At 41.4% G+C, this 72,089-nt stretch overlaps 1 long non-coding RNA gene across 1 annotated transcript; it reads left to right on the top strand.

The window, feature by feature from the left end:
* Positions 1 to 51,712: 51,712 nt before the first annotated feature.
* Positions 51,713 to 61,051, top strand: LOC149312346 (uncharacterized). Its single transcript, XR_016281403.1, has 3 exons — positions 51,713 to 51,758; positions 59,358 to 59,430; positions 60,836 to 61,051. It is a non-coding gene; the product is annotated as an uncharacterized LOC149312346 (long non-coding RNA).
* The last annotated feature ends 11,038 nt before the right edge of the window (positions 61,052 to 72,089 follow it).

The raw sequence follows: 72,089 nt of genomic DNA, 5'->3' as shown, positions 1-72,089 counted from the left end.
AGAGAAATCCCCAGGGTCCCATCCACAACTTTATTTAAGGTAAAAAGGCTCAAGGCTGACAGGCAGCTCCTGGTTATTTCTGCATCCCCCCAGGTGTGGTTTTTCTTCATCTGCTTATTTAATGGCCTAAATAAATAATAAATCTGTCATATTCTATTCAACTTTGTTTAAATGTTGTTAAGTATTGTTAAAACTGTCATAGTGCTTGGAGAGGGTGAATTAATTTTTCCTTTCCATTATCATTCAGTCAGCCTTGGCTCCGAATATGCTTGTAAGCACGATGTCACCAAAGAAATAAGTTCTTTCCCACTGTGTTCAATGGACTTATTCCTAAATAAAGGCTCAATTCCAGTCCTATTTTCCTGTAGAATTTATTTTTGCTATTATTCCTGGGAGGAATAAACTACAACTTCAGTTGATTTATCTTTTATGTGTGTGTGTGCCTGATCATTTTTAGTACACTTTTAATTTATCATGCCTGAGGAAGTTTAACTAAGGGTGCATCTACACTGTAGAAGTAATGCAGTTTGACATGACTTTAACTGTCATGGCACCATCCTTCAGAATCCCTAGGATTTATAGTTTTGAGAGGCACCTGTACTCTAGCTGAGAAGGCTAAAGACCTAGGAGTTTATCACATGGGAGGAATTTCTCTTAATTTGGAATGAAAAGAAAGTGGGGCCAGAACACATTTACGTGAATTTGCTAGTTCAGCGAATTTAAGTGAATTTGAATTGTGGTCGTACTGACTTCCCATTGCCCGAAAATAGCCTGCCATTGTCCGAAATTGCGTGTGATTACCTCTCACGCAATAATGTGAAACCCCATGATTGTGTTCGGACTGACTTCCCATTACCCGAAACTGCGTGTGGTAGTCTATCATGCAATAAGGTTAAACCCCATGATTGCGTTCGGGTTGCCATTGGATTATACTTCCGATTTCCCTTGTCTGATAAACTCTCTAGTAAAACCTTAAATTCCAGGAGCTACAGCACTTGAAGTGGTGTCAAAGTGCATTATTTTTAAAGTATAGACGCAACTTACAGGTCTAATTTTGCCTTATATTTGTGTGTGTGTGGTGTCAGCCCATTCTAATCTAATTTGGTGGGTGTTGATCCCTCTTTCTCCCCCCCCCCTTTTTTTTTTTTTTTTTGGTCGGATCTATGCTGGGGAATCCAATCCAGAGGGTGCTTGTGGGTTTCCAATAAGTATCTGGTTTCCACTGTAAGAACTGAATTCTCAGTAAGTTAACATGGATATTCTTATGTCCTTTTGGCTGAGCAGGTTAATGGCCAACATTTGATGAGTGGAATGAGGAAGGTGCACCTTCCTCTCATATAACCATTCGCCTTAGTGATGTTCCTGCTGCTGCAATTTAAGGATTAGCAAATAGCAGGTGGAGCTTTGCTTGTGAGGAAGGTGGGGTGACAGGTGGTGATGAAGGGCTTTTTGAAATGTCGGAAGGTGGTATAAAACCAGTGGATAATATTTCCAAGTCCCTGAACAGGTCCTGAAAAAAAATTGTCCAAGATAGTTTTATTTTTTGCTGTGGAAGATCCCAGATAATTTCCAAATTAATTGCAGGTAAGGTTTGGATAGCTCACCCATCCCTACCTCAAGGTATTTTCTGGATAGATGTCTAATGCAGAAGTGAAACTGGTGGTTTCCCTTTAGCTTGGAAATTAGCTTGAATGGGCAGCTAATACCCATCTTGGGTGAAACTGTGATGTTTATCACACTATACTCTTAAAGTGCTACTATTCCACTTTGACTCCTCTAGCTGCCTCCTGTTGCATTCTGGGATTTGCAGTTTTAAGGAGGGGTATTTAGAATTCTCAGGCAGAGAAGTTCTCTGCCTGAGAATTCTAAATACCCCTCCTTAAAACTGCCAATCCCAGAATGCAATAGGAGGCAGCTAGAGGAGTCAAAGTGGAATAGTAGCACTTTAAGAGTATAGTGTGATAAACATCTGTGTCTGACTCACTTTCAGGTGAAGAAACCTGAAAAATCGGTTCTCTGGAACGTCAAACTTCTATAGAGAAATGTATGTCCATACTGAGCATACATTCACACTGAGTCTGTGCAGGTAATTTGACATCTGTGTCTACAGTACATCCTTGGTCAGAAAGTGGAAGTGTTACATTTTCTGGCATCTAGTATTGGCAGCCACATTAATCCATGCAATATATTGCAAGAGTCCTAAAATCCTGAATATCAATGAATAGTGGGTAAAATGGTGGAAATTGTGGAGATGGAGAAACTGACACATCTGATTAGGAAAAAATCTAGAAATGGTGTTTTGAAAGAATGGAATTATTTATAGAATACGTACAACAGAGGGAAGAAGCAACAATGGTAATAGGTTTCAGTAGTTGAGATTAAAATAGATAAAGGAAAGAATTACATGTAAGTTGTAAACTAAGATCAAAGTTTGTGTACTAGAAGTTATGGCAGACTTTATATAATTACATAGGCGCGTTACAGACCGCCCCTTTGAGGCGGCCTGTACCCGCCCCTTTTCCCAGGGTATCGGAGCCTCAGTGGTCAGAACGGCAGCCGCTGAGGCCCCGATCCGCCGCTTTCCAGGCTGCGGGGAAGTGGCAAAAGGCCGCTTCCTTGCAGCCTGGAAAGGGGTGTCCTTGGGGCTTCAAGCCCCAAGGACACCCCGCAGCGGCGGGGAGGAGGAGAAAGGGGCCACTTAGCCCCTTTCTCCTTTGCGCCACTGGGCGCAGCCGTGTGAAGGCGCAAACCAGGAAGGAGCTCCGAAATGGAGCTCCTTCCTGCTCCACACAAAGGGCGCACTAAGCGCCCTGGTGCAGAGCGACGACGTCACATCCACGCCGCCCTGTATAGAGGCGGCGCAGTCGTGACGTCGTCATGGTGGCCCTCATGTAGATGGGGTGCCGCCATTTTGTACGGACTCAGTCCATACTAGGGTTAGGGGGGTGCGGAAGCACCGCACCTTCCTAACCCTAATACGGACTGACTCTGTACTAAAAGGCCCGTCTGTAATGGGCCTTAGCCTTATATGATAAGATGAAATGTGTGTGAGAGATTAACTTAACAACTGTGGCAGAAGAATGTTGGAAATCTTTTATTGTGTTTATTGTTAGAATGTTTATTGTGTGTATACTTGTTGTTGCTGTTGCTAATTACTTTTGAGTAAGTGTTAACTCATGGTGATCTTGTGAATGAGACATCTCCAAGACCCCTTTTCCTCAACTTCTCTGCTCAGGTCCTGCAGATTCAGTCCTGTGACTTCTCTGAGTCTAATCATCTGGTGTGTGGTCTTCTGCTGTCTTCTGTCTTTCCCAGCATCGTTGTCTTTTCAAATGATTCATGCCTTTTCATGATGTGGCCAAAGTAGGACAGTCTAAGTTTAGTCATGTTGGCTTCTAGAGAGATTTGGAGGCTTGATCTGTTTCAGGATCTGTTTGTTTGTTTGTTTAGCCATCCACGGTATCTTCAGAACTCTTCTTCAGGACCACATCTCAAATGAGTTGATTTTCCTTCTATTCACATTATTTGCTATCCTATTCTCACATCCATACATGGTGATGGGGAATAGAATGGCTTGGTCAATCCTACTTTTAGTGTTTTAGTGTTTGGTGTACATCTTTGCATTTTAGGATTTTGTCTAATTCTTTTGTGACTCTGCTTCCCATTCTGAACCCTCTTCTGATTTCTTGACTGCAGTCTCCATTCTGATCAATGATTGATCCAAGGTATGGGAAATCTTTAGCTATTTTGATTTCCTCATTATCTTAGTTGAATTTATGTACGTGACTTCTGTGGTTGCGATTTTTATTTTTATGTTCAGCACTAAGCCTGCCTTTGTGCTTTCTTCTTTAACTTTCCTTAGTAATTGTTCCTAGTCTATGTTGTCTCCTGCTAATAATATGGTGTCATCTGTATATCTTAGACTGCAGGGCTCACTAGCTCTGTCCCTATTACAATCTCAAGGTCATCACTATTTTGCAACTCTTCCTGAGGAATGATGCAGTACAAGGTACAGGGCATAATTATAAAAGATAGTAGCAAGCAAACTATCCATTCACCCAGAAAAATATTCCTGTTTCTGAACTTTTCAGTTGCAATATTTTTTAAAGAGTCTGCAAAACAGGTGTTTGGGAAGTTGCATTTTGGAAAAATTAAATGGGCTGAGGCAACATGAACCCAGCAGACATAAAGCAGCTTGTGTATGTAGCCATCTGCTGAGTTGCCTCTAGGCGACAAATAGGAAAAATTCTATTAACTGGATTTTTTAAAAGAAAAGAGTGCACCCACCCAAGCTGTAGACCCACCCAGTGTGTCTTAAATTGCTTTGCATGGGCATGTGGGCTGGTAAAAGATTTTTATGGATTGGTACATTTCTAGCCCTGTTAGTCAATCTGGATATAATCGTCACCAACAATTGAAACAAAAACCGTTTGGAGTGCATATATTGGCAAAGATAAACAAATATTGTGGCCTGGTTCAGAACTACTACACTAAGTATGACTTTTTGTCATTAGAAAGCATCTCCATGTAGTTAAAAAAGTTAATGGTATGTTTATAGAGGGGATTTTGCTCATGAATGTGGCTCATAGGGAGAAAACATTCAATACTGTTACCTTCCATCAGTGACATTACTAAAGTCGGTGTCACCCAGTGCGGTAACTCATGGTGTCACCCCCCACTGACCTCCCCCCATGCTATACTATACAGAATGTTTTTGGTATTAATGTTACTCATAAATCGTAATTCCCAGTGATAACTTAATGTCCTGGTAATAGTTGTGACATAAGCAATAGCACAATTAAAATTATACTTTTAAATTACAATATATGCACAGCCTAAATGTATTTATATATACATAATGTCATGTGCTTAAAGTAAAAATTCAGTCCTGTCCTGAACGGGGTCACGCTCCCTGTGAAGGACTCCGTGCGCAGTCTGGGGGTGCTTCTTGACTCGTCCCTTCACCTGACTGCTCAGGTGAATGCGACGGTCAGGAGCACCTGTTATCAGCTTCGGCTTCTTCGCCAGCTGCGCCCATACCTGGCCCAGAGGGACCTTGAAACTGTGGTACATGCCCTGGTAACCTCGAGATTGGATTTCTGCAATGGACTCTACATGGGACAGCCCTTGTACCAAACCCGGAAGCTTCAATTGGTGCAGAACATGGCTGCAAGGCTGGTCACTGGCACGTCCAGGGCCAGCCATATAACACCGGTTTTAAAAAACCTCCATTGGCTGCCCATTCGCTTCCGGGCGCAATACAAGGTGCTGGTAATGACCTATAAAGTCCTAAATGGCTTGGGCCCAGGATACCTGAAGGACTGCCTCTCCCCATACATTCCGCCTCGCACCCTCAGAACATCTGGGCAGCAACTCCTTAGGGTTCCCGGGGCGAGGTTATCCTCCACTTCCAGGAGGTCTTTCTCCATCGCCGCCCCGGCCCTTTGGAACACGCTGCCCATAGAGCTCCGCTCAGTCACCTCCCTGGCCCAATTCAAAAGGGAGCTGAAGACTCACCTGTTTAAAATCGCATTCCCCGACTGAGTCCTTATTGGCCCCCCCGCCGTAAAGGCCGCACAGGCAATGGTTTGCTAACCTGGGGGCATTTGTTGTTGTTTTATTTTTGCATTGCTTTGTAATTTTAAATCTGTTTTATTGGAATTTTATGTATGTATTTTAATGTTGTGAACCGCCCTGATCCTACGGAAGGGCGGTATATAAATAAAACATTTATTTATTTATTAGTAAAATTTGATATTTTAAAGAAAAATTAAAAATAAATTTTCTTAATTTTTTAAATTAAAAATTAAAAAAAAATTGGAATTTGAAATTTTAATTTTTTAAAAAACTGGGGCCTCTATTTTCTCCTGCCATTGAGCCTTACCCCACACTCACCATCTCTTCAGCATTTCTATGGGACACAGACAAATGCCACAGCCTGTTTCTGCCCCAAAGGCAGATGTTTGAGGAGCAGTGATGTTACCCCATCTTAAGGTGTCACCTGGTGCGGCCCTCACCCTAGTGACATCACTGTTTTCCATGCTGTAGTCTCAATTAAAATTGCCTGATGTTAGCACAAGCTGTTAATTTTTTAAAGAGAAAAACATAGACATGATGTATAGCCATATCTGGATTGGCCCTCCATCTTTAGTTGTACTGTAGAGCTTTTCTAGTAGGATTTTGGAGGAGACGTCCGCAGCCATATTCAGAACAAAAAGCCAGATGACTTCTGAATGCTGCTGTCCTGGCTCATCAGTTGTAAACAAACTAACACACATTCCCGTTCAGAAATACTGTCTTTTTGGACTATAGTTCCTAGAATTTCCCAGACCATGCCTGCACTGGCCAGGATATTCCAGGGCAGTCAGGAGTATTTTGGATCCACAGCTGTTCTGTTCCTCCACTTCCTCTTGTTACTCTGGCTTCTGTTCCTGCACTGTGGCAGCTGTCTGCAGGGGCATCACATCAGCACTGTGGGTTGCTTGCTTCCGTGGGCAGAATGAGGCACCCAGCGAAGGCCAAATGCTGGGTGCCTCATTCTGACCTAAAAATGGGTGACCCAGTGTGGATGAAGTTGGGCCTGCAGGTCCAGTGGAACACCCATGAAGACAGATGCCATGATGAGGGGAGGGAAGGCTCCAGATCTGTCCAGAAGATCTGGAACAACAGTGGTTTGAACACTGGACCATGACTCTGCAGACCAGGGTTTGCATCCTTGTTTGGCCATGTAAACGCTTTGAGTGACCTTAGACAAGCCACACTCTCTGCCTCAGAGGATGGTAATGGCAAACTCCCTCTGAAGAACCCCCCCCCCAAAAAAAAAAAAAAACCATGATAAGGTTGCCATAAGTCAGAAATGACTTGAAGGCACCCAACAACAACAAATCTTCTTATGGTTTGCTTTGGTCCATGGGGTTTGAGCCATGCTTTGTCCAAACAGGATGATGACAGAATAGGGAGAAATGAACCTCCTCTTGGGAAGATTCTGTAAATTGTTGTTGAAAAAAAAGCTTTTCCAAGTTCTAGGGCCTTTCCATAATATATAGTTATAGGACTATAATTCCAGTTTAACTGGACTCACAACATCCTGTTGAATCCTGAGATCTGCATTTTAAGAAGTCATATCTAGAGTCTTCAGCCAGACAATTGTAGTGCTTCTCCAAGCTACACATTGCAGGATTCCTTAGTCAGTTAAAGTGGAATATAGCATTATAATTGTGCAGTGTGCCAGGGCACCTGAAAAGTTACCATGGGTCCTTTAGACCACTGCGTCCAATGTCTACAGGAATCTATCCACACCACTAGTTCTGTGAAGATAGGAAAGACTTTTAACTTATGACAACTTAAAGAAGAACAAACAGAGCCAAGATTTAAGTTTTCAGATGAAGCATTGAGTCAAATAGAGTAAAGAGCAACAAAATCATCTTGAACTGTGACCTAGGATTGCTGTGATTGAAAGACAATGTACTTGTTCCCTGCTGGTAATGGAGCATAAATGATTAACCGACTGGCAATCATGCTAGAGTGGACTTTGCCAGTGGTGCAGAGGCCAATGCAGTCTCCAACTTTAATGACATAATGCTGATTTCACTATTGATACTCAGTCATATCAGCATTGTGTACATAATTCATTCTGATAATGTCTTACATAAAAAGTATTATCACATTCACTATAGAAAATAGCTACAAGGTTTATGAATCCGCTCTATACTAGAGACCTCCATGGTGTCTGCATTTTGTATACCTTTTCCTCTCATAGTGGTTATGCAACAACACTGATAAAAGCACTTGATCTAGTTTCCCAGGGATGTACTACTTCATTAGAGAAGTGGAAAAATCATCAGTTTCAATGCTTTTCAATATCAGAAACTCAATTCCTGGAACATGAGTTAACTGGGGAGCATAAAAAACTAGTATGTTTCACATTCTAGTTTTCTATATAAGGAAATGTTTAAAAAAGCAACAGCACAGTGGCCTTTCTATCAACACTATGGGTTCAGTTCAGCATGGTTTAGCATCATGTACATAGGATCAGCATGGTGTAGTGGTTTGAGTGTTGGACTATGACTTTGGAGACCACGGTTTAATTTTCTGCTTGACCATGAAACCCACTAGGTGACCTTGGGCAAGTCATATGCTCTCAGCCTCAGGGGAAGGCAATGGCAAACCTCCTCTGAAGAAATCCTTCCAAGAAAACTCCATGATAGGTTCACCTTATGGTCACCATAAGTCTAAAACAACTTGAAGGCATACAGTCACATTAACACTAGTTCTGTATGCAGATTTATGTTACCTGTTACTTACTATACAGCCTCTGAAGCTCCCCAACACAGCCATTCCATGCCTTGTGGTGAGTGGGTAGGATCAGAGAAGCATCTGGCTATGTCTTCTTAGCTAGATGGGAAAGTATTGAGATTCGCCAGGATCCTACAGATTTCTGAACACTGCTGTAATCATTTCATCTCTGGCTACAGGGACATAGCCAAACCCTTCTCCAATTCTTCTCACTCAACACAAAATACAATTGGGACTGGGGGCACAGATGCAAAATGGGACCTGTGGGGGGAGGAAACGAATACCAAACTCTGCAGCACCCCAAAAATAAAATACACAGGACTAAGGAAAACGTACACATGCATATGTGCCTCACATCATTGTTTCTCAAAGTGTCTGAGATGGGGTGTGTGTGTGTGAATTATTGTTTTCCAGTGTGCTAGGAACCTCCATTGAATCAATATCCATTGGGCACAATTGTTTCTTTCTTTCCTGGAAAGTTGCCAGGGACCAGCACCAGCCCAGGTTCTAGGCAATGTAATTGTCCCAAATGATGCAATCTTATACCATATATGTGTGTGTGTGTGATTATGTCAACATTTCTACACAGCTATAACATATATTGATGGATGATCTTTTTCAGAGTCATAGTCAGTATTATTTATTTAGAGTATTTATACCCCATTCTTCAGCTTCAAAGATTCTCAGAAGAGCGCACAGATTGTTAATTTGACAGTTCCTTGCTCCCAGGCTTACAATTTAAAGGACATGACACAAAAGAAGGGAATGGCAGTGGGGATGGGGATCACATCCAGCAGATATTGCTGGTTCCTCTCTTTTTCCAAGGCCTAGATGGTGGTAGTTAAAATGGAAGAAGGGCCTTTAATCTTTCGCTGGGGCTGGGCACGGTGGAACTGTGTCAGCCCCCACTTCTCTCCCTCAATGAGCATCCATTTTATGGCATAACATAGTATCATAGGAATGTTCCATTTTTCTAATCTATGGATTGCCCACTGCATTTAAATATACTGGTTAGAGAAAAAGGGAGAGAGCACAGGAGGACCACAGTCTGCTCTTCTGCAAATAGAAAGTTGGCAATGCTAGGGGGAAGATGATAAGGCACATTCAGGAAGGGTGCCAGAGTTCAGAAAGTTCGAGACACCCTGTTCTATGTACAGCAGAACCCAGAGGTCTGATTTGTTTTTGTGGTCTGTTTTTAAGGGAAAGTGTATGAACACAAATGGCATGCTTGGTAATCTCTGATTAAGAATCACCTGGGTGCATTTCCAACTTATGTCGTGTTGTCAGTTCCTATGATCATCCTGCTTAATGTTTTATCTACCGATAACTAAGGTATGTCACATTTATGCCGAGCCACCACATGACCTATGGTTAAAGGTAGCTTTTCAGGGTGATTTATTTGGTGTACCTGACATGCATACTTATTTTACAGTGATAACTTCTGCATTTGTTTCTCAGCCCATTGTTAACAACTTGTCTACTTTATAGCTAGTTCCTCAGTGTACTGGTTCAACAATTAAGAAGTTGAACAAATGACTCGCTGAGCATTTAAGCAAATAAATTTGTGAGTTGGCTTGGGTTCCTTTTTTGAAAGACAGCATACAAAATAAATAAATAAATAAATAAATACATACATACATACATACATACAGACGGTTTTCTGTTGTTTGTTCTAGATGTAACAAAAATAGTCTGTTTGGCATAGAATACAGGACAGGGGAAGCCTAAACTCAATTATTAGTCCCAACTTGAGTAGATTATTTGAATCAATGGAACTAACATATGTTCTGATTTATTAAATTCCCATTGATGCAATGAGTCTATCTAGTTGGGCTTTAGGCTAAGACTGTGGGCATGTCTACATTGGCTGCTTAAACTGGGGCAAATCCAGAGCATTATGCCCCAGACAGACCACAATGGTGAACATATGCCCTGGGCCAAATCCGGTGTGATGCTGCATCATTGTGCACACAGGCCAACTGGGCCAACTCTACATTGGCCCCACTGGCCCATCACTCTTGATGCCAGTGCTGCTTCCTCATGGACAGGAGCACCCTGCAAGACCCTGCTGGCACATTGTTGCTTCTGCTGAGGTCAGAATGAGGTTCCTGTGTGATCAATGAGGAGGCGGTAGTTTGACCTCTCCTAGATCATGTGGCTGGGTGTTTCCAGGAGGCATCCAGCCATATGATCTGTGGGGAGTCACTTTACCTCCTCCTTGTTGATCGCATGGACGTCCGATTCTGACCTTAGCAGAAGTAGTTGCACACTGGGCAGGCACTCACAGGAAGTGGCTCAGCTGGTGAGGAAGTGGCAGCGGTGACTTGTAGGGGATCCATCCCCTTCCCTGTGATGCTCAATGCAGGGTAAGGGGAGTGGTGTGGCTCTTGTAATATGGACAATTGGATTGACTGAATTGGACTTGATCAAGCCATTCACATGGCCAAAAGAACTGGAGGCACTCTGTGGTTTCCTGGAAACCCTGTCCCCCCCCCCAACTTTGTTTACTTCTGAGCAAAGTGAGGTTAAGGGCTCAAAATCATGGATCCTCCCCAGAAGTAGCCATTCATCATGGAGACTACCAGCAATGGCTTCAGGGTGAGTGTGCTATTTTTCAAGCCCTGTGATTCTTCCTGTACACATTTGGTCTGCGACTAAGGTTCATTGCAATCAAAGGGCTTGGTATCAAGGGCTTATCATAAATCCATTAAATAGCTGAATAATCATGTCCCTGAGAGGAAGTCTTGGGATTTCTAACAGAAAATGCTCTCTATATGTAACAAACTATAACTCTCAGGTTTCTTTGCAAGAATCAACATAAATCCAAAGGAATTCTCCTTTGGACAAGTTTTTTTCATTTCTATTTTTCCTAATCAAAGATTGCGTGTTTTAGCTGAAGGTATAAAGAAGACTAAATGTATGTGTATATGTGGTTGTTTGTGTGTGTGAAAGTATATAACAAATATAATAAATCTGTAAAATTATTCAAATTAAACCTACACAGTCCAGACTATAAATAACAAATTGGGAGTAGGTCCATAAGACAAAAAGCACTTGTCAGAGGAAAATAAATGGCCCAAGACTCATCAGATTCTTCATACAAATAGAAGCCAGGTGCTCAGCTCAAAACAACCTCAACTTCAATCCAGTACTTACTTACCGATACTTAAGTATAGATTTTTACAGGTCACTTTAGAAAGATGGTATTCTTTACAGTGTCAGGACTCCTGTCTATGCTCTAGTGTTGATAAGTACTGGATTTAAGTTGTTTCTTTGTAAATGTGAACTTCAAATATCAATATAATTGTGTAGGTTTTTTTTTTTTAAACCCAACAATCTAGTCTTATGAGTGGAGGAAAAACTGGGCAACATAAGAATTTGGGCAACAAAACAATTGTCCACTGATGCAGTCTGGCCTCTATTTGTTTGAAGACCTTGGCCATCTATTTTCCTTCAACAAATGCCTTATGTATTCTGGACCTTCTCCCATATTGCTATTTATAGCTTGGACTGTGTAATTTTAATTTGAATAATTTATTATTTTATTAGATTTATTATATATATTCTACACCTTTACACAGACACACACAGACAGCACATTTTAAATGATATCCTAACTCTTTCTGTTTGTTTTTATCATTTTTTCAGTGAGATAGGTCTTATCCTTTCCTTCTGTCCTGCTACGAAGAATACTGCCTTTCTAAGGAAATGAGTCTCATTCACACAGCAATCAAATCAGTGTTAAAAAATTCAAACATATCACTTTCAGAGCAGCTATCATCACACATCTTCTTAGTTGCACAACTGGGGCTACTGCCCCCATCCTCACTCTCCCTTAACTCTAACTCCATCCTATGTCCTACCTAGCATGCCTTTCAGTTATTTATTTTTTATTTTTTCATTTTTTTTTCATGCAGTTCCAGAGCTCTGTGAGATAAGTTTATGCAAAAAAACAAGAAAAAAAATAGGGAAAGAATGGGAACCAGGCTGCTTGGAAATAGTGATAGGGAAGGGGGAGAGGGGGAGAGGAGAGGACACTGATACCATGTGATTGCCAATCTCGCAATTGCCCTGGCAGCAATATTTTGCATCTGGGGACTTGCACAATTGGGAGGTCATTGACAAGGGAAATGCAGCAGCTATGGGTTGGGGACAGAGCAGCCACAGGTAGCTGTGGGTGGAAAGCCGTTCCAATAAAACAAAGACACATGGCTGGAGGAAAGGCCACAACTTTATTAACAAACAGAAACAAGGGTAGAGTTAGCCCAAAGCATGAGCTCTGGATCTGGAAACATTGATCAACACCCCAGCTGGTCGATGAACAAAGTAGCTTGGTCACAGCCAAGCTCCAGGATGACATAGGGGCAACGGGAAACACCCTGATGCAGACATGCAACTGACTGATTGCATGTTCTCAGTTGCGCCCTTAGTCACTGGGAGATGCTGACTTGATGTGGCCCCCTGCAATGGCCACAGCATCTGCCCTCAGTGCTCCCGGGCCCTGGATATCATGCCCACCAGATCCAGGACCTATGCTGCTGCTCCAAAGTCGTGACAGGAAAAAAACACACCCAAGCCAAGGGAGGGAGGGTGGGAGAGCCAAGCATGGAATGACGTCGGAACGGATTCCACGTGGCCTTAAATAGGCCAATCGTCCAACCAGAGGGCAGGGTCAATGGCTGGACCTGGAGGGCTGGCCCAGCCAATCAGGGTGGCTTCCGCCCCATGAGGAACACTGGGACCTGTAGAAGGGGCCACCCCATCTGCCCCAGCAGCCAATGGCGGGCCCTCCTGCCCATGCAAAGGCTGCTGGGGCAAGGCAGGACCCCATGAGATCAGGAAATGGGGCGACTGACCACCCCAGCAACAGGCCGGTGTGTCAAGCGGCCTTATTTAGAGGCAGCATACTCTATGTATTGCCAAAACCACTTTTTTCCTTGTCTAATCACAGTTTAGAAACCTAAGTTGACTGCTCAGTTTTAGGGATAGGTCCTGGTTCCCCTGTTCAAGTGGTCAGTGGTGACTGTCTGGATTTAGGCTGACCTATTAGCTGTGGGCAATTCAGGATTTGCATGTTACTCAGACCTGCTTGTGGCTCCCAAATCAGAAGGACATTGAATCAGCTTCTGATTTATTTATTTATTTATTTATTTGAATTTTAAAGGTGTTGTGCAAGGTACTGAACATATTTGGGGTTGGAGATATTTGTCAGCACATTGGATATTTCTTTTATAGTCTGGACTAAAATTCAGAGCAGACGCACCCGTTCTTCAACACAAAAGTCACCAGTGCTACCATCTCAAACCTGATGAAGCGACCTTGCATGTTGAAAACAAAGGACAACTCAGCAGGACAATTACACCAATAGAAAACTGGCAGGTTTTTTAAAAAAGAAAATTATTTATACCCTACAAACATCAGTTAGTTTTATTCCAGTTTTAATTGATGTATGTATATGTTTGTGTGTTTTTAAAAGAAGCTTGGGTAGTTTGCTTCAAATTGTACTTTGAGGGGACTGCTAAGAATTGTATGCCAGACTCTCTTAGCTTTTTTTCCATAGTTCCTTAGGAGAGAGGGAATGACTGTTAAACTAAGTCTATAGTGTGGATATTCCCATAGTATTTCAGGAAACCTCAGGCGTGTTATACAGAATATGGTGTGGAATAAAAATGAAATGGGTTGCATTCCTGAAATCTTTTTCTGGGGTGTGAGAGACTTTGTTTACATGTCTGATCTTCTTGAGATGCTCAACTATGATAGCATGTACGTGCTTTTATCTCCCTCTCTAATGACTAAAAACTCTCCATGTATGGGAGAGAAAGCGAGAATGTGTGCATATAAGCGAAACTGGCAGTTTAGTCCCTCAGATCAGATAAGGATGACAGGAGGGCGTTTTCTTCCAGGCATCCCTTTGCCGTGGCTTTTGGTTTAACTATTGTTCATATTATAATGTGTGGCTCCACCTTTTTCCTTACCTTACTCAGCAAGAGCATTAACATCTCCAAAATACTTCTTACAAGGGAGGACAAGGGAGTATGATATCATTTTCTCTCCCCCCCTCCACCCCATTTATACTTGTATAAACACCAAGTTGTAGAGAAGAAACATTAAAGAATGCATATCTTTGAGAGTGCCAGAAAGTTATTCACAAAGCTGCATTTTAGAGTCAGATTTTGATGCTAACTTTATTTTATTATTTAATTTGAGTCTTAAAGCTTGTGCCTTACAAATGGATTGCCGAGGCCCTTACAAGCTTTTCTTCAAAATGAATAAGCCAGGTACTCCGAACTCTTGGACACAATAACTGAATGCACTTTTCAAAGCTTTGCAACACTTTGCTCAATTATTTATTCAAATATTTATATCCCGCCCTATATTTAAAGATCTAAGGGCAAGGCACAGACATCAGAACAATGTAAACAATACAAATCCATGCAACAATGTGTTATATGACACATAGTAATTATATGTAATAAATGTTTCCTTTGAAATGCCACCTGTAGCTTTTTTGGGAACTGCATGCCCCTTGTTGATTGTGCCTGCTTCGGCCCAACTTTTTATATTGATTATAAAATGTTCCAAGGACTTTTCCGTTCAGCCAGTTTCTCTTTCTAGTTTAGTCCAATGTACTATGCCCCCTGGATGTGATACATCTCCTTAGCCACAAACATGCTTTTGCTCAGTAATCTAGAAAGAGGAGAACTGAAACTTGGCAATGAATTTATCAGCAAGGTCAGGGAAGAGCACTTCTCGATATGACTAACAGTAAATAATTAGGGTTGGACAAGCAAAGGGAAAGTTAGCGAAACTTGGAATCTTAGAATCATAGGGCTGGAAGTGACCACAAAGGTCATCCAGTCCAACCTCATGCTATTTAAGAATGCACAAATAAAGTATTCCTGAAAGATGCCCATCCAACCTCTGTTTAAAGACCTCCAAAGATGGGGGCTCCCCCATCCGCTAAAGCACTGTCAAACAGTACTCACACTAAAGACGTTCTTCCTAATGCTTAGAGCACACTGTTCTCATTCTGCTTTCAGTGGATAGGTAGGGAAGGAAGCAACCCCCATATGAACAAGATCTAGGAGTGCAATTCTACATTAATTTTGTTCTTGAAAGAAGCAATGAGTAATTTTTTTCTTGCTACAAGAAAGTCCTCAAAAACTGTGCAATTTTCAGAATATTCACAGCTTGGGACTTATCTGAACAAAAATCACATGCATTTATGTGCGGAAAACAGCCTTTTTGTGCACAAGAAACTGTTTTCTTTGTAGAAACAATTTTTTCTATGAAGAAAATGCTGCCGTTTGGGACTTATTCTGTACAAAGTTCACATATGGTAATTTTTCAAATAAAGAAAGCATTTTCTGAACAGTTAAGAGCATTTTCTGTGGAGAAAATTATATTTCTATTCAGAAGCATTATTTCCTGTTTAGAAAATGCTATTTCTTGGGCAGAAAATGCTAATGTTTAACTTTTGTACAGAAGACGTCTCAAACTTTGAAGAATCTCATCTGTCCAGGATACTTTTGTCAAGAGTTTCCTGAAACTCTAGAAACTTGTTTTCAAATACTCTTTCAATCCCTGATGAGAATGCCTTCAAGATTCCTTTTGCTGGATTGTAAAAAACCCACACTTCCTTAGCAAGTGGAAACAAATGTTTTGCATAGTTATTTTATTTTTTTCCTACTTCCTTACATAATTTGATGAGGTCAGTTATATCTCAATAATAGATTTTTGCGGCATTCTGCAGCAGAACTTATCAGTTGCAGAGAAAGCACATTACACTATGTCCAGAGTGTAAAATTCATCAGTAGTATCGCCCTGTCTTCTTCACTGTTCCTGATAAAATTATGCCACTGAAGAACAGAATAAAAACAGTTTTGGAAACTGAGGGATAGAAAAGTTATCTGGTTTCACAAGTTTAAAATCATCCCACACCTGTTCTGTGTCTTTCCTGTCCTTCAGTTTGGCAGTCATTGGCACTGGTCCAGTGTACTGAAAATATTATTTCCTCTCTCCTCTCCTGTTGCAATCTCTTTGATCAACAAGAGTGTCTCTGTAACAATATGTCCCAGATCCAGTGATTTCTTCAGGGCACAGAGGCACTTGTATGTACATAGTTTCCAATTCCCTCTTATGTTAAGGACATGTTCCAAGGGGATGTGCACGTGGAGCTGTAATTTCCATTGAAGTAAATAGAGGCATTGACCCTAGCAGGTGCTCTCTGTAAATACTGGTGTGCTCCCATGGTTCTGGGACCAAGGCATATGTATGCAGCTAGTTTAGGAAAGTACAGGCTGTGGAGAACTTTTTGTGTTTGTCCACCCACAGAATGGATTGCAAAAGAGGAATGGGCAACCATTTTGTGCCAACGGCTGAATCCTCTTAGGGGTACTCTGTCAAGGGCCACATCTCAGCATTGGGAAGGAGGAGGGTGGATAAGACCATGGAAGATGGTCCCATGTTTTTTCACTTTCTCCCTCTCTTTCCCTTTTCCTTCCTCCAGCAGGCTGCTAAAGAAGGGACAGACTACTGATCTGAACTGATTATTTTAAAGAGCTTTCAGAATTATTCCATGAGTCACACAAGATGAAGCCTGAGTCCATATGACACATGTGGACTTGGACCATGGGCTGTCCAGTGAATCACCCGTCAGGATTCATTCTAAAATATATGTTAGCATTTGCCTAATAGGCGAGGCCAACAGGTATTCTGTGTGGGTATTTAGTGAGGCAGTTTTGAGGGGGAGGCTTGGAGTTCCGTTTCAGTGCCAACTTAAGACTACTGAATATGGATGGAAAGGGAGCTGCTGCAGTCACCTGCAACAGCTGTGGTATGTTTGTGTTCTTGTCAAAGGATGTGGGTAGTTATTCTTGCAGCAAGTGCAAATTGTTTTCCTTGTTGGAAGAGAAGGTCCAGCAGCTTGAGGCCCATGTATCTACTCTTCAGCATATTAGGGGAGATGAGATTTTCTTGGACAGAGCAGAGTACAGCAGACTGTCCTAGATGAGGAACACGCAAGGGATTTATCCGAGGAGGAGATCAGTTCTCAGACACAGGAGGTGGGCATTTAAAGGAATGTGATGCATAGAAGAAGAAGAACAAAAGATCATTCTGTGAGTTTGGAGCCACAGAATAGATTCAAAGCTCTCTCTCTTATCAAGAATGATGAAGAATAGCAACAAGAGTATAAGTCCTTAGGGAATGTGCAGGTGACTTTGGACGATGATGTAATAGAGAAGGTGACAAAACTAATCAAGACTACTGACTGTTACCCCTTTCTTTTGGTTTATGTGGGAACCAATCATGCTGCAAAGCATAGCCTTCAAGATATCACCAGGGATTACAGCGCGCCCGCGTCATATGCGGGCATGCTTTACGCGGACTTGAGCTTACGCGCTCAAGCCGCGGGGCGTGGGCAGGGCGGAAGGGGCGGCGCATCCCATTCAATTGAATGGGCGCGTGCGCCCGTTGCGCCCCACGCGCCGCCGCACTGCCGCGCCGCCGTGCACGAGCCCCATTGTTTCCAATGGGGCTTGAGCATAGGTGGAATTCGCCTTACGCGGAGGGATCCGGAACGGATCCCCGCGTAAGGCGAGGGCCGACTGTACAATGCTCTGGGTAGGAGGCTGAGGGACCTTGATGCACAGGTTGATCTCCAAGTTGAAAGGTTTGGCCCAGGAAAGAAAAGGAGGATAGTGGAGATTAGTAACTAGCTCTGCAGATGGCAGCACTGGGAATTATTTGTCTTTTTGGACCATGGTCTGCAGTTTTGTGAAGATGGACCTCTGGCACATGATGCACAGTTGCCAGGATCATTTTTTCTAATATTCTCACAAAACTGATTAGGAGATCTTTGAACTGAGTTATGTAGGGGAGGGAGATAGTATTCTTGAGGTCAGGAATTCATCAAGAGACAATAGCCTGAATTTTATATAGAGAACAAGGCAAATTGTACAAGAATCCAACAAAGGGGGGGGGGGGGGGAACCATCATTTTTCATTAACAGGAAATGTCCATTAATGAAAAGAGACAGGAGAATTCCTTCCCACGGACAGAATCAAGACAGGATAATGGTGACTGTGCACTACGTCGTCTGATATTCTTGCTCCCATCACTTTCAGGTGTCTAATCATCTCTGTAATAATAAATAATAAAATAAAACTTTTATTTATATACCGCCCTTCCACTGATCAGGGCGGTGAACAGCATAATAAAAAACAATACATACAATAAAACAAAATAAAACAATCATAAAACCCCCGGTCAGCCCTCCAACTTGCTGTCAGCAAAGAGAGAGAGGCCATCTAGGACTTCACTCGGGGAATGCAGTTCGAAATAGGAGGGTCTTTAAATCCCTCCTAAACTGAGCCAGAGAGGTGGCCGAGCGGAGCTCTGTGGGCAGCGTGTTCCACAGGGTCGGGGCAACGATGGAATACATCCTCCTCCTTGTAGAGGAGAGTTTGGCCCCAGGGACCCTAAGTAATTGCTGCCCAGAAGTTCTGAGGGTGCGGGGCGGAATGTATGGGGAGAGGCGGTCCTTCAGGTATCCTGGGCCCAAGCCATGTAGGGCTTTATAGGTAATCACCAACACCTTGTACTGTGCCCGGAAGCGAATAGGCAGCCAGTGCAGGTCTTTAAGCACCGGTGTAATATGGCTGGTCCTGGAAGTACCAGTGACCAGCCTGGCCGCCATATTCTGTACCAACTGTAGCTTCCGAGTATGATACAAGGGTTGCCCCATGTAGAGCGTGTTGCAGAAATCCAATCTAGAGGTTACCAGAGCATGTACCACCGTTTCTAGGTCCCTCTGGGCCAGGTATGGGCGCAGCTGGCGAATAAGCCGAAGCTGATAGCAGGTGTTCCTGACCGTCGCATTCACCTGAGATGTAAGGTGAAGCGACGAATCAAGAAACACCCTCAGACTGCGCACGGAGTCCTTCACAGGAAGCGTGATCCCGTTCAGGACAGGTGGAACCACCGCCATTCCTGGACCAGGAGAACCTATCACGAGTACCTCCGTTTTCTCTGGATTCAGGCTGAGTCGGTTTTTCCTCATCCAGCCCATTACTGACTCCAGGCATGCCACGAGAGGAGAGACGCCATCCTCGGTCACTGCATCAGTCGGAGACATAGAGAAGACTATTTGGGTGTCATCAGCGTACTGATAACCCCGCGCCCCATGTCTCCGGATGATCTCTCCCAGCGGTTTCATGTAAATGTTAAATAGCATGGGAGACAGAATGGCTCCTTGAGGGACCCCAGTTGTGAGGGCCCTCTTATCGGAGCTCACGTCTCCCAGCTGTAGAGAATCTTTCTTTGGAAGGTTTTAAGCAGAGGATGTATGGCCATCTGATAGAAGTGCTTGATGGTACAGTGCACCCTTGCCTTACATGGGAGATCCATTCTGAACCCCCCTCCCTCGGCGTAAGGCAAATTCCATGAATGATTACGCCCCATTCATTTGAATGGGGTGTGCCTCTGTAGCGTGTGGCACAGCGTGCACCATGGGTTGGCACCCTATTCACCATATTAGGGCTCATCGTCCGCATTACTTCAAGTCCGCATATGGCGAGCCTGTGTATGGCATGGGCATGCTGTATATTTCTGCACGACAGAGAGTTGTACTGGATGGCCCTTGTTGTCTCTTCCAACTCTTATGATTTTATAAAACCTATCAATGATGTTTATCACACTATACTCTTAAAGTGCTACTATTCCACTTTGACTCCTCTAGCTGCCTCCTGTTGCATTCTGGGATTTGCAGTTTTAAGGAGGGGTATTTAGAATTCTCAGGCAGAGAAGTGGTAGTGAGAAATGGTACGGAAGGAAGTTGTATACACTAATCCACAATTCAGGTTCCATTCCTTCCTGTGGGTTGATTTCAGCCTGCAGTGCAAGGACCTGAAGCAAAGCAAATAATCTGTTATAATTTCTGACCCCACCCCCCGCCAACTCCTCAACTGTTGGAGCCAGCACTTTGGAATACCTCTTATAGTTTTATGCTGAATTGAGCATATAAATGAATGCAGATATTGCCTAAAGTGGTATATTAACTTAATAGAAATCATACTGTGCATTGCCAAGATGTAGGGTAGAATAGTCTCCAAAGCATTTGGTGCAATTATAATAATAAATTAAGTATGTAAAATATGCATTGTTGGATTTCTGCACCGTCTGTCTTTTTGTTGAGAGAGGATTTCTCAATGGAGAGATAATAGCTATTACAAGACATAAAGACTGGTAAAAATTTTGCCCTTTGAGAATGGGCCTAGTGGGTGCTGGGTGTTTTAAAGACGTTTGATGTCATCTTTCTGTACTATAATAGCCTTTCCTATTATTGTAACAAAATATTGTTGTATTAAGGCCATACACTGGCAGACTTCTTTCTCTGCTTTTACAACAGATAAAAGTGCAGATTGTCAGTTTGCTCTTTCTTGAACAGTTTCCCACAAACAGCTCTTCTGAAGTCGAGCCAATCCAGCAAGTTTTGACTGGTTTACCAACTATTTCATACTGAAACTGTGGAAGTTACTCAACTCCTCAAAGCCAGATTATGATCTGAGTTCTGCCATTGCAAACCAAGAGTATGGCCATTGTTATAAAGGGCATAATTCCAAGCCTGCATTCCTGTGATTCAGAACACAATCATATCCAGTCTGTTTGTAAGATGGATAGAGAGGTAAAGCTATTAGATCAATCAAATTGAAAAGATGAGAACAAAGCTTTGCACATAGTTATAATACTTCAAACAGATTTCATTTTGCCTTTATGGATAAGTGTTATATTAAAATAATTACTTAATTAGAGATGTCTGCACACACACACATATATAGGGTAGGTGTTAGTATCTAGAAGACCTGGAAGCATTTTTTTTCAGATTGGGTGGAGTGCCAGAAGAGTTACTAATGATGAGAACTGTGATGCAGAGAGAATGAAGGAATGTGGTGTACTTGTACCCATACTGCAAAGCTTTGGTGAGATCAGATTATTAATGGGGAAAGACATATATAAGGTAAACAATGAATTAGGCTAACACATTATATTGCATCACTGGCAGTAAAGTTTTACACTGGTGTGAGTCAAGTATTCATTTGTGCCAGTAATGTAAAATATAAGGAGTTATTTCACAGAGCCACATTGCAATAGATTCATATGATGTCCTCCCCCTCATAAACGCTATGGCTATCAGCAATTTCAGAACATGCTGTCTCTATGATTTATCTTCAACTATCCCACTACTAGGCAGGCTGCCTATGACATTGGTCAAGAGAAAGGACAACTGTTTTAATCACATGTTGATGCACTCCCCCAAAATAACTTTCCCAAATTTTCTTATTATTTATTTATCTGTTAATTAAAATATTCTATCTCAGGATCTCATGGCAGTGGACACTGATCAATCTAAAATGGGGCAAATGATGAAATGATTTTAAAAGACTAAAAATATGTTGAACAATTTAAAAAGTTAAAAACAGAGAGATTAAAACCAGATATAATACTTTTAAAAAGCTTGAAACTATGCAAATGTTGGATTTCTACAAAACCAGTTTGGCCTGAAAGGCTTCTGTAGGCAACTGTATTTTTACTTGGCACTGGAATGATGGCAATGTAGACATTAATTAAACCTCTAAAGGGAGGGTACTCTATAACTGAGGTGCCACAACAGAGAAGACCCTCTCCCATATCCCTTGGTATTGCCCTGACTGATTGGGCACAAAGAAGGGCCCCTCCTGCAGACCACAAATCATCGACAGGCATATGTGGGGAGAGGCACTCTTTCAAGTATTAATGTCCCAAGCTACAGTCAGCCCTCCATATCCACGGATTTTTTATCCAAGTATTCAAGCATCAACGATTTGAAAATATTTTAAGTTCCGAAAAGCAAACCTTGATTTTGACATTTTATACAAGGGACACTATCTTACTGTATCATTGTATTTAATGGGAGTTGAATATCCACAGATTTTGGTATCTATGGGGGAGGTCCTGGAACCAATCGCCAGCAGATACCAAGGGCCCACTGTATTGAAGACTCACTAGTGTGAGTCACTTTGTGTTTAATTTTACCCTGATTTTCTGAGAGATGGAGACAACTGGAGGAAATAAAACAGTAAACAGCATGGCAAATATTGCTGCAGTAGTTTAATACATGGTGCAAACACTGTAAATATCTCTGCTACCTCCCTTCAAAATTATTACAGAACTCTATAGGGGTGAAATGAAACGGTATCCTTCCTATCCCCTTTCCTCCCTCTTTATTGAGTTCTGTCTGCACTAAAGAAAACCTTGGGCATATTTCCCTATGCTCAGACAGCTTTTGAAAAATTACTTGATATGGGAAATAGTACTTACATGACATAGCAAACATTTATAGGCCAGATTCAAACATTAATTTATTACCCCTGAATAGTAAATTGTTGATACTATTATCCATGTTTTCCAGATGAGGAAATGAAAGAAGAAAGCTTAAGTCACTTGCCATAAGCTATCCAGAAAGTCAGTGGCAAGCTGAAGAGCGGAGGATCAAAGACTTGTGCAGCTTTTAAGATTTTTTTAAAAATAAAATCTCTCCTGACAAAGGAATAAGTGGTGAAAGAAGACGTTCATAGAGCAGGAGCAGAATTTCCTTGGCTTCATGAGATCATAGATATAACATCACTCCATGACTATACATTAGTACATTTAGGATGGAGATTGGGATGGAGATGTGGGACTTCAGATCCAAACTTTAAACAAGTTTTGTCACCACTAAGGCTCACAATAGATGATGTTTTAAAGGTGTCGGCTTGCAGGTATGTCCTTTCTTTCTTCATATGTATGAGTATTTTTGTGCTGCATTTCATCTGAAAAAAATACAAAGTGCTTTATGGTAAAGCAGATACAATGGTACCAGTTGCTACAAAACAAGACAAACAATAGAATAAATCATTTTTTTAAAAAAAAAAAATCTCCCTAGACTAAGGGAATGGAATAGATCTGCATCTGGCATGTGAATGGGGTGAGAGCTTTAATTCTTTGTCCCCATTGTGGTCCTGACACAGAATTGGGGTGTGTGTGTGTGTGTGTGTGTGAGATTCTTTTTGTCAAAAAGTGATCCGATGAAACAAAGACATTTGCTTGTACTGAAAGATATATGTGTGTGTGTGTGTGTGTGTGTGTGTGTGTGTGTGTGTGACCCCAGTGATAGTAAATACCTGCAGACACACTAGCAAAATTCAGTGCTGAAGTGAGCCTTGTTGCTCAAAGTGCTCTGGATTTTCCTGGAAACTCTGGAGCAAAAGATGTGTGTGTGAGTGTCTGTCTGTCTGTCTGTCTCTGTGTTGTGTGCCTTCAAGTTATTTCCAATTTATGGTGATCCTTAGGTGACTCTATCACAGGGTTTTCTTGGCAAGTTTTTTCAGGGGAGGATTACCATTGCTATCATCTGAGAGAGTATGCCCAAGGTCACTCAATGGGTTTACATGGCCAAGCAGGGATTAGAACCCTGCTCTCCAGAGTCATAGACCAATGCTCAAACCATTACAGCATGGTGGCTCTCGGAGCAAAACTTAGGGTCTTATCATACGAGAGGTTTTGCAGCTCAGATCCGAAGTCACTGTGGGTGCAGCCATGTGTATTCATGTTATAACGTGATGTATTATCAGACATGATTGCTTTCTGGGGGGGGGGGGGTGTCATTCCGAGGCAGATCCACAATCAATTCAGAGTGACTCCTTATTTTTGTGAATTCGGTAACAAGTGAATTGACAAAAATTGTTTCCAAGCTCATTTCGATTTCACTTCGAATTGGTCTGGTGTGGAAGATCACCCCAATCTCGCCCCCAGTGACCCCCTGTGACCTGTCCCATCATCCCCTGCCTGCTCCTTCACCCCGATCTTGCCCCCTCTGGCACCCTGCCACCTGTCCCATCATCCCCTGCCTCCTCCTTCACCCCAATCTTGCCCCCTCAGGCACCCTGCCACCTGTCCCATCATCCCCTGCCTGCTCTTTCACCCCGATGGAGGATGACAGCTAAGGAGGGAGCAGGGAAGAATGACAGCGTCCAGAGCCCCACTGAGCATGCACAATTTGAATAGTTTAATCCCTCTGGTGTGGTAATACAAAGTGCACTCGCTCCGCTTTGCCCAAGTAGAGACACAATTTCTTTCCTCAGGTATGATAATACATCACGTGAATTGCCTTGGATCTGAAGTGACTCTGCTCCCCCCTTGCTTCGAACTGGAGCTCCTGTTTCACCTGTGATAAGGCCCTTAGTCTTTTCAGAAAGTGTAAGGGCAGGGATGGCCCAGATTCAATGAAAAACTGGCTTTGCTTTGTGAAGATAGTTTGCACTCAAATCAAGGCTTTGGTCCCATGTTGTGAAGACAGGTTGTGATGAGGGTGGGGGAAACTGGTTCATTTGATCTATGTAAAGATACTCTCTATTTGCCTAGAAGGCAATTAGCAGAGCAGAGCAGTGCTAAGCATGTCTACTCAAAAGTAAGCTTTATTGAGTACCGTGGGACCTACTTCCACATAAGCATATATTTTGGAAAGCTAGCATGGTGTAGTTGTTTGGGTGTTGAATCACAGCTTTAGGAGACCCGAGTTCAAATCCTTGCTTAACCACCAAAACCCACTGGGCAAGTTACACTGTCTCAGCTTTAGAGGAAGTCAGTGACAAATCTCCTCTGAATAAATCTTGCTAAGAAGGATAAGGTTCTTATAAGCTGGAATCAACTCAAAAGCATGTAACAACAACAACAAAGTGTATATATTGAGGATTCTAAACAGTTGGAAGTCTGAAGTTTCCTCCCTACTTTATGATTACGGCTGTCCAGCACAATCCTACCTATGCTGAAGTATACTCTCAGGTAACTAGAGCATTTGTGTCCTGTGACGTATATGAAATGCAGAATATTTCCCTGGAGAAATTGTGCAAGTGAATCTTACTGAGACATAACTTAGTCTTAAAGCAGGAATTTACCATTGCTATAATCTGAGCGAATCATTAATAAAGATTTAATAATAACAATAAGTTTTAAAAAGACATTACTACATGTAACTTTATAGGAATCCTCATTTAGTTAAAACAATTATAATCAATTGATCTTCTTCTGTTTGACTGATTCATTAATTGAACAATCAGATTTATCTATAACAATTCTATGCAGAAAACACAATGCAATATGCATGTGTTTGTGCATGTATTCGTTTGGGACTTTCACACGTCTTTGCTTACCACAGCACTAGCCTGATTAAGAATCTAACCTAAGTCCATAATTACAAGGACATTCCAGGAATTTGTCCTCAATGAACCTGTTGTTTGTGAAAAACCTGCTGTCAAATGCACGGATCTGGGTGCATCAACATTTCAGTTGAAAGGCCTTGATTGTAGTTTGACAATCATAAGCATGTTTATTTCAAAACTAATGAATAATAGTTTGCATTCTGCAAACATAGGCACTTTCCTGAGAGAAGAAGGAAATCCAACTGCCATCACTACCCACCGAACTTGCATCTGAGCCACATGGGTATAGCTAGGATTGTTGCCACATTCCAATCCCTCATATCTGGGCATCTAATTTGCACATGATGTAGATTATTATAATTATGCATATAATTAATTATTAATTTGCATTCTGATTATGCAAATTCAACACATTAATCATTGCACTTTTTCTACCATTATGTTTCAACCTCAGTACCAGTATCAAGCTAAGAGCTCCTTTTTCTTCTTTTTCCCTCTAGAGGGATGCCCTTTACTTTCTCTCAAAGTTGTTTGAAAGTAAAGTTCCACCATGCTTCCCTAGGCTCAAGTTGCAGACACAATCATCATACAACACAAGAACATCTCTACTTGCTTGCTTTACTGTCCTGCCTTCTGGACCTGTTGGAGAAAGAGGCAAGTAAATGGAAGAATTGGTGTGCAGTAGCAACTGAGCCTGCAGGGTAGACAAGGCTCCCACCAGTGCCAGACTTCTTGCACATTTTCCCGCTTCATCACCATTGTGATATTTTAACCTACCTGCAATGAAGGAGAAATCTAGGATTTACTGTTTCGGTTGGTCCAGCTGGCCAGGACATTTTTAGTCCCTTCAATCTGATTTTTCCAGGGCAAGTGGTGACCCTCGGAATAGATGTTTTCATTTTTTTTTTCCAGATTTATTTTCCTGGCTGTCACTGCAAATCTCTCCTCCCTTGTCACTAATCCTGTTTCTGTACGACAATATCCCAATCCTGCGTCACCTTTTGTTTTGGCTTATATTGTGTTGACATGCTTGCAAAAAGGCATACTGCATGTCTTGAGCTGGGAAATTCCTGTTTTTAGATATACTATATATAGTAATTGGGGAAACATATCCAGGGGGAGCCAAAATACAACATTCAAAATCCACAAAACAGTGGTATCTCAGTTGGGCCAACCAAAAATGCACAAAGTACATCATGCAAGCTTTTAGAGCTTCACTGGCTTCTTCATCAGGCAAAGCGTTAAAAGTTATACGGGGGGGGGGGGGGGGAGAAGAAAATCCCAGTAATGCAAGAGTCACAGGCTGACATTTTGTCAAGATCTGTTTTTGTTGTTGTCAGTTAAGATGGTCTGAGGGAATATCAATGAAGAAGGAGACTATTCCTTTCTTTGGCCATGTGGGCTCTGGGAAACAAAGGCAATAACATTTCAATTCCATTTGCAAAAGAAACAGTAACTCCCCTTGAGATCCAGGCTGTTTCTGTCCTGTCCTGTCCCAAGATTATAGTAAAGCAATTGTAGGTTTTTAATCTTTGTGTATGCCCAGACTTCTGAGATACAAGAGAATAACAACTGCTTAATGTCCCTTTTTAACAGACAAATGTACAAATGCTCTATTCAGATACTTCTGTATCCAGCACTGTAAGAACTGGGACTTCTTTCCACCATTCCTCCTGCTATAGACTTCTGTGTTCCATAAAACCTTCCCCAGAGAGTTTTCCAACTAGAGAAGGTTTTTAGGGTATACAAGGGACTGAAAGATGGAGGAGGATTACTGATTCTGGTGGAAGAAGTGAGATCCAGCACAAGTACAGCATTAGACCATGGATATTGGATATAGCAGTGAAATCTGCTCCCATGTAAATGTTTCTGGTGACACAACAAAATACAAATCCCAGGATTCTGTAGGATAGTTTCTCATAGCAGTTAATGTGGCACCAAACTACATTAATTCTGCAGTGTGCAACCTTAGCTTCCAAGATCAGAGGAGATTTGGACCTTTTAGGACAGTGATCCCCAAATTTAAACCATCCAGGTGTTTTGGACTTCAGTTCCTAGAAGCCCTAGCCAACTTGCCCAACAGTCAGGAATGCTGGGAGCTAAAGTCCAAAATATCTAAAGGACCAAATATTGGGAAGCACTTTAGAGTATTTAGGATATTTATATTCTTATATGTAAAGTTAGCAAGTCATCACCTACAGAAGTTCCACTGATTCATTTGGCTTGCTCTATCTTATTAATTAATTATTTAAAATATAATTACTGTGAGATCTTAGAGTGGCATGCAAGAGAAATGGTGTAAATAATTTAAAACAATGCCAGATATAAAACAATAAAAAGAATGTAAAAAGAATAAAATATATTAAAGAAGTTAACAAGCTGAAACAGCTGCAAAATCTGAACAGTTAAAACTATGCACATTTGGAAAGTAAATTAGACTTCAAGGGCTTTACTAAAAAAACTATATTTTGATTTGGCACCAAAAGGAAAACAAGGTTGGTGCCAACTGGAAATCCAAGGGGGCCATTCCAGACATAGGGTTCCACAGCAAAGGAGGGCCCTGTCCAATATTCTCCTACAATATGTTATTTCCAATGCTGGTACATAAGGAGGCCCCCTTCCAGCAGATCTCTCTTAGGCAGGCAGTTATAGGGCCTCTACAGACCGACAAGAAATGCCATCATTGGGGTGGAGTGGGGGCATGGCAAGCGCACGCTGCACACCCCAACTCTGCCCCAATGCCAGCATCACGCTGCCTGCCCGCCCGCCTGCATGCGTCATGCCACTTCTTTGGCACAGCATTTAGATGTGCTGTGCCAAAGAAACACTGAAAAGCCACCACCACTGTTTCTTTTTAGAGTGGCAAACTGCCGGATTGGGGCCACGGCATGTGGTTGCTGAAGCCTCAATCCGGCGCTGAAAGGGGCAGTGGGCCGCCCCTCTATCGGTGCAGTCTGTAGAGCCCCATAGAGAGAGGTTCCCTTTCAAATACTGAAAGTACCAAGTTGTTCAGGGCTTTGAATGTCAACATCAGCATCTAGAATTCATCTTGGAAGCAAACTGGCAGTCAATGCAGCTCCTTTAAAACTAGTTTTACATGTTGTCTATATAGTATTCTGGTCAGCAACCTTGCTGCTGCATTTTGCACTAGCTGCAGCATACAAAGAGCCAGCATGGCATAGTTGTTTGAGTGTTGGGTTACAACTCTGGAGATCAGGATTTGAATCCCAGCTCAGCCATGTAAACCCACTGGATGGCCTTGGGGAAGTCACAGTCTCTCAACCTCAGAGGACAGCAATGGCAAACCCTCTCTGAAGAAACGTGTTAAGAAAACCCTATGATAGGTCATCTCAGGGTCACCATAAGTTGGAAATGACTTGAAGGCACACAGCAACAACAAGTACCATACAAGGACAGTCCTATGTAGACTGCATTATAGTAGACTAATTGTTGATGCATTAACTACTGTGGATTAATCAAGGGAATTTGTGATCAATACTCCTAGATGGCCCTACTTGGCTTAGGCAAAGCAAGATATCCAATTCAGGCAGCAGAGTTTGGGTGTCATGAAAGGGCAGCACATTTCATGTTATTGTGATTTCCCACTGCTGTGTTTTTACTCTGTATGGCCCCATACAGACAGGCCAAAATAAAGCTGCTTTGGGTCACTTTGGAGGTATGCTGTTTAAATGATGCATGCATCCTAAGAGTCCGGAAGCTGCGCCAAAGCTACTGCGAAAGGGAAAGGGAAAGGGAAAGACATTTCTGAGATTTCCTGCCTGATTGCTTGGCACTGGATACCATGCAGCTTGATTTGGATGTTGGTTCCCTGCCTCAGATAGCAAAGTCTTGGGCTGGATTTGTCAGTAGTAGAACCAAGCTAGCACATCTTTTCATGCAATTATTGTGGGTTTTGCCGAACCATTCTTTTTCAATAGCCTAATTTGGGGCAGAAGGAGGTTTAGAGTACCTGTAGTTGCTGTTATTAGGGAATCGCTAATGTTTACTTGATCTAATAGCTACCCTAGATTCAGCAGATTCTCTTTCCTGGCCTTACTTGTCACAGAATTGTTTTCTCTCCTTATTCGTTTTGGTTACAAAAGAAGTGAGAGATATCAGTGGAAACAAAGTGTTCCAGAATGAACTTTTTCCCATCTCTCTGATGCTGTTGTTTTACGCAGGCAACAAATTGCAGACCAGCTCTAATCAAAATGTTGTTGAAAATGAAAGTGAGAGAACAATATGACCATGCCACATGGTAGCATTTTGTTCTTAGCTAAATGTAGCTGCTACCAGAGATTGTACTGTTCTCTGAACAGCATCTAAATGATGCTCTTTGATGCTTCAGTCTGCCAAAGCTTATTTGGACTTTTTGAAAAGCCATGTGGCATTCTGGCTCAGTTTGCCAGAATGTGTTTCTTTTAGTTGTCACTGTTGTCTCAGTCAAAATGTGTGTGTGTGCAGTGCGAGAAAGAGAGAGAAATGGCAGAGAGAGAGAGAGAGAGAGAGAGAGAGAATGGAAAGGGAGAGCTACATATCCCAGAATTCCCCAGCCAGTCTGGCCATGTAAGTTGGGGGATTCTGGGAGTTGTAATACAAAAAAAAGTAACTGCCCCAAATTGCCATCTCAGTCTTTTCTCTGATGGAGGTTTTAGGTGTATAGAAGGCCCAACAACATCATGACTAGTAGCTAAGTCATTCAGCTTGCCTGCCATGGGTAGTAGGGTTGGTTTGGCTTCTGTAGCTTTGCTTGCTCACCGTGTGTTGTACTATCAGTGGATGATGGGTAGCCCACTTGTAGGCCAAAGTGAATTGTTAATGCTGTTGTTCACATTCCTCTGTGGGCTATCGAACAAATGGGAAAAAGGGAAGAGAAGTGGTGTTGAGAATTTCAAGGTGGGTCTCATGAGAACTGATGGTACATGGAAGGAGGGGCAATTATGGGAAGAAGGGAGAAATGAGTTTGTGAAGTCGAAGGCTTTCATGGTCGGCATCCATAGCTTTCTGTGGTTTTCTGGGCTAATTCTAAAGATGCCAGCTACAGATGCAGGCGAAACGTCAAAAATGAACTCTTCCAGAACACAGCCATATAGTCTGAAAAACCCACAAAAAACTATAGAAATGAGTTTGTTTGATTTTATGAGTGAATGGAGGTCAGCCCATGCAAAAATTTGAATTTGCATATGCTTTAATTGTGCTGCGTGAATGCTTATGTCTCAGTCCTGATGACATACATCTGTGGAGGACCTCCATAATTTCTGAATAAAGGTTTTCTGTGATTTCCCTACCAAAGACTGGATTTCTGAACTGAACTGTTTCTGTTCATGACACATTCTAATTATGACTGAGCCAAGTATTCACTGATTTATACATTTAACGGCTACCTATCTTCATCTTACTTCTACGAAACTCATAACAAGAGTTTTGTTTTTTAATGACAGAGTACTTAAAAAGAGTATTTTCAGTTTTGTGACTATTAATGGCCCATTGGCAAATCACAGTATGAAATATCTCCACAAGAAACATGTTGCTACCTAACAGTATGAAAGTGCAAGGCAGTTTTAGCCAAGGATTGGTAAATCAAATATGAAATAAATTAATTGTATAGATGCAAAGCTGATTTCAGTGGAAGTATTTACTTTTAAGCAAGTCAAAAGGTCAAGTGATGGGTTTCTTCTTTATTCTCACTATGCCAGATTGTTCAAATCAAGATATTTAATTGATCATCTTAATTATTTTTAGGAGGTTGTGGAGGACATGATTTGTTTTAAGGTGGGGTGAGTCCAATTGGGGGGAAATTATAGATGTCATTCACTCTCACTTCTTTCCAATGACAGCTGTTGGGTTCCATGTCTGTGAAGTAGTGAATCTGCTCTAGGTTTAAGTACGAACCTTAAAGGTGCTGTCCAGGATGCTCACCCTATTTTGAGGAGGAAGTCAGCACCTTGGATTCTCCTTTCAAGTTCAAACTCTGGACAGATTTGCCACACTTCTGGCACAGAAGCCACAGGCCTCTTTCCTTCCTAATTCAAGCACTGCACCCGAATGAGTAAGGAACAGGTTTCGGAAAGTGCTAGCAAGAAGGCGCAACCTTCGCTTTCTGTTTTGATTCTTCCACAAGGAATAACTGCAGCAGCCTCATCTGCCTTTTGCAAGTATTGCTGACAACAAGAGTATAGATGTTACTTTGGTGGTGAATCACACAGAAAGTTAAGAGATTACTATTTCCTCTGACTCTGTGTTTACTCAACCTGCACCTGTTTGGAATACTAGGCAATGATGTCTAGGAGTCAGGACTCACAGAGTTGGCGTATTTGTACTCTGGAATATTTGTATACTGGGATGATGTTGTCATTGAACATCCTCCTCAGATTCTCAGTTCATACTTAGCTTAGCTGCAAACTTCCCAGATGTTGGGGATGGCATTTTTTCCAGCAATTATATATATTGTTGTGAGCTTTGTTGTTGTGTGCTTTCAAGTCATTTCCAACTTATAGCAACCCTAGTGTGTGAATGTATCACAGAATTTTCTTGGCAAGAGATGCAGAGTGGGGTTTGCTACAGTCAGAATGACAGGCATCATCTCTAAAAACATGCAGAAGTTTATTAGAATGTAAGTAAATTTTAATTTTAAAGCAGTTTAAAATATCAATTAAAATCAGTTAAAATGCAATGTGGCACACTACCCTTTCTTAAGAACAGTCAGTATCCAATTGCCTTGTTTTAAATAAATAAATAAATAAATAAATAAATAAATAAATGTCCTCACTTGCTGGTAGATGATAATGAAGATGAAGCCAGCCTACCCTTCCTAAAAAGGGTGTTACAGAGCCAGGGAACAGTCCCTGAGAAGACCCTTTCTTGCATTTGCACCAGACATGCCTGTGAGAGTGGTGAGACCAAGAGAAAAGCATTTTTGAAATATGTTAGCTGAGATACGATCACATAGAACAATACAGTTCATCAGCAACAGGTTGACTGATATGGATCAACCCACATGTGTGCATTTCTAGATTTCCCTTGATTGAGTAACTCTGGGGACAATCATAGTGGTGCCATTGCTTCAGAATTTACCACTACATAATTGGTACCAGAAAATCGTTTGGGGTAACTTCTGCTTCCCACTTTCTCAAGCACAGTGAGATCTTGGTATCTGCTGGGCTTTGTTCCAGGATCCCCTGTCAATACCAAAATAGATTGATGATCAAGTCCCATTAAATAAAACAGCATAGTAAAATGGTATCCCTTATATCAAATGATAAAATCAAGGGTTGTTTTTTTTTTTGGAATTTATATATTTTTAAAAACTTTCAAGCTGTGGATCATTGAATCTTTGGGTGCAGGGTCCATGGATACAGAGAGCCAACTGTAGAGGAACAGTTTGGGTAAATCCCATATTTGATGGTCAGATTCCTTGGCCTTCTTTCCTGCCAGACTGAACAGTGTTATATCTCCATTTTATTCACTAAGCCTCCTTTTCAGCTCTTGTGCAGCTCTCTTTTCCTTTTGGTGGCTGTCTTTTGTTCATTACCATAAAATACATTTTAATAAGAATTTCCAACATTTAAATCTATGCTTGTTCTGAGCCCTCAGTCATATTTTATTTTCCCCTTGGTACTGAAAAAATGATCTTAAATAGAATAATAAAGAAAAATGTGCTAATGAATTTCCCAACCTTTCTATCCCGGGATGTGATGTTTGCATGATTCTAGAATATTGTATGGCTAACACTAAAGAACTGATTAGTTCAGTTTCTCCCTGTAGATAAGTCCCAGGAGATCAAAGTAAAACCTCACTGCTGCCCATTAAATAACAGGAAACATACGGTTAAGGAAAATGGTAGCATGTTTAGATAAGCCTGTTTTTTTTCTTAAGGAGACTAATAATCCAAAATGATCAGGGTCAAGACATTCCTGTTTCATCTGTAGGTGTATTTATTTTGCCTTCAAACATAGCAGGCAAAAAATTAAATAAATTAAATAAACCCCTAGCCTCGTTCTATAATTAAGTGTACAAGCAGTACATTATAGCAAGGTAAGCATTTTCCTCTATTCAAATCATGCCTGAAACATGAGGCAAACATCACAGACTGATATTGTCTGATGCAAAGAATGCACATAACATTTAAAGTTCCTTTATATTGGCACTGGATTAACAAAATTGTGAAAGATATTCCCTTTTTTTCTTTCTTTCTCTATTTCTTTTCTTTCTTACTTTTTTTTTACATCCATAATTGTAGAGGAGAACAGATGGTGAAGAGGTAGTTCAAAGTAATGGGGATCAATTAAGTTAAATGATCATGTTGCCAGCTGTCCTCGGTTTTGAGGCACACTGATTTCTGTGGTTTCTTAGGTAGAAAAGCACCAGACAAAACTAAGTGTCTCATTCTTGTAAAGCATCTTTTTAATGACAATTGGCATGTGGGGGATGGTGTTTGAAAAGACAATGAGAAATCGAGCTTTTGGAATCAGGAAGCTCCCTATTAAGAATGTTGAAAAAAAGATACTGAGAAGGAGGATATTAGGGAGGGTACATTAGGAAGCAAAGCCAACATGGTGTAGTGGTTTGACCATTGGACTGTGACTCTGGAGACTAGGATTTGAATCTTTGCTCAGCCATGTAAACCCACTGGGTGACCTGGGGCAAGCCACAACTTCTCAGCCTTGGAGGATGGCAATGGCAAACCCGCTCAGAAGAAACGTGCCAAAAAATCTCCCCCAAACCCTCATGATAAGGTTTGCCTTGAGGCCTCCATAAGATGGAAATGATGTGAAAGCCTACAGCAACAACAAACATGAAATACTGACATTGGGTGTGTAGAAATAATGCAGTTTGACACCACTTTAAGTGCTGCAGCACCATCCTATGGAATCCTGGGATTTGTAGATTTACAAGGTCTTTAGTCTTATCTGCCAAAGAGTGCTGTTGTCTGAGAAAACTGCTAATCCCAGATTCTGTAGATGGAGCCATAGTTATTAAAATGATGTCAAACTGCATTATTTCTACACTGTACATGCACCCATTATCTAGCTCAAGGGGATGTGTTGGACTACAGCCATCTATACCCTGATGGCTATAGGGCTAATGGAAGTTTTGGTCGCACAGCATCTTGTCATTCTCATGTGTCCCCTCCACTTGATCTTATGAGTGGATTATGGGGTTGTCTGCATGAGCCAAATGGCCTGGGTTCCCCCTGGCCTCAAGTTGTCTAGTTTAGATGATGCAGGCTGAAACCCCTATGGTGGTATTGGGCCCAATCCTGCCAGTACAATCACAAATTTGGAAGATCTGGTCTAACCCTGAGGTAAAGAGCCTTTAACCTTGGTTCAAATATCTGTGGTTTTCCACAGAGCTTTTTAGGAGTCCTATGGCACAACTGGGCTGTTCTGATAGCCTCCCCCTACATCCCTATCTTTCTGGTGGGCAATCCATCTGAGAAGCTTCCCAGTTTGATGCAGAAATGAGGCACCTGACCACGTGGGTGATGTCAGGTGTTTTATTTCTACGTCAATCAGGGCAAATAGGGGGCTTTACAAATGGATAGCTCACCAGAAAGGTAAGGGGTGGTGCGCCAGTCCTGGGTTCTGGCTCATTGGGGGCTCATTAGGTGCTATCCATGCCCATCTGCTCAGACCCTATGTGCATTTAGAACACTTATGTGATAGCCCTGATGCTCTACAGACAATATATGTAATGGTGCTAAGCCTTATCTTCCTTTTAACCACAGGGTGCAGTTGGTGGAAGAGAGATGAACCTTTTTAGATATAAACCTAAGAATAATGATGCTAGAAGCTAGCCTGGGGGAATCCCAACCCCTGCTGTGCTTGTTGAAAGGAGCAGCATGGAATTTCCTTAAAGCCACAATAACTCTGTTAAATGCAGGTAGACAGTCGTATCTTTTGAGATATCCTTAGATAAGGGGTTTTTGTATATTGGAAATAATACCGAAGGCTTGTATGTAAAGAAGAGCATCACAGAGCCATGGTCGACACCCTTTCTCACAGATGCTTCCTTGACTTTTAAAACTGCTGGACAAGCAGAAATTTCACCAGTCTTTCCTTTCCTTGTAGTCAGAGAACAGAAAGCCTGTAAGTGTTGAACATCTTCCTGGCATAAGAGGTGGGGGGATGGGTGAAGTTACTTTTTGGACTACAACTCCCAGACTCCCCAAACCTTAATTAGAGAGAAGGGAAGTAGTGACCAACAGAGAGACGTGGCCATATGTCCATTGATTTAATTAATAGAGCTGTCTTCCTACAAGAAGAGTTAATGAAGGCAAGAAACCTGAATAATGTGTAGCCATACTAGAATTCAACTTAAATAAGCACAGCTGTTTTGTTTATTTAAAATTGTTCCTTGCTACTCCAGATAATAGGAGTCAAACCAAAGGTTTCAAATTACCAGCAGAAGGGTTTTGACTAAACATGAGGAAAAAACTTCCTATTGGTGCCAGGTACTTGACAGTGGAAAAGACTCCTCTAGACTCTCCTTTGACAGCGGTTTTTAGAAGAGGCTGGATACTGACATATCAGGGATGTCTTGGCAGAGGATATCCCATGTTGGGAGGGATAGCATCACAGCCTATCCAGACCCAGTGGCATTAATCCAGACGTCCAGGCCCTCATCATGACTGTCCTGATAGCAACATTTTTGGTACCTGCCATTTTTACCATGCACTTGTCTTTTGTCAGGTTAATGGGTCTTTACTACTCAAGACTAAGTCCATCCGCCAACCACTCTTATTTGAAATGAGGATAACACCACATATTTGCTGCCACAATCCAGATCCTCTCCACCTACAGTGGGGATCAGTGGTGGCACTAGCGTTGGTGTTGCATGGTACAGATGTCCCAAAAGGACTACTAGGGTGGAGGACTGCCTGCCCTGCAACCGAGTGCCAAGAGGGAAAAACAATGGCGCTTGGCTGGCAGGGAGAGAGCAAAGGGTGGGCATAATCTTTCCACTTGCTTCCTAGTTCAAAAGGGCCTATCAAAAATCTTTCAGTAGCTCTGTTTGGGATGGTTTGCTAATTGTGTCAAACATTTCTCAAAAAGTATCTTTTGCCTCCAGAGTTTCTCTTTGGTGTATTTGATGCATTACAATGTGGCTCATAGTTAACAGGCCACTCCTCATTAATATTAAAATGGGTGCAAGAATTATGGGCTGCAGTAAATAAAAAGGCAAACCTTAACTTGTGTCAATAAAAAAAAATTATATGTGTTCTCCTTCTGCCAAGAAACTCCCAACTTAGGGAAGGGCCTCACTGCACAAGGCAATAAATGGACACTTTGGGCATGTTTACCTTTTTTAAAAAAAAACAATAGGAGGTTGCCTTTTTCTTTCTGTTTTTAGAACCATATTTTAAGAAGAGGAAGAGAGATACAGCCATGCAGAGAGACGGGCAATGTACTAACAGTGCAAAGTTAGAAAAGATGATGGACAAAATGCAAGTATGTTGTTGCTTAAATTACTCATTGTTTGCTTTGACAACAAAATTATCCAAGAATTACATCCCTATACCTCATTTCTTCCCTCCTCTTGGTGTGTGAGCCTGGATAGACATTGGATAAGGTCTTCCTTCACCTTTGAAATTCATCCCTACCTACTTGGTGGATTGCCCTCTAAGATACTACAAGGGTGCCTGTATCATATAGTGATAGCAGTTCAATTCCATCTAACAATGAGATTTATAGTTTACCAGACAGGGGCAGGGGGGAGCTAGGAGTAAAAGGCATACTCCTGGCATAATTGCACAATTGCACTGAAGATTTTCAGACAATGTCACACTCATCCAGGACTTAACTTGTGGAGATCCAGGAATGCTCCTGCAACTAAACCATTCCTGGGACTTGCCTGCTAATGGTTTGTTGCTATAACATTCCTGGATCTTCATGGGATAAATCCTGGATGAGTGTGATGTGTCTGAAAATCTTCAGCATGATTGCATGATTATGCTGGGAGTATGCCTTGTACTCGTGTTTTTCCCCCCGTCTGATAATCTCCATAGTTTGGTGAGAGACATAGACTTTCTAGAAAAGTGCAGCCTGGATCAGTATACACTCACTGTCTAGCAGAGATAATTTTAATTATTGCACCAAACCACAAATCCCAAGATTTCTTAGGACAGAGCTATGACAGTTAAACTTGTGTAATAACTGTATAGTACAGATGCACTCTTATGTTTAGTAGAATTTTATCTCACTCTTCCAGTAAAATTTACATAAACAACAGCAAGAAAGGAACAATATCACAGGGATGAATTAAAAACAGCAGTAAATGCTCCATAAAAGCCAATCTGTTTAGAATTAAAAGTTGTTTAAAAAGCTGGGGAAAATTAAAAAAGACAGTTTCCTGGCCCTATCAAGATGGCAACATAAGACTTTGAAAGGAATATTCCAATATACAGCCCCAGCTCTATCCTTGTACCACCTAACAACTTAGAGGCTGTACAGACCGGTGTTATACTCTGGTTTCAGGGCAGAGTGGGGGCATGGTGTCCACACAAAGTCTGCCCCAATGCTGTCCTGATGCCGCCGTCGTGCTGTGTGCCCAACCGCACAGTGGGCGGCATCATGACACTCCTTTGGTGCTGCATCCAGATGATGCAGCATCAGAAGGAGCACCAGAAGGTGCCACCATGACGGCAAAGGCACCCTTTCCACGGTGCAAAAAGAAGGCACTTTTTGCTGCCCTTTTTGCACTGTAGAAATGCCAGATTGGGGCCACAGCATGTAGTTGTCACGGCCCCGATCCAAAGCTGAAAGGGGCTGCTGCAGGGTGTCCCTTAGGGATGGTCTGTTCAGCCTCTTAGTCTGCAATATTATCAGCAGTTACTAGGAAGTAAGCCCCACTACATACAGTGGTATTAAATTCAGAGGAAACACGCATAGAATTTCTAGAGGGAGGATGCATTTTAGGAGTTTATGACACCACCTCTGTTCATGCCATGATTGTGTTAATGAGGGGAAGTGCATACATATAGGTCTGGGAGCTCTCCCTAATGGATGTTTCTGTGCTAGTGCAACCAGGCTGTTGCCAGCACCCTTCATACTGTTTTTCACGCTCAACCCTAGCACCATATTCTGTGTCCTAACCATGGTGTTGGGGTGTGTATATTGTTTTTTGAAAACACAAATCCAGAGTTCCATTCTATGGTACCCTGAGATTTGTAGTTTGTTGTGGCACCAGATCTCTCTGACAGAGAAGGCTGAATATCTCTCAGAACTACAAATCTGAGAATTCAATAACATGGCAGTTAAAGTGATGTGAAATTGTATTAGTTCTGCAGTGTAGACACAGCCTAGGACACTAATCAGTGACAAAGAAGTACTTGGTAACTATATCTTGAAAGTAGTTCAATATTTAAGTCAGCTGCCATCAAGTAGACATATATGAGCCATACAAACACTCATTGTGGGGTGTGTGAGAGAGAAAGAGAGAGGGTGTGTGTTTGTATGCATAGGGTTTTGGTCATAGGCCTTGTGTATCTGTAGTCTGAAATCTTCACTTAATTGTCATAGCTGAACTCTGTCAGGAGAAATGAAGTATAATGACTGTCAAGCAACAATAATAACCACCCTTGGTTTGTTGACAGTTGTTTCCTTAGTCTAGATCTGCTGCCTTTATACCTGCTATATTTTTATGTACTTCCTGAGTATGAAGACAACAAACATGATAATGCATAAGCTTCTCGTGGCAGAGTCATGCATTGTGATGGCAACCCACTTCTTTTGATACTTGTTCTTACAGGCTTGAGATTTTTGCAGACTCATGCATGCTAGTGTGCTCTGTCACTTGACACCTTGTCTTAATACCTGCAAAGTGTATGGCTCTTTTTCACAAGGCTAACCCTACCATTAGGAAGAGTGAAGCAAGCTGCTGCAGGTGGCAATGACTGGATGGGCCACTCTTTCCTCTTAGATTCCTGCTGTTGGAGGCACATCGTGTCCTGCCCTGCTCCCATTCAATTGATCTGCTGCCCTAAAGGGGGATGGTGAGCAATGTCCCCTCATCTTTGTTAAAGGAAGTTTCACCTGGTAGTCCATAGCTTTTCTATGTGGAATGATGGCACAGGAATGGTCTTGCACTTTGGGTCAGGCATCCTGGGTTGGTGTTCTAGTAAACCTGCATAGGGAGCAGGATTCCCAGAGATGATGGGAAAGTCCTCCTTGATCTTGATTGTACCAGAAAGCTCTGGCCCCCCTTTTTTTTACTGGATACTGGAAGCCATCAGCTAAATAAAAGGGAGGCACCTTCTGAAGGTCTGGGTTCCACACTCCATCCTACAATCCCACCATTCCCCCCTCCTCTTGAAACTATCTTAGGTCAGAAAAAAAGGCATTTCATGATGCAGGAAGTGATGAGTTGGCGAGGGAGATATTGAGGGGTCTCTCTTTATTTCTCTCAAGTTTTGTATGTTTGTAATCTGCCTTGTGAGCCGGTGTGGTGTAGTGATTTGAGCATTGGATTATGACTCTGAAGACCAGGGTTTGAATCTCACTTAGCCATGGAAACCCACTGGGTGACCCTGGGCAAGTCACACTCTCTCAGCCTCAGAGGAAGACAAAGGCAAACTCTTTGCCAAGAAAACATCATGACAGATTCACCATAGGGGCAAGTCAGAAACAACTTGAAGGCATATAACAACAACAACAATATAAACGGGTGTTTGTGGGTTCTGGGGTTCCACTTGTGGCCTTGGGAAACACTTGTGGCCCATAAGCAAGACTTTACTGACCCCTTTACTCACTGAGGAAAGAAATGCATACATGATGCTTCTGCCTGAGTGTGGCGGACAAAGAATTTTCCTACAACTCCATGGTTGCATATTCTAAGACATCTGAGGGATTCTTGTCTAAATAGCAGTAAGACAATTCCCTTTGCCTGATGATTTATGGTGGATCTGCAAAAGATTTCCATAAAGAGTGACGATGATGATAAACGACTCCCCAAGGTCATAAGCACATGCAGACTTCAGAAGAAAAATGTGTCCGATTATGACAGTCTATCCTTCCCTCCTTAAATATGAATAGATAGAAGGACAATATTTGAAGTGTCATTCTTTCCTTACTTGCTTCCTCCTCTCCCCATCCCTGCAATCAAGGATCAACAATAAAGATTTACATTGTGTTCTTGGAAGACATATTAAATATACTTCCAGTGAATCTTGGAAATAATATTTTCATAAGAATATATTGCTGGTTTCCAACATTCTGTTACATCTTTGGGAGTTCTAGATACATAAGGTGTATCTCTGGAGATAAGATCTTTAAATACACAACATTTCTGGCATGGATGTGCACATATATATGTACAATACATTAGTTGCTATCTGGGATGTAAATGGTCCATCAGATACTGTACACCATTACATTCAGACTTTTCATATCACTTCACCACACTAAAGAAGCATGTATTTTGCTGAGCAATGGCCAGTGAGGCAGTGAGGCAAATATTATATGTCTACTGCTTAAGAATGGGAAAGGTAGCCCCATGGCTCATCCCTTTCCCCCTTATCCAATTTAAGAATATAATTTTAAAACATATTCATATGCTTTCACCTCCACAATTAATAGCAAATTGGGAACATAGGGACACTAGGATATTTACCCAGCATTGCCCAGGCTTAACAGTGATTTTGCTTACAATTTGAATAAAGGGAAGGTTTGAGGGGTAGCTTGTGTGGTCTGTAAAATTTGTTTCACACCATGTTATGTGTAAAATGGACCACAACCAGCAGCTTTCTGAAGAAAGCCAATGTTTATTGATCAGTCTCAAACTTGCAGAAAAAATATTTGGGATATAAAACTGTTTCTTAAATATCAAAGTGAGTTCATCAATGTACATGTCAGAGAAGGGAAAAACAGAAATGTGATGTGTTTGTTTGGGAGGTACCTGTGGTAGGTGATGAATCAAGTCCAAAACTTTGTTTGGATCCCATTAGACAACATAGCAAGTATGGTGATTTTGTCATCCAACATAATGATTTGTATAACATGGAAAACTTCCTCTGAAACAACTCTTGCCAAGAAAATTCCATGCTAGGTTTCTTACGCACAGTAAATATATGGCTACTACACATACATATAAGAAATACACACATAGGGGGAGTGAATGAGAGATAAAAGCATATCACGGCATGAATAAATTAAGTTGATTCATATAACAGCATTTCAATCAGTGACATTAAAAGAGAGGGAGAGAAGATGTCAGAATATATTACCTGTTCATGTAATTATGAAGCCCAAAATATATAAATGGTGTCAAAGGATGGATTAAAACTCTACTTATAGACAAATCATGTTTTTCTTGGATGTCTTCAAAAGCTTTCATTTATAGAATTATTATTTTCATGCTTTTATGTAATTGCAATTGGAAGAAAAAAGTTGATTGGTTTTACAGCTGTATATTTTATATAAATCCTGAGCTTAACTTTCTGTAAAACCATTCAAGTTCAAGGTGGAGAGGGAAATGCTTGCCCTTACAAAAAGATAACACTTCTATACCACTTCTGAGAGATTTCCCTAATCTCACTTTGCTTAGTTTAAGGGTGCTGTAGCTTCTAGCGTACATATATTTGCAACCCAGGAAGCTGCCTTATTTCAAGTCAGACTAGTTGTCCATCTAGCCTAATACTGACTGGCAGTGGCTGTGCAGTAGCACAGTCAGAGGCCTTTCCCATCATCCAGTGCTTTATTCTTCCCAATGACAGGGATTAGATATGGCATTGGGTGTAGGGAAATATGCAACCTTGCTTGCACAAATGACTCTCTTCCTGCTGTGGACAATACAGACAGAGGCAGGTTGTTTGGGTTCCCTGGTGTGTTCCCTCTTTGTACTGTCTCTGCCATTGCTTCCCCGACTCTACTCTTGACTTGACACCCTCCTTTCTTTCTCTTCATGTAGCCGGTGGAGCCAGAAACCCCATCTTTTCACTGTCCCCAACACACAGTTCTTTAATAAAACATTTTTTCCTCACTAAAAAAGAACTTTTATTGATGATTTGAAATAATCAGTTTTACATGAGCTAACACATGGGACTTGCTACATCAGAGGTGGAGGAAAGTATAGTTCCATGAGCCACAGTATGTTGTTGTTGTTGTTTTGTTGTTATTTCATTTATTTATATCCTCTCTTTCCCCCAGTAATGGGACTCAAGGCAGAGTGTTGTTTTTGTTGTATATTCTCAAATTGTTTCTGACTTATGGCAACCCTAATGTGACCCTATCATAAGGCTTTCTTGGCAAAAATTTGTTCAGAGGGAGCTTACTTTTGCTTTCTTCTGAGGCTGAGAGAGTGTGACTTCCCCAAGACCACACAGTGAGTTTCCATGGCTGAGCATGGATTTTAACCCAGGTCTCCAGAGTCATAAGCAAACACGCAAACCACTATACCATGCTGGCTCTCAAAGCAGATTACAAATTAAAAACAATTAAAAAAAACCTGGAGAGTGAGCAAGATTAAAAATAACTAAAGACAACAGCGGAATTGGGGTGGAGTGGAGGAGTGGTGACCATACGCCACCCACCCTGACTCCACCCCGATGCTGGCGTCACACCGCCTGCCCGACCAGACAGTGGGTAGCATCACAACGTTTCTTTGATGCAGCATTTAGACCAGTGGTTCCCAACCTGTGGGTTGGGACCCCTTTGGGGGTCGAAGGATCCTTTCATGGGGGTCACCTAAGACCATTGGAAAACACCTATTTAATTACAGTTATGAAGTAGCAACGAAAATAATTTCATGGTTGGGGATCACCACAACATAAGGAACTGTATTAAAGGGTCGCGGCATTAGGAAGGTTGGGAACCACTGATTTAGACACACTGTGCTGAAGAAGTAGGGGGAAACCTGCTACCGTGGCAGCAAAGGCTGCATTTTGTCAGCTCCAAAAGGAGTGGCTTTTTGCTGCTTCTTTTGGAGCCGGCAAATTGCTGGATTGGGGCCGCAGTGTGCAGTTGCTGCAGCCCCAATCCAGCACTCAAAGGGGCAGTGGCGGTAAGCTGCTCCTTCAGGACCATCTGTTTAGCTCCAGAGTTAAAGCAATTTAAAATTCAATAAAAGACAATACTTTTAAAAATCAACAAAAAAGCACAACAAACCATTAATATCCCGTCACAGTCATTTCCTATAAGCCTGGCAGAATAGGCAAACAGTTACTTGTTGGCAGGAGGAGAGCAAAGAGGGAGGTACCCTCACCTCCCTAGGGAGGGTTTCCAAACCAGAGCAGCCTCCAATAAGGCCCCGTACCTTGTGTCCCACTGGACCAGTGTAAGAAGGTATGGGACATAGAGAAGAGCATCTCCCTTGTTTCCAATGAAAAAGACTGACAAGGTAGTGGAACAGAGAGCAGGCCCTGACCCTTGTTCTTGCTGAATAAGCCTGAGAAGGTAGTGGCACAGAAAGAAAGCTCTCTCCTGAAAATCTTAATGCCCAAACAGGCTGCCATTGGGTCATTGCTGGGGCCTTCTACTAGTAACCGCCAATCAGAACAGACACTAGCTGAGCTAATGCCATTTAAATAGTAGTTTTGTGTATAATATCTTCTTCCCTCTTGTTACCTTTTGTCCATATTGTGATGTTGCTCAGCTACATGTGTCCTGGTTTTCATTTATGAAATGTTGGAGGTTATGGGCCAATTTCATGTGGTTCCAACCTGGTATCTTCCATTCAACATGGTCTTGGTCAATTACAAACTACAGTTCTCAGCCAGAAGTGAGGGGAGCTCCCTTGAAGGCAGGTCTTGAACGCAAAGGAAAAGCTCCTTGATCTTCCAGCTCAGCTACAATTGCCCCTGGCACATTTCCTGTTGTTTTTGAAACTGCTCTCATTAGCTTGAATTGGCAGCTGAAGGTCAGAAGGAAGCACCAGCGGAATTGTGAACTCTGACTGCTTGAGCGGCTATAAAGCTCATTCATGCCGACAGTATGACCAAGCTGGTGACACATATGTCTCAACCAAAGAAGTCAATGATAGGGATGCACACAAAGACAGAGGCATCAGCTCAGCTGTTCTGTTGTTAGATAGTTCTTCTTCTGGTCTATTGGTTTTGCCCTCACCCTGCAATCTGGATCAGACAAAAGTCCAAAAACAAAGCAAAAATTAAGATTTTTTTTTAGCGGTCTTGAGATCTAAAAAATGGGGCTAGTACTGCCCACAGCTTGGGTTTGGATCCCTTTCACAGTGACACAACTGGAAACGGATGCAAAAGAACATTTAACAAAGTCAAGGCCTAAAGAAATGTACCATTTTATCTTGTTCAGCCAGTCCCGTTATACCCAAAGTGTCAGGTTTTAATAGAAGTTTGCTATGCTGAAGCTTTTTTTTTTTCAAACTGCTTGCTACACAGACTTCAATTTGGAGCAGCTGAACTCCATTTGCACAATTCTGTACACTTATATTAAACTCATCTCCCTCCACCTATGGTTCCTAATGTGCATCAAGAGCGTTAAGCTAGCCATTAGGAGAAAGGAGAAATGTAAAGCCTTTCAAATTTGCTTATCTTGTGATATAGGATATAGTTCTTTAAAAAAGAAGAAGAATAACAGTTTGGGGGTTTTTTTTCTGCCCTAGCTCCTTCACACAGAAATGGATTGAATAAAAGGTTAGGAGTGAAAGTCACTTTTATTTCCCTAAATGCTATTTGAATGGAAAGATTGCACATGGTCTGAGACGAGGGGTGGGTAATTGCAGTGATCTCCTATAATCCATATAGATCCAAACAGATTAACACTGTGGACAGTTTGTCTATGCCTTATTATGCTATACTGTGAATGATAATACGAGGCCTGTGAACACAAGAAGAGCTGTGCTAGACTGATGCTTCTGTTTCTCCTGTCTAGTATCCTGTTTCTCAATTGGGTTGAGCTGAAGCCTGCAGGAAAACACACACACAAGCAAGACAGATAGCCCTCTCATGTTGTTGCTCTGCAGACATTGATATTCAGTGGCAATTAGGAATGAAATTCTTCACTAATTTTCTTCTCAAAGGAGGCAAGTAATGGGCCAAATCTTCGAAACTTTTGAATCCACTGAAGGCTGTTCATAGCTTAGGACTTCTCCTGCATAACATTTGTATGCTATATTAAAGCCATCACGAGTATTAGCTGTTTATAGACTTTTCTTGAATAATTTGTCTCAATTCATTGAACCTATGCTTCTCTGAACACTAAGCCATTTGGAAAGGTCCAGAAGTGGAGATGATTTTGCTAACTGCATAGTCCAACAATAATAAATTAGATTAGTAATGGCAAGGAGAAGACTGGGGCTTTGTACACATTTTGTGTCTTTCCTTACATTTGTCTCAGTAAATTTTGAATTATTACATTTGAACAGAGGAAATGTACTATGCATTTAAAACAAAGGAACTGGAATAAATTAGGGTATGATCCAAATTAATAAGCAAGGATTTAAAGGCAAGGACACTGGACTTTTGGACTGTATTCACATGCTTCTTCTTCTTCTTTTTTGTATTATATACCAGAAATGCAGACATTACCTCCAGATTATCCCTTACTGTGAATGTGTGATGTGCACTTAACAGCAAAAATAGCTTATTTGACATTCTTCCCCCAACTTTTTTTATTCTCAAATATTATAAAGAGGTTAAGATTCTTAATGCACCTATATAATTATCACTATTAGGTAACCTTTGTTGCAAGCCAGAGGCATTCATCATTCATGTGTGAATTGAATCAATATTCTACTTGCATGCGTTTGCAAGGTCACTGCAGGATAGCAAAAGGAAATTCTGCTTACTAGGCGCATTGTGGAATTGCTATTTTTAAAACCACGTGTAACAAATGGAATCTTGTATATAACAGGTGTGCTTGAAGAAAGAACACAAAATAAAAGACAAGAATGATGTTTATAACCTGATCTGCTCCCTTTTGAAAGAGATCCTTCAGGCAGATAAAAGGTTGTCTCCTCACATTTGATAATTTTTTGTCAAGGACTATTTCTGTGCTCTCAGGTATGAATGAAGACAAAAATAACTTCTTAATCTAGTGGCATCATACCGGAATCCATTTAAAGCTGACACTGAATGTTCCAGGATGTACATATTAAGGGCAAAAGCACCCCCCCCCCAAAAAAAAACCCAAAAGCTCCTTTTCCCTTTTGCCTCTCATCCAGAATTGTTTCACTAAGAAACATCACAGCTATCTTGAACATTAGAGAGGAGGATGATAAGGAAAATGAGGGTGATGGAAAAAGGAATCTTTCAGAATAAGGAGTTTATCGCACTAACTTTTCTGGCCGCTCCAGGCATGGGACAGGACTGGACCAGAACTGGGGGAATTGATTTTATCACACAAGAAAAGGCCGCCAATGCCGCTGGCCAACTACCACCTGTCCCTGAGCCGTGCTAAGCCAGCTGATTTGGGTCATATGGAAGCTTTCCTTACTTCAAAATTAGCTGAGTGCAGCTTGGGGATGGGTGGTGGTTGGCCGGCAACATTGGCGACCTTTTCCTGTGTGATAAATCTGTTTTCCCCTGTTCCGGCCCAATCCTGCCCCATGCCTGGATCAGCCAGAAAAGTAAAGGTAACCTCATGAGCTTTCCTTGATACTGAACTACTTCTTCACTTCTTCAGATGCACTGATAGAGTACAATGTTACAGCCTAGGTAGTTCAGGACAATTACATTGCTGTGGATACCCTAAAGGCACCAGATACCATCTGATCTTGGAAGCTTAATAGGCTGAGGTCTGGTTAGTACTTGGATGGGCAATCACCAATTAATATCAGGTGCTTTCGGCTGTATTTCAGAGGAAAGAACTAGCAAAAACACCTCTAAGTATTCCTTGCCTAAGAAAACCCTATGAAATCCATGGAGTCTTCATAAATCGACAGGTGACTTGAAGGCATATGCGTGTGTGGGCACACACACACACACACAGTTCACCAAACAGTGATACGTTTATTAGCCAACTGAAATGCACAGTATACTTGTTGCAAGCTTTCGAAGCTCCACTGGCTTGTTCATCAGGCAAGATGTTACTTACCAAACAACAGAAAAAATAGAGATGTTAGTAAGATGCTTTCATTTTTCTGTTTCTGTCCTTAGTAAAGATGGTATGGGGAGGGTATCTTTAGCAGGCTGGCCGCTCCTCCTCTGGCCATGCGACAATTGGGCAAAGTCCAGGAAATTTAAAGTCCACTTGTATATCAACAAGGACTCCTCTTTTGCAATTCAATATGTCTCCATTTCTGTGAGGCCATTCCTCCATTCCTGTGAGTTGTGGGAGTGGGGTCAGAATGTAATAAAACAGCAGAAAGATGCAAATTGTGGCCCTGGCTTGAAAGAGTAGTGCAGCACAATACCAGCTTTCAAGTTGCTGGTCTGTGGTATGTACGTGTGGAACGCAATAAATCTGCATACCAAAAGATGATTTCCTTGGAGTCACAGAGTATCTGAGGACTACAAATTGCAGTCATGCATACATTAATATATGGAGTGTTGCAAGAACCCATTATCTCTGTTCATACCTCTGTTAATGTATTGGATATCCCAATTCAATGGTTTTGTTTTCCAATCTTTGAGTTTCTTTTTGTTTGATAAATAAATCAAAGATTGGCTGGCATCCTGCTAGCCAGTTATAATGTCATTGGTTAGATTTATGAACTTGTGTAGTGGTTTGAACATTGAACTAGGACTCTGGAGATCACTGTCTGAATCCGTGCTCATCCCTGGACAACCACTGGGTGACCTTGGGCAAGTTACACTCTCTCAACCTTAGAGAAAGACAAAGGCAAACCTTCTCTGACCAAATCTTGCAAAGAAAATCCTGTGACGGGTTTGCATTCAGGTTGCCATAAGTCAAAAATGACTTGAAGGCACACAACAACAACAGCAACACTGTTTCCTATTCACTTTTAAAATCATGGCATCCTTGCTACAATTGTGAATACACTTGAAAACCACCTTGAAATCCAGCCAGCTGTAATGGGGAAGCCAGTTGCAATGGGTTCTGTGGTGCTGGTGAGTACGACACTGAAGGATTCTGCCTAAGCACCTTTTACATTTGTGTGAAAGTGTAGATGATCACTTAAGGTGTCCAGCATGGACAGAATATTTGATAACATGCATACACTCTCAGTAATGAGATACAACCTGCAATAGTGTAAAGTGTCAGTTGGGTAACACATATTATTTATTTTATATGCCCCCTTTCTCCTAAATTGGACCCAAAGTGGCTCACAAAAGATGCTTTAAAACAGTATAGTGGCTTGTCACTTCTCTGTTTGACAACGATGCATGAATTCCCTTAAGAGAATTCATTTGGGCAGAAGAGATATGCTACACATTTGTAAAAAGAAAAATATATAAATTAGGACATGATCCTAGTGGAAGTTAAGCTTGCAGACTAGCATGTTGTGGTGTCTCTTTGGGCCTGCACTGATATTCATTGTACATTTTTGCACTATATACCAGACAAGCAGCCACTACGTCCAGGTTATGCCTTACTGTGAATGTGTGCACTATGGCAGTGCATACATGTGCACTATCAGTAAAAATGAAACTGTTGTCATTCCTTCCCCCAGTTTTCAAACTGGTGGTCAAAGTGTAGGCTACATACAGCCCTGGGGCTAGTTTTGCACCCCATTCTCCCTTTACGGAAAGGTTTATTTTGATGCAAGACACTTAGGAGTTTATCAGACAAGGGAAATTGGAAGTATAATCCAATGGCAATCCGAATGCAGTCATGGGATTTAATGTTATTGCATGATAGACTACCACACGCAATTTTGGTCAGTGGCAAGCTATTTTCAGGAAATAGGAAGTCAGTTAGAACGCAATTCGAATTCATGTAAATTCGCTGAACTAGCGAATTCATGTGAATGCATTCTGCCCCACTTTCTTTTCATTCGAAATTAAGAGAAATTCCTCCCGTGTGATAAACTCCTTAGAAGATGGATGGGCAATAATGACACATTTTGCACTGACTTGGTCTGTTTGAGGCTCAGCAGAGATCTTTATTTAATCAGGAAGTAATTTAGAAGTTGAGTTCCTGTTCACTCCCTTTTTAAACAGAGGCCTCTCTTTGGTTTAAAACAACTCAGAGATGTCCAAAAATGCAACTAAATTGATCCCCCACATAGGGTGATTTCAATTTATTTATTTTTAAAATCTGGTTATAGTGGGGAAGGGAGATCCTCCATGCTACTGTAGGAGACAATGTGCCCCCTCATCCCTGACAGTTGCCCACCTTTGTGCTAAGTCATATAATTTACAAGCACCAATAGGCATATTTATATTGATTTGTGGTTTCCAAGTCTTGAAGCTAAAGGCTCCAGGATCTGTGTGCCCCTTTGGAACCCACGGCCTGTTACAGACTGCCAAAATAAAGCTGCTTCGGGTCTCTTTGGAGGTATGCTGTTTAAATGATGCATGCATCCTAAGAATCCGGAAACTGCACCAAAGCTGCACTCCAGTGCATAGGAATGGAGTGTGGCTTTGGCGTGACCTCCGGACTCTTAGGACCCATGCATCATTTAAATAGCATACCTCCAAAGAGACCCGAAGCAGCTTTATTTTGGCAGTCTGTAACAGGGCAAGATTACTCATCTGCTTGAAACTGTAGGTCCTTGTAGGGGTATAATCCACTATTAGCAAGAACTGTGTTTTCTGGGAGAACAATGATCAACAGCCATCACTTAACAGTGCCAGTGAGTCTTTGCCTGAAGGTTTCACCAATGCTTCTGTCCTGGTTTAAATGGAGTTTACTTATGTTCATGTTAAAGAAATTGGCCCTACCTAGTTGACTTATTTTGCTTTGGTACATAAACAATGATTTTGACATAAAAAGTACCCAAACTGTACAAAATACTCACGTTTCTTTCTGGAAACAGCCCCCCCCCCCCCCAAAATGGTTTTCACACTAAAAGTATGATTTTCAAGCAAAATGTAGCTACATGTACTTCTGTGGAGAATCATTTGCCAAAACAGTTTTGGATTTCTGACTACTCAATGAAAACAGCATATTTTCTCCTCCCCTGGGGAGAAAACTGTGGAAATTATTCTTCCTCATATGTAAGCAGGAAACCATCAAAGTTTACAAACGTACATAGGCATTTCTATGATCTGATAAAAATTCTTTAAATAGAACAGAAGCTCTTTAGGAATGCATGTTAAGCAAAGTGATGTTGCGCTCTGCTACATACACTAACTAGCTAACAACACTTATCTGCCACTTTTGGGATTCATTTCTCCATTCTACATGGGTAGAGTGGGTGGAATATTTTAGCCAGATTTTTACAAGATTGAACCTTTCTACAGCCCCCTTCCCATTAATTTTCTACCAGTGGTTTGCTTAGTTCTGAAACACTGCTAAGTGTCTATTGTCAAATAATATCAGCTGTCAAGTACAGAATTCAAATACTGAATTCCAGTGTAAGACATTGCCATCAAATAGCATCTGATGTCAAAGCGACAATTTTGTGTGTGGTTGGGAGCTGTATTTTTCTTTCCAGTGAATGTTATACCTAATTTGCTGTAAACAAAAACCCACTATTTAGGCTTTCGATTGCAGGCTTCCCCCCTCCCCCTGCCAATAAAATGTGGGTTGAAAACTAGTTGGGAAAACTGTTTCCATTAATATCAAACATTAGGTATGAGGTTTGCTAATGTAGTTGGAAAAATAATATTCCTTGCAATACATCCAGTTAGGCTCATACACATGTGTAAGTTACCCTCAGGTGTGTGTATATCATTTCTTGGGCACTCTGGCAGTTAGTATTTTCTTCCTCCCTCTGCAGAGCTCACCTCAAACCTAACAGCCACTGAACATGGCAATTAAAGTGGAATCATAGCACTATAAGCAGTGTGAAAGTCCCCAGAATGTGAACTGCCACTAAAGAAAATCTTTGCTCTTAAGGTAAATGCAGTATCTAGAAAAGCTCTCTGGTAGTGGTGAGTTGTCAGTGGCTGTTGCAAACACATTCATTATTTTAACTTTACTTCTGACCAGTAGCTGTTGCCCATCTTTTGTGCTTCCTGCAGAACACACTGCAGAGAAGGGGTCAATTTGATGGCCTCCAGGAAAGAAGGCCAGAATACATTGAGCTTGGCATTGGACACAATGCTGGTGGCATGAAACAGGGGTGGAGGCAGAGGGTTTATAAGTCCTGGCTGCCCCAACACAAGTCTTCTTTGGATTTTGCTCATCACAGCCCAGCTACCTGCCCTCAGTGCAGTGTGAGCATTGCTGGTTGCTTCAGGGCCAGGTAGGAATTCCCTCCTTTACCTGTTTATATTGCTGTTGTTGTTGTTTACCCTATACTGTATCTGATGGACAGTTGGCTGTGGGTGGTGTGACTGAATACACTCTCACCTGGCAGGTAGTGGAGGAGAATGTAAGAGATCAGTGTACACCTTGGAAACTTTTAGATGATAGGTTGGGCCCTGGGGCTGCCTCCACAGCGAATGGACCTGGGGTGGTGGCGGCGGAGAAGAAGTCTGCCCTTGGAGCTGAGCTGGGAGTTTACTCTCTCTTATAAAGTCACAGGGCTTGGGAGGGAGCCCTCTGGGTTTGCCTACCAGTAAATGACTGTCTGAGTAGCAACCAGATTGCCCTTGGGGGTCTGGTATTTTGCCCAAGGGAAGGCTGGAGGTGGTCACAGGTTGACAACTGGACCTCAGCTAGATCCACATCAGGTTGTTACCCCCTTGTTATTGCCATCCATAGGATGTTTCCATGGCTGTTAAAGTGGAATTATAGTGTAGTGTGAAATGGCCCCAGGGCTGAAGAACCTTTGGCCCTCCAGATATTTTGGGCTACACTTTCCACCATCCCCACCCAACATGGGCAATGGCAAGGGACTGAAGATGTTGTCGTTCCCCATCCCATTTACAAATTTTGAAGGCAGGACAATGTTGTGGTCTGTCTCACATACCCTTTTCTGTAAGTCTACTGTACCAGTGAAGAGAGCTTAGATGTTGCAGCCAATCCATGAAGAACATGCACACGTAGACACAGCTTCAGGCTGCTCTCACACATGAGAGTTAAAGTAGAGAGAAACCTGTTTCAAACATGGTGTCTGAGAGATGCTACGTCTGAATTAAGCATGAGCATTCTTCCATAGTCAGGATAGGACTGTTTGATGGTGTCTTGCTGCTGAATTCCCAGCTGCTTACTGCAGTCATAGTCCCTGCTGCATTAATGGTGGGAACTGTTTATTACATCACATTCTACCTTTTCCTGACAGCATAATGATTGTTTCCCCAAAGCATTTTTTTTCAAGTTACCTTCTCAAATTCCCACAATTTTCCTTCCCAGCTCTTTCTCACTGCCAGGGCAAGATTCTTTCCCTCCCGCCTTTCCCCAGCTGAAAATTCAGCCGAAACTTTCCCACTTTCTTTTAAATTTTGCAATGCTAATGCCCTCCTTGGTGGAGACACCCTGTAATTGTATGTAGTAGACATGCCTCTACACACCTTCTTTAATTATCAGTTAAGCAAACCACGTGAAGGGTTGATCATTAGCCAACTTCTCTGATAGTTTTTGTGGCTCTTCTTTGGCATTCCTCACTTTGGCAATGTATTATCTAGACAGAAAAGAAAACTAGATTGTAGAAGCAGCCTTTATTTTTAGAGGCTAGAAACTTTAGAGATCTCTGGCTCAGATACTATCACAAATATTAATGGAGACATACTGGCATTTCTTCAGCCTCACTTTTCCATTTGCAACATTAATTTCATCATTCTATCTTGGATTCTGAATTAGTAATGCTTAGGTTAGGGAACCAGTGTGATAAGTGCTGGATTAGGGTTCTGGGAGATCAGGGTTCAAATCCCCACTCAGTCACAGAAACTCACTGGGTGACCTTGGACTCAAGCTACATTCTCTCAGCCTCAGAGGAGAGCAATGGCACGCTCTCTCAAACAAATCTGGTCAAGACAACTCCATGAAAGGTTCACTTTAGGGTTGCTGTAAGTCAGAAAGGACTTCATATAACAGCAACCTTGATTTAGTACCACAGACATTGCTGAATGCCAGGTTAGCAGAACAAAAGCTGAATAGTCTGGCTGCCTCAGTGAATCTGACTCTTTCATATTTGATTCTTTTAAAAATATATGCAGAAATCTGCAAACTAGGAAAGCTGTTATAAAACAAAAACAGGTCAACACAAAATACCAACCTTTCCCTCACCACTACCACCATTTTCTCAGATTTATTTCTGAAAGCCTCATTTTTATTTCCTTCCCTCCTCCCCCCCCCCCCGCCCCATATTCAATCCACAAATGCTGCCATTCACCAGTCACTCCTCGCTTTGAAGGATGGCATTCTCAAAAGACGACAGCACGTTCTTGTGCTCTCCGATTACGCCTTGTGTCAGGCCGTGGGATGTGAGCAGATACTGAATAATGCCTGTATTGTCCAGCAAGACAAATGCTATTGCTTGGATGTTATTACTTCCAAATTAATGATGAATATTGATTTTGCTCCATTGGTACTTATTTGCAACAGTTAGAAAAGGATGAAAAATGTCATTCAAAAGGGGTTTGCCGAGGAAAGTTAGACCAGCCCCCCACCCCTCGTGCAAAAAGTAAATGCACAATCTAAACTCTCACCTATCTCTGTTATCTAAACAGGAAGGAACAAGGGAAGCAATCTGTCAGAATTTGTTCTCTCCTCCCCTACTCTGGACATAATCTGACAGCTGAAAAGGAGGCTTTTATTTATTCACAGGCACAAATCTGTGCATTCGTGTGTGTGCCCACATGGGTAAGAGAAAGAATGAACATTTAAAGAATCTGTACCTAGTTTTCACAAGCAATAATGAATTAGACAGGTCCAAGATAATTGCATTACTGAAAGAGGCTGTTGGCATGTTGCAAAAACCAGCTTTAGAGGGATAATCACAAAGGGAGGCAACCATTTTTCTGTTAACACCCATTTCCTCAAATGAGCACCAGACTGGGCCTTCCTTCTCCCTTACTTTATCTACTCTGTGAGAGAAGTCAAGCTGAAAGCAAGAGAGAGGTTGACCTAAGAGTGACTGACATTCATGGTTCACTGGGGGCTAGAACCAGTATCAGTCCCAGTTCAGTACTGACCACTAGATTATGTCATCCCAGTTCACCTAACCGTTGACGGCATTGTGTCTATGGTTGTACAGATGAGTTGCTTTAGCTCAGGGGCTTATATGTCCCATTTATGGATGGGTTCAGAGGGGATGCTACAAAGTATTGAGAAATCCCTTAAGAGAAATCGCTCAAGCCTGCACTAAAGTTCTTTCAAACACCTTGTTCCAGATTATAGTGCAAAAGTATAATTTTACCAATCCACAGTAACATTATAACTCAAAGAGAGACAGAGAGATTGAAGGAGGAAGGAGGAAGAGGATAGAACATTTTGTTCTGATATTCTTTGAATTTAAAAACAAACTCACTCAAGGGTGGAATAAAGTATTGCAGCTGGTGCCAGGAATTGCCAGAAAATAGTATGGCACACTAGAGCAACAAATGCCTCAGCCTCCTGACACATTTGTCCCATCTAGAGGAGCCCTCTTTTCAATAAATTTTATGGTATTTGGCTTCTGTATTTTGACTTTGTCAATAATTATTCTGATGTTCATTATCTGCAAATTTGTGGAATCTATTTCTGACTGAAAAAAATGTGGGCTATGTTTTGGTTTATACCTTTGTTAGGACCCTTTCCTAAAAAATTACTACCCTTATGATTATATGTCATATTTTTTATTCAAGGATGAATTGATTGTTTTAATCAAATTATTTTTTAGACGAGGATGACACAAAAACCTTGTTATCTGCCCCCATAGATAATATACCACATAGTAAGTGCTGCACATGGTAAGTGCTGTACAGGAGCAACATGGATTAGAAAGAACCTGATTTTTTTAAAATGATGATGATGACGACGGGAAATCGAAACTGTCTAGGGTTGCCAGAATGAAAATCTGGGGGTAAATGGCTCCTATTCTTTTCTTGGTTGTGTAGAAGAAAAGTTCAACAGGTATGATTGTCAGAAAACAAGCAACACTTGATGAAATTCCTTGTTCTACACAACCATTAAGGGTATAGAAGCCAGCTCCAGTTTTCACTATGGCTAGGGAGTGCTGGGAATTGTAGTTTATCATGGCATCAGAGCTCTCTGACAGAAAGGCTAAATGTTGCACAAAAGTACAGTTCCCAGAATTCTCCAGCACTTGAGCCAGAGCAGTTAAAATGGGCTCAAACTAGATTATTTCTGCGGTCTCTTTTGGCCCCAAGTCTGCAAAACTTTATGCTACAACGTCTTTTGCACAGTTGCTGTTTTGGGTGTTTAAAAAGCTGCAACTATATTGGGAGAGAAGTTTAGGGATATAATCTCCTTAGTCTCAAATGTGTCACAAGATCCCTTTGCACACTGATATTCCAGATTAACACAGCTAAACATCTGAATCTTTCTTCAAATAATTTTTAGGACAAAAGCTTTTAATGGCAACGGGCACATTTCCATTTTGACTGACATCTCAAGCATCTTCGATAGACAAATAATAAACAGGGATGGGAGCAAAAGGTGAGAGAGAAAAGAACACCAAAATAAAGCAATTATTCCTGTCAAAACAAGCAGGATCATTTCCAGTCACTCTAGCCATGCAGTCATTGTCCATCCAGTTTACTGTAATTCTGTTAGTCGAGGAGTAGTCATGACAGCACAAGAAACAGACAAGTAACCAAGTCTTAGTTGAAGCAGATTCTGTTGGCCCTATATCAACAGTGATCAACTATTCTGTAGAACAGGAATGTGGATTGAGAATGTGTCAAAATGCAAATCGCATCACCCCTCACCTCTAGTGATTAGGGTTGGGTTGAGGGGGTTCAGCCCAATCATATCTGGACAGCCAAACATCAAAACCCTTGCTACAGAAGAAATAGTCACAAATAGGGTGGGTTATTAGACAGCTGACGAAAGCAGCTCTGGGACAGTCCCAAAGCAGTTCCCCCTGAGCCACATGGATTTTTCTTTTTGACATGAGGCTGTCCTCATGTGTGGTAAGTTTCCAAGAAGCTTCCATGAAAGGAAAAGAGGCTCCATCTTGTCCTTTTTCACAGGGAGTGAAACATCTTGGGCCTGCTCTGATCACAGCAGACTTTTTGTCGTCGTCATCATCATCATCATCATCATCATCATCATCATCATCATCATCATCATCATCTTATATTGGTTTATTTATATTCCACTTTCCTCCAAAAATTTGGACTTAAAGTGGCTTACAGTTTAAAATAATACAATTAAAAGCATACAAAAGGGAGCATTACAGTAGCATTAAACTGCAAGAGCACTGGTGGCACAGTGGTTAAATGCCTGTACTGCAGCCACTCACTCACAAACCATAAGGTTGCGGGTTCACTCCCAGCCAAGGGGGCTCAAGCTTGCATCCTTCCAAGGTAGCTAAAATGAATACCCAGCTTGTTGGGGGCAATTAGCTTACACTTTGTAAACCACTAAGGGAGTGCTTAAGTGCACTGATAAATTTTATAGAAATGTACTTGCTATTGCTATTGCTTTAAACTGTTAAAATATTAAAACACATTGAAATAATAAAATGTAGTTTAAAAAGATAAAAGCACTTAAAAACAGTGCAATTAAAACTGTACAACATCCCCAGTCCATTCTTTAAAGACTTTGTTTTAATAGCCTGTCTGAACAAAAATGTCTTTGCCTGCTGATGGAAGGACAACAAAGAGGGGGCCATTCTGCTCTCCCTGGAAAGGGAGTTCCAGATTCTAGGAGCAGGCACTGAGAAGGCCCTCTCTCCTGTCCCCGCCAACCATGCTTGTGATGGTGGAGGGACTGAGAGAAGGGTCTCTCTTGATGATCTCAAATTCTAGGTTGGCTCATACAGAGAGGTATGGTCTGCCAAATAGCCTGGACCTGTGCCATATAGGGTTTTATAGGTCATAACCAGCACTTTGAATTGTGCCTGGAAACAAACTGGCAGCCAGTGGAGCTGTAGTAACAGGAAAGCAGTATAGGGCCAGTAACCTTCCATGGTAAACACTCTGGCAGCTGCTCTTTGGACCAGTTAAAGTTTCTGGACACTCCCCAAGTAAAACACATTGCAGTAGTCCAAACAGGATGTAACTAATGCATGTACCACCATGGCCAGATCCAGCATCTCAAGGAATGGGTGCAATTGGCACACAGGTTTTAGATGTGCAAAAGCACTCCTGGTCACTGCAAAAACCTGTACCTCCAGATTCAAAGCTGAGTCCAGGAGTATACCCAATTAGCCAACTTGTGTCTTCATGGGGAATGTAACCCCATCTAACACAGGCTGGATCCCTATTCCCTGACCTGCCTTCCAACTGACCAGGAGTACCTCTGTCTTGTTTGGATTAAGTTTCAATTTGTTTGCTATCATTCAGTCCATTACTGATGACAGACACTGGTTTAGGACAAAGACAGCCTCCTTGAATTAACATGAAAACAAGCAGTAGAGTTGGGTGTCATCCACATACTGAGGGCAGCACACCCCAAAAACTCCAGATGACCTCTCGCAGCAGTTTCATATAAATGTTGAATAGCATAGGGGACAAAACAGAGCCCTGTGAGAGAACCACAGGCCAATGGCCAGGGGGTAAAGCAGGAATCCACCAGCACCACCTTCTGGGTTTGTCCCTCCAGTAAGGAACAGAAACACTGTAAAACATTACCTCCTAGTTCCAACCCAAAGACATGGCCCAGAAGGATATAATGGTCGATGGTTTCAAAAGCTGCTAAGAGGCCCAGCAGAATGAACAGGAACACATTTCCTTTGTCCAGTTCCCTGCGTAGGTCATCTACAAAGACTGTCTCTGTCCCAAAGCCAGACCTGAAACCAGATTGAGATCGATTCAGATAATCCATTTCATCCAGAAACTCCTGGAGTTGGGAAGCTGCCACATGTTCCAGCACCATGCCCAAAAATTGTAGATTGTACACTGGCCAGTAATTATCCATTATAGCAGAATTCAGAGATGGCTTTTGCAACAAAGTCCTTACAATTGCCTCCTTTAGGCAAGTCAGAACACTGCCTTGTTGTAGGAAAGCACTGACTGTCCCCTTCACCCACTCAGCCAATCCCAGTCTGGCCTGTTTGATAAGCCCAGAAGGACAAGGGTCTAACACATCTCTGAGGATCCTGTCTACACGATCAAGCTGCACAAATGGAAAAGTATCCATTAACACTGGGCAAACAGGCACCAAGGTTACATCTACTGGCACTGTATCAACTACAGCATCCAAGCTGAAGTGGATCTGACTGACTTCATCTGCCAAGTGCCATGCAAATTCTTTGCAGCAGGCTGCAAACATATAGCTTCAATCCGTCTTTCTGTTTGTCTATCTGTCTATCTTTTTTATTCATAAGTAAGAAGTATTGCATTCAGTGGTCCTTACCCCCACTACTAAGTGTGTTCAAGACTGCTGCTTTAAATAAATAATAATAAGATTGTAATAATGACCTCTGGGGTTTTTTTTTTTGTTTTTTTTTTTTACCAAGGACAGCCATCAATTGGGAGGTCAGTTTTCTTGCTTGCTTCATGGCTTTACCAACATGTTTTGGGTTTTCATTGGCAGGCAACAGATGGTAAGGTTACTAGACCTTGCCTATATTGCTGTGTTCAGAACCAGAATACTACCATATGGCTCAGTGGTGGTATAGGAGGGTCAGTATTGGCGACCTTTGTTATGAATGCAGAAATTCTCTGACTTGCTGGCTGATTCTATTCTTTTAACTTGAGGTTTGTTTTGTTTTAATTCTGTGAATAATTTGATTCTATTCTAGTCTTCACTTTTTATATGTTTTTAATTATATCATCCTTTTAAATTATAGTAATCAATTTGTTTGAGATATGGTGCTGGAGAAGAATGCTGAAGATGCTGTGGACAGCCAAAAAGACAAGCAAGTGGGTGTTTGAGCAGATAAAGCCAGAAATTTCCCTGGAAGCCAAGATGATCAAATTGAGGCTGTCATACTTTGACCATATCATAAGAAGGCATGGCTCATTAGAAAATACAATAATGTTAGGAAAGATTGATCCCACAATGCATCCCCTTTTAATAGTGATCCCACAATGCATCCCCTTTTAATAGTGGTCATGCACATGCTGTCCTCCTTAAGCTGTTATCCCATAGATAAAAAGCATAATGCTCTGTATCATTTTCTCTTTGTTTTCCAAGCCATTTTTTTAAAAAAAGGCTCTGGAACGACCTGTCGTACGAGATCCGTCAATTAACATCTTTGGACAGCTTCAAAAAGGCTGTCAAGATGGATCTCTTCAGGCAGGCCTTCCCAGACTAAAATATCCCGGCCTCGGGATCTCAGGATCTCCCCCCTCCTCAGTAATGTCGCCAATGCCCCCTTTTCTTTAGAACTGAAGTTGCAGTGGTTTATCGGTTGGTATTATCTTGTTTAATTTATTGTTGTTTTAACTAGTTATTGTGGTTTTAATTTAGATATGCAGTTTAATAACTTTTTAAGGGGGGAGGGAAATATATTGTTTTTATGCTGTATGTTATTTTAATGTTGTAAACCACCCGGATATATATATATATACCACAGGGTGGTATATAAATAAAATTTATTATTATTATCATCATCATCATCATCATCATCATCATCATCATCATCATCATCATCGTCATCGTCATCGTTATTATTGTTATTGTTGTTGTTATTATTATTATTATTATTATTATTATTAAAAAAGAGATAGGTGCAAATATTTCCCCATGAAAATAGCCCAGTCAAGACTTGTGATGCTGAAGGGCAACAAAATACTGGATGTCAAGACAATATTAGATGGCATGGAACATCTTGAAGGAAAGCATTGCTGGCTGGAACATCTTTTTCTGTGGCTCTTGTTGGTACTCTATGACTCAAAAATAGCACATATGGACCTGAGCCCTATCATTAGTACCAAACAGAGTAGACCCAATTACTCAATGAAATGTATTTGTATGTTCATTTACCATTCAACAATTGATTTGATTTTTGTCTTCTCTAAACAACTTAATTCAAGCCATCAGAGGCTCAATGTATTTCAGAGACTACCCATCCAAAGCTACCTATCCAGACAAGAAAATTGTTGTTGCTGTTGTTGTTCAACATGTTACCAGAAATTGTGCATACTGAAGCCACTCCTGAAATTTGGTGATTATGTTGAGACTATAATTGTGGCTGATGCAGTGTAGAAATGGATAGCTGTGTGACTGGCCTAAAAATTATTGTCAGCAGGAAGAAGATTAATTTCATTTATGCTCTTTGTCATGTCTCAGTAGCTTCCTGTCTCTCTCTCTCTCTCTCTCCAGCCTGTTATCTCCAGTGAACTGCGGCTGTCACTCTCAATTCACTTGCTGCTCAGTTAAGTGTTATCTCAGGGATCTATCTGTGTATTTTCTCAATATGACATCCCATCCATCCAAACACACCGACTCGGAGAGTAGGCTGGGACTGAAAATGTTAGGCTACTAAAGAAGGATGACACTCAAATCAAAGTGCAAGGATGCAGATAATTTCATATACAAATAAAATTCCTAGACTAAGAAACTATACTGTGGACAATGTCTATTTAAAATGGAGCTTTTTGGAGTGCTATCTATCTATCTATCTATCTATCTATCTATCTATCTATCTATTTGTCTGTCTATCTTCCCCAGCCTTGTGACCTAGAAAACTTAAAACAGATGCAACAAAATGTACATATCTAACAAAATTTAAATTATAATTAAACTACCAATAGAATTAAATGTAAGTAAAGTTGTCCCCATTCCAAAAGAGAGATATAACTAATATAGACAATTGCTGCTGTTCTGTGCCTTCCAACTTATGGCAACTCTAAGGCAATCCTATTTTAATTTTCTTTCTTTGTTCAGAGTGGATTTGCCTTGGCACTTCATTGGCTCTCAATATAGACAATACACCCTATTATGTAAGGCCTTTTCCTCATGAGAGATGCTAGCCAGTGTGGCATAGTGGTTTGAATGTTGGATTATGACTCTGGAGACCAGGGTTCAATTCTCAGCTCAGCCATGAAACCCACTGGGTGACCTTGCACAAATCATATGTTCTCAGCCTTAGAGGAAGGCAATGGCAAACCTTCTCAGAATAAATCTTGCCATGAAAACCCCATGGCCACCTTAGGATTGCCATAAATTGAAGATGACTTGAAGGTATGCAACAACAACAAATCTCATGAGACATCAGTCCTGAGAGGCCTACTAGAAAGAAAGGGTAGCAAGGGTACCAGTCTAGCCTCTTTAAGAGGGAATTCCAGAGTTTAGGAGCAGCCATCAAGAAGGCCCACTCCTGTGCTCCCACCAGATTTATGCATGAAGATGGTGGAACATAGAGAGAAGGGACTAGAAACATAGGCAGGCTCATATGTGGGCAGCCTCTGCTTAGCTGACAATTTCTTCAGTTGAAAGGGCAGGTGGTTCTAACAACTTTTACATCAATGTAAGAAGAACGTACTGTATTCATTTAGGCTTTTGAATTTTGTATTTTTAATTGTATTCTGTTTAAATGAGATGATTTTAATTTTTAAAAAAACTGTATTGGTAATTTTTTTAAAAACAAATTTTATCCATGAGCCACCTTGGATCCCACTCCAGGAGCAAGGCAGCAAATTAAACAGACAGACAGTTAGTTTTAAAAGTTAGTCAATGGCACAGTTTTCATCATTTCTCTTAAAACTGGTGTGTGTGTCATTGCTGGCAGTAGCAATAGTTGTAATTATTTCAATTAAAGAATTGTTAGCCAGTTCTCCGAAAGCTCAAAGAAAGTAATCATTGGTAATATAACAATTAAAATAAAATAAAACAAATCACTATAAAAGGTAGAAACAGCATGAAAGACTGAATACAATAAAATCGGAAAGAAAACTTCACCTGTCTACATCACAAAAGACAACCTGAATAAATGGCCATTACATTTCTTCCTGAGGCCAAGAGAGAGGAATGCCTTCTAACTTGTGATAAATCATTCTAGAGTATAGGTAAAACTAGCCACTGTAAATTTATTTGTTTGGTTATCTGTATGCCACATTTCAACCACAAGGCTCTTAAAGTGGTTCACAAAGATAAAAATCAGATTTATAGTCAGACAATATTGCCATCACAATGACAGATTTCCCAGTGTACCTAAGCACTAGAGAAGATACCTTCTGAATAGTATTACTTTAAAGTGTTAGTCCAGAAACACTATTGATACAAGTGAAAGTGAATATAATTATAGTACAAGCTTAAATGCCCTAAAGGTACCAGATCTCACCTGATCCTGGTTGGTACTTGAATGGGAGACCACCAATGAATACCAGGTACTGTTGGCTGTATTTTAGAGGAAGGAATTGGCATAACCACATTCCTTGTCTTTAAAATTCATGGGGTCACTATAAGTCGACAGGGGATCTAAAGATATGCAAACACACATTTGTGTTCAAACATCAAAATACGGAGAGTATGAACCTCTCTCTCTTAAACATACACACACACACACACACACACACACACGTATATTTCCTTCCCTCCCGTGGGTGCATCCTGAGGGAAGATGGGAAAGGCACACTCCTATCTATACCATCTTCAGTGGGCACTGTCCAAGAGTATGGGGATGTAGCCAAGATTCTTTCTAGGGGAATTTTACTTAGCTCAATTTATTTGGTCGGCTATAAGGACCCTCAGTACCATTTCCCTTATGTATACCGAGAGGAGAGGGTTCAAAGGAATAGTGCAGAGGCAAAATTGTCCGAATGAAGTATTTCTTTTATTAAGGGGGAAATCACACAACAATCCGCATTCACTCACACGTACATGTCAGGAATAAGGAAATCAGGAGTTGGCTTGGAATAGCTTGAGGCTGAACTAATGGCAATACTTACACAAGTCGGAGCTTTACTCTGGATTCAATTATTGTGGGGGGGGGGGGATTGCATGAGATACGGCCTTTTGGGTGAGCGGAGGGAGGAATGGATGTACCAGGACCAGTCAGAGTTCACAGTGGTAGAGCGTCCCTGTGCCTTCCAACTAGCCCACTGACAAAGAATTTTAGGGATATTTTATAAACAAAAACTAACCTGAATGCACAGGTGTTTGGCCTACCTCAAAAGAAATCAAATCTGCATTGTAAAGGATTTCTTGGTTTGGCAACGTCTGGGTTGAAAATTAAGTTGTAAATCAGCCTTATCGGGCTTGTCTGGAAAAACATCCTGCCTCAATTGCTTGTCTTCTTGACATTGAAGGTGTTAAAGTTTCTCATTTGCAACTCCCAAACTATTCTGTTTGATGTGCATATGAGGTAATGTGGACATGCTCTCACGTTTCAGGGATCATGGCTGCCCAGAGTACAGCATCCGTTTGGGGCCATAGGGAAAGCACACATACCAAAATTCAGAAGATTTCGGTTTAGCAGATTATTTAACAGATTATTTAACAGGCTGGATGGCCATCTGTCGGGGATGCTTTGATTTGGATTTCCTGCATGGCAGGGGGTTGGACTGGATGGCCCTTGTGGTTTCTTCCAACTCTACGATTCTATGATTCTATGAAAGCAAAGAAGTGAGGTGGAGAATTTGCTCATGGGTGGGGGTTCAAAAGAACCGCCTCCTGCCCTGAGTCTCGAAAAGACTCTCCGAGGACCGGGACAGGAGAAGCATCATCTGATCCTTAAGGGAAGCCCTGTGGTAAGTAAAGTGATGGCTGAAACCAAATCCTAGGGCTTTTGTCCAGTCAGGAAGATCTTGCTGTGAAGGCCACAGAAAGACAGAGATGGATTTCTCTTGTGTCACACCACAATCTCCCACACTTTTCTTGTAGTGGTATAATGCAGCATTATAATGACGTAAGTCACCAAGACATTTCTAACCAGAGATTGACCAAAAATCTTTACCATCTCTTTTCCATGACAATCAATCATATTTCCCAATATTTGGCACCCAGACAGCAAAATGAGCAGGCAAACATCTCCCTTGGCCATAGCTTTCTGCAGAAAGGTGTGATGTATTGCACTTCTGTTTAAATGATAATAATCATTTCTAAATTTGCATGCAGATCTGCACCCTCCTTTTTTTGCATTCCTTTTTGATGACACCTTTTTTTTTTGGGGGGGGGGTGAGGGGTCCAACCAAACAGCCATAAATAACTTAAAATACGTTACTGTATTGCATTCCCTTTTAGTAAGACATTTTCTTCTTTTACTCACCTCCCTGGTTTCCTTCTCTTTCATAAGAATCACACTCAGAATATGGGTCAACAGGCCACATTATGTCCTACGCTAAATTACTTTCAGGGCCTCATATTTCCACCGTTGTAATTTTAAGGAATTGTGTGGCCCTCACAGGGGTGGTTTTTTAAAAAAGTTTGTTTAGGATTGATCAGTCCTTCATGCCAGACGCTACTTGATCCTGCAGACATCAAGTCATCAATACATTTGGGTGAACTGGGCCTTATCATAAGATCTTGCAAAGTCAACATTCTGCAATTTCAGAGTGAGGTGTGGAGGATCTTGCTAGGACTGGTGGAACATATTGCAAAATTCAACCATCACTTCCAGTTAGAGCTTGGAAAAGGTCTTTCTTTCTTTCTTTCTTTCTTTCTTTCTTTCTTTCTTTCTTTTTTGGACTACAACATGCTCTTCAACATTTCACAGATAAAAACAGGGACAGGTATGGCCAAGCAAGTGTGATCAAGGTGCCAAACATGATTAAGAAAGAAGAACATACAAGCAAGGAGTGACTGTGGTACTATGACTTTGCTTGAGCCTTTTTGGAAGGGCAAGACTCTCTCCCCCTGCTCATCTTCCTCCCTGCTGAGTTAATTGATTGCAAACTACTTTGGCACTTTGAATTTCAGCAATTGAAGTAAGCCCAGGGCAATGTGGGAAAGTGGGAGGAGAAGAAGGAAACTGAGACAACTGAAAAATAAAGATAACAAAGGGCCTGAGCAGATTGGCAGAATACTGCAGACCAAAACCATAGTATCCTGCCCCTGATTGTGACCCATCTCAGTCTCTGGGCTGGTGCAGAAAATGGGCAAGTGTTCAAATGCTCACCTGCTGCTGTGCCATGGACTCAATGCTGTCACGTGTCCTTTACCTTCTGCTGCCATCACATCCATCCCAAAGGCCTTTGCCACAGCCCATAAGGGTGGAAACAGGTGCTGGAACCATACCCCAGTGGATACGAAGAGTCCACTGTGTTATATATTAGTTTTAGTTGTACAACTGGCCCTCCTTATCCACAGATTTTCTATCCACAGATTCAAGCATCCAGGGCTTGAAAATATTCAGAAAAATTATAAATTCCAAATAGCAAAGCTTGATTTTCCATTTTATATAAGATAAACCATTTTGTTGTGCCATTGGACTGAATGGAACTTGAGCATCCATGGATTTTGCCATCCACGAGAGGTCCTGCAACCAAACCCCAGCGGATAACAAGGGCCCACTGTACATAAACACACATTTTTCTTCCTTTGAATCTTTTTTTTATTTTCTTTCTACATATTTTTATTTCTAAGTGCTTATTGTATTGGTTGTGCAGTAGGTTGTTTTTGTTAAAATTAATCAATGCATAATTTTAAAATCATGTCCACATATTTTTATATTAGCGTCATTAAATTGCATATATCCAAATAGGAAAAAGAAAAAAAGAAAAGCATTTCGTGCCATTTGATTAAGCCAAGCGGTAATGGATTTTCAGCAGTTTCTCCCAAACTGAGCAAAGCTTTTGCTATGTACAAATGCCTTTTAGATGACCTCTATAATAGCAGCTGAAATGTTTTAGAATAATTTTAAAGAAAACAACCATCTCTGTCCCACCCTATAGTCATGGTGATTAAAATTATTCCATAAGAATGATATCAGCTGAAAAAATGCAACATGTTTACAAAAGATGATGATATCCTAATGTCCATTTTACTTTTGTGAAAACAGTCTGGCAAGAAAAAAAACATATTTTAAAATCTAGCAAAGGATGAAGCACTGTAACAATATGGAGTAACAAGCAACATTAGCTTTCCCTATTTCTGCATTTTCAGGAATTACTAAAAAGTTATTGCATGCATGCAAACAGTCATTTTGGAAATGAACCTCATGTAATTGATGAACCTGAATCCACAATTCAATAAATACATTATATTAATTATATTAGCTTACATTAGCTTACATTACATTATGCTGTCCCTGGCATTTTTATTTTATTCTGCATAATTATTAATCACAATGTTTCAAGTGTATGCATAGTAAATATTAATAACATTTCTTAAAGGTTTTAATTAATTAATTAATGGATGTCAATGCTCATCTTGGCACATTTGTTATGCCCAAGATTGTAAGGGCAACCTGTTTATCCTGAGAGCGTGTAATGAAAACCTCTCCCTCCGTGGACCTATTCACAGCAAGGCTGAGAAAGACATTGAGACACCAAATTTGGTTTTAAACACCATGCATGTAACATTTATTGAATCACACAAGTAACACAAACATTGATTATCAAGAGCTCTTTCACTCACACATTCATACAATACTCACACACACTTTCCTTCCGCCGAACATTGATCAGTTGTTCTCGAAGGCTGGGGATGACACCGTTGCCGCGGATGGTGCCAACAAAATGGAGATGAAAGTCCAGGGTCTTTATACTTTTTCTTCTCTCTGGCTCTTGGCTGCTGAAGTCTTGCAATATTACAGCCCATTACTCAACTTCCTCTTTTGGGAGGACAGACAGGTTATTCAGATCAGTCCATGTTCAAAGCAACTCGTTCTGTTCAAAGTTCTCCATTGTCCTGTCAGTTCCTCATCATGGCGACTCAGGAGATAAGGTTCTTCCCGGTCATGGTTCGTCACACCTGGACGGCACCCCGCTTCAGCTTCCAAGTTTTCAGACTTTCCTCGCCTCGGTTGCCAAATACCTTCGTCACATCAGTGCTTTGCGCGGAACCATCTTGTTTGTTCCTTTAGCTATGTTTAAAGCACAATTCCTTGGTTCTTCGGTTCTTCAGCTCTGGGTTTAAGTCAGAACTCACTCATTCGTCTTACACATTTTCATGAGTTCTCAAAGTGTCTGAACTTGACTCAGGACTAAACTACTTGTAAAGGTTACCGTTCAGCATATTGCTCCGTCTTTATTATTTTTTAAATTACAGGGAAGGAAAAACAATTCCATTCTTCAATGTACAATATTTATCTCTTCCTTAGTCAGAATAGAAATTGCCCCCTTTCCACCATCCACATAGAATGAATCAGATTGTGTCGCAAGATTCCTTCATCAAGTAAGTGGAATTATTTATTTTCTGACTGGGATTGAGGAAGGAAGTTTTTCCCTTGCTGCATTTGAGATTAAAGACAAAATATGCAACACATTATCACCTTCAATTTACTCAGCAAAAAAGTGAGATGCGGTAAAAGCCAAGAATGAGGAACCTCTTCAACCTCAAGGGCCAAATTCAATTTCAGAATAGTTCTCAGGTGGCTTATTTCAACAGTGGGTGTGGTCAGAAGCAAAATGTAGCAGTTCCTGAAATATTCCAGTTTATACCTTTAGTAGACCATTCACAATTTTGAAAGTGATGATCACAACTTTGAAAACTTTACCTGCTGGTTGTGGGGATCTGGGAGTTATATGCCCCCATGTTTCCAAGCTCAGGGGACAACCCATGTTTTTTGGGCTGCTGCTTGGGGCCCATGATTTAGAGAGAAAGGGAGGATACAAATCAAATAAGTAAATAAATGCATAAATAAATAAATATGGATATCATTTTCTTAACAGGCATACCTGAGGAAACCTCAACATGCGCAGGCTTCAAATTAGCATTTAGTATTGATATTCAGGTCAAGTTTGAATATGCAGCCAAACTCTTTTGTACCATGATGCAAATGCATCAGGCTCATAAAAAGCTGTGAGTGAAGCCAGGTTGACACCAAGAGGCTGTCCCCCCCTTTCTCAGCTTGCCTCATCACATTGTGAACTTGGAGATGATCAAGCTGCTGCTTGGAAACACTGCTAGAAGGGCAGAGAGAGAGAGAGACTAATCTCATTTGTGTGGGCTCTAAAGGAGGACCTTCCCATGTAACAGATGGGGAAGATCCTGGGAGAGATGAGAGATGACAGAAGTAAGGGTGAGACTGCAAACCAAAGTTTGTAAGTTATCTCTGGCAATCCCATATTGCCTTTGTGCCAAATTATGATTTATTTGACCTTTAGGTTTATCGCAGAGGACTTGGAGAACAGGAAAGGAGTGGAACGGAAGGGAACAGAACAGAACGGAAAGGGGGAAAATGTATGTTATTGACCAGGAAAATGCCGCCGATGCCACCGGGAGTCCCCAATACATTCCCCAACCATTCCACAGCAGCCAATTTTGAAGGACTGTTCAGAATCATTCCTCGAAATGGACTACTGTGGAATGGTTGGGGAATGGATTGGGGGCTCCTGGTGGCATTGGTGGCTTTCTCCCATGCGATAACATACGGTATGTTTTTCTTCCTTTCCATTCCATTCCCTTGTGTTCCTCTCCATTCCTGTTCTCTAAGTACTATGCGATAAACTTACTTGTGTGCAGTGGTCAGGATCCAATAGTATTTTTTGGATGGATCTTCTGTTAAAATCTGCAATCCCCCCTCATCCATAGGCTCCTGGTACCTCTGTAGAGGGTTGGGAAAACCTCTGGAGTGGGTTTTTGCTGTCATGTCAGAGGCTTACAGCAGGAGGGGGAAGGGAAAAAAAATATCCTGATTTCACTAGTATTAGATGCACATGTAAACCTAGGGATATGGAAGTATACCTTTGGATATTGGTATCTATCTTTGTTCTGTTTTAGGCCCGAGACAGATGGGTGGGAAGCGGCATGCCGATTCTAGGGTTCAGGAGCGCACACCAACCGCACGCTCCCAAACTAGTCCGTATGGATGCATGTCATCATTCCTGTCATAACTCATAACCCTAGACAAACAGTGGTGGTATACCTCCATTGAAGACTTCCATGGTCCCTAGAATAGGTGTCTCCATGGCAATAGTGTTGGCAGTATAGCTCTTTCTTGTGGAAACAAAGGAGTGCTAAGTTTCAAGGGAAAAACTTGTCACTTTAAGGCTTTTTAGTCACGGTCTATAGTTTGCTCTCTCTCTCTCTCTCTCTCTCTCCATATATATATATATATATATATATATATATATATAATAAATTTTATTTTTATATATGTTTTTAAAACTCTTACATCATTTAATTGTATTTTAAGAGGGGGGAATGAGGGTTTTGGAATACATGTTTTTTAAATCTTTGTAAGCTGCCCTGATTGCATCTTGTAGAGGGGCAGGATATAAATAATAATAATTATTATTATTATTATTATTACTACTACACTCTAGGAAAGGAAGGAACCTGGGAGCATTGGTCATGGCCAAAAGAAATAAAATATCTCATTTGAGCAGATCTTGTTGATGCAAGATATTGACTTGAGGCTTTCTTGGGTATTGCAGTACCATCTGGCAGGTCATTACTACTGTGGTGCAGAAGGTACATCCACACCAGGTGACACCCATAAGGAGAGGTGACATCACTGTTCCTCAAGCATCTGCATTTGGGCAAAAACAGGTTGTGGCATTCTCCTGTATCCCTTTAAAAAGATGAAGAGATGGGGTGAGTGGGATGAGGCTCAGTGGGAGGAGAAAGGAGAGGCCCCATATGCCTTTTTTAAATAAAAATATTAAATTTTTAAATTTTAATTATTTTTTTTAAAAAAACAAGTGTTTTTTTTTAAATTTTCTTTAAAAACCAAATGTCCGTTTTAATCACATTAAAATTTGTATATGTAAATACATTTAGACTATACTTATGATCTTGTCATTTAAAGGTATAATTTTAATTTTCCTAGTTGTTTATGCCACTCCTATTATCACTACATTCAGTGATAATCAGGAATTATGGCTTATGAGTAACATTAGGACAAAAAAAAAAAAAAAAAAAAAAACCCCACAATACTCTGTAAGGTGTGGTATGGGAAGAAGTCAATGGGAGGGGTGACACCATGAGTTACTGCACTGGGTGACATCAACCCTAGTGCCATTTGGGCTAGCAACCTTTGGCCTATGGTCTCCTACTACAGGCTGAAAAGTGACATAATAGGTGTCAGGCTTTCCTAACCAGTGAAGAGAAAGCTGAAGTATAGCCTGGGATATTAATTTCTCCAGAGAGCCTCTAGGCATGATGTCCTGGGTTTCTATTTGAAAATGTTGACTGATTTATTGATTGAACATTAGCGTATGAGGTAAGTAGCTGTTGAGAACGGGGAGAGAATGGAATGTCGGAGCAAATGCTGGGTGGTGGAATGTTTGAGGAGATTTGTGTAAGGTTGGTGAATAACAGTCGGTGAATGATGGTTGGGAGTTAAGTTTGAACTGGGAGTTAGGCTGCATCCACACTGGAGAAATAACCTGGTTTGGCACCACTTTAGCTGCTCTGGCTCAAGACTATGGGATTCTGGGAGTTGGAGTTTGTTGTGGGACCCAGAGCAGAGCCAAAGTGGTGCCAAACCAGGTTATATCTCCAGTGTAGATGCAGCCTCAGTTAGCCTAGAGTGTGAATAGAGTGCAGTTGGAAAAGGATTTCAATTAGACTAGGGTTGGATTGAGAGAAGGGAGTTTGAGTTGAGTGATTGGTTGTGGCCAAAGCAGATGGCCCAGAAAGAGTGATCTCTGGCCGATCTGGCCACGATCGCTTTGGGACTGCAGCAACTGCATGGCTTGCTCCCGAAGTGGGCTGCCACCACGGTCCCAAATAGGCCACTGGCAGAAGCAGATTAAATCCACTCCTTTTGCCGGTGGCTTCAAGTTGCCTTAGGTGGTCTCAGAATGGCTTCTGGCCACTTCAGGGGTGTGCATCATCTAAATGCCACACCACTGAAGCTGCCTAAAGCTGCTTTATTTGGTCTGTCTGCTTTGGACCTGAGTTAAAGAAAAGTGCGTGTGAGAGAGTATGGAAGGAAGGAAGGAAGGGAAAAAGTGGAGGGAAAAGGAAACAGGCTTTCTGGGAATAGTGAAGGTGAGGGGGAGAGGGGGAAAAGAGACTGATACCACATGACTGTTCAATATGGAGACTGCTACGTACTGTCACTATCACACCTGTGGAGTAATGGGGTGGCAGTGCAATTGGCCACTTGATGGGTTTTCCCATGAATGAAAAGATATCCTCTAACACTTCAGAGGCACAGCAACAATGCATCAGAGGTGATGTCATGTGATAGGACTTTATCACATGGGGAAAAGCAGGGGCTTAAATGGACATTATCCTGTGAAAATCACGCTGAAGATTTTGATACAATATTGTGATTAAAGAGGACTTATCCTGGCAATAACCAGGTAATAACCAACAACAAATCATTCACGGGATTTCCCGTGAATGATTATCAATTTCTCATTGATAATGATTTGTTGCTGGTTATTGTGGAGATAAGTCCTCTTTAATCGTGTGTGAAAATCTTCAGCACAGGATTCATGGGATAATGCTCCCCCCCCTATTTTACCCTGTGTGATAAAGTCCATAGGGACTGCCAAAGGCACTATTGTCTTGCAAAAAT

Source organism: Sceloporus occidentalis, unplaced genomic scaffold (genome assembly GCF_023333645.1).
Source record: "Sceloporus occidentalis isolate IW3139 unplaced genomic scaffold, rSceOcc1.0.p SCAF_5, whole genome shotgun sequence".
Lineage (NCBI taxonomy): Eukaryota > Metazoa > Chordata > Lepidosauria > Squamata > Phrynosomatidae > Sceloporus > Sceloporus occidentalis.
This window is presented reverse-complemented; position numbering and strand designations above follow the sequence as displayed.